Source organism: Microtus oregoni, unplaced genomic scaffold, assembly GCF_018167655.1.
Source record: "Microtus oregoni isolate MIOR12 unplaced genomic scaffold, Mior012 000043F_ref0000047, whole genome shotgun sequence".
In the NCBI taxonomy this organism is placed as follows: domain Eukaryota; kingdom Metazoa; phylum Chordata; class Mammalia; order Rodentia; family Cricetidae; genus Microtus; species Microtus oregoni.
In genome coordinates, this window is record NW_024543210.1 from 9,301,028 (window position 1) to 9,372,009 (window position 70,982).

Genomic DNA, 70,982 nt, shown 5'->3' on the forward strand with positions numbered 1-70,982 from the left:
TCCCTTCCTCCTACCTGGGAGTCAAAGAACCTGGTTGCAGACTCGTGCTGTGAAACCGCCCCTATCCTCAGAAAAGCGTAGAGAGAGACTCCGTTTCTGCCATGAGATCCCTGATTCTTCTCTTCAGAGCCCTGCCCTCCATCCGGTTGTCTGTCTCTGGTGCTGGGACCTGAACTCTGACCTCAGATCCCCAGCCATGCTGTTGTCTGTCTCTCCAGGGCCTTAGTAACTCTTCTAACAAATTTCTACTTCTCTGTACCCACAAGAACCCCTAGTATTCCTCTTGAACACGCATCAAGTACTTTAAAATTATACTTATTTTTAAAATTATGTGTACGTGTGTATATGTGTGTGTGCACACATGTGTGGGTATGTGCACAGGAGCACAGGTGCCCATGGAGGCAGAGACATTGGATTTCCTGCAGCTGGAGTTACAGATGGTTGTGAGGCGCTACTACTTTACACCAACTTCCATGTGCACGCTGTGTCGAACCCCGACCACCCCTCTCTGGTCAATGTAATACAATTTAAAATAAAAAATAAAGTTATGTAAAAAGAAAGACGTACTCTCTCAACCATACATAGAAAACGATTTCAATCTTAATCACAAACAGAAATTAATTACCCCCAACAGCAACAGCGTGAGCATGGCCCTGGGAGGAAGGGAGACTCGGTGTCCCTCTGGAGGACCTAGCGCACTGAAACAGTGTCATACAAGGAATGGCAGGTGTCCCGTGCTGGGGCAGAGAAAGACCGAGACACCAGTGCACACTACTGAGAAAGGCTGCAACACCAGACGGGGTGGGGGTTCTCACTGATCAACTCCCAGTTGAATTAACACCCCATCTGACCTGGCTTTTGTTTTGTTATTTTCTATAAAACTGTAACTCTGCTCCTGAGAAGGCACAGAGAAGTGGGGCGTCCCTCTCCCCAGTTCAGCCAAATTGGAAACCAACTTGGTTCCTTTACCAATCTCCATTGTCTAATTTCTTCTAAGACCATGGGACAGTTTATGAACCCAGGTAAGATGGTTCTTCATGGAATTGTTAAGGTCAGGGCCTGAGCCCTAAGAAGTTAGGTTTGGCCACCCATCCTCTATCTGCCAACTAAACATGAAACGAAGAAAAGCAGAGAAAGGAGATTTATTCAGTTTATTCAAAGCCTTAACAAAGAGATCTGGGGACTCTCCCAAGTCCATCTTTGGGGTCCCAACAGGAGACTCTGGTTTAAATACAGAACAAGAGGCACATATACCTAAAAAGCCCTGGTGAAAGCTTGGCACTGCCCATCACTGGCCCATCATTGCCTGGGCTCCAGTCTGTCCTTGGAGCTGGTCTGATGAGGTTTCAGAACTGTGAGATGTCTGCTTGGAGACAAGCCCCTTCTACAGCTGGCAATAGGGCTCAGCCTTTTCCATCTCTCCACGTGGGGTCCCAGGGGAACTGCAGTATCTCAGGGCCACTGTTTCAGCCATCTGATAGCTAAAGGGGGGAGCCAAGTGTAACAACAGACCCCGTGAAGGTTTAATTCCAGCCAAGAGTCAGTGCTGTGGGTCTAGCCTGGGAAAGCTCTCAGGAAGTTAGTAACGGCCATAAACTCAGCCTTCCTGTTTGAGGAAATCACAGAGATTAGAGGACTTTGTCATGAGGCTCCACTCCATGGGTAGAAATGGTCAGAATTTAGGTTGAGAGAAGGGGTGAGGCTCAAGAGAGGGGTGCGGGGTGGAAACAGCCTTCAGACCAACTGGCAATAGCAGTTGGTGCAGTCTGAAGCACGGAGCTTTAGTCTGGTCAGGGAGAGCAGTTCTAGGTCTTGGAAAGATCCCTGTGAGTAGGAGAAAGGTCAGCTGGTGTCACCAAATTAGACTAAGAGCCGTCAAGTTTGCTTGCATTTCTGGCTGAGACAGGTGTTGAGAGGTCTCAAGGACCTGCCTAGAAGAACAACAGGCCTGGTTAGTTCGTCAGGGATGCTGGTAGCTTGTCCTGCCTGCAGCCCTACTCCATTTAGGGATTTGCTATCTGGAAGGGCCTGTTTCAGCAGGAAGGCAGTGGAGGCAACAGGTTCCCTATCTATGCCACCTGACAAAAACAAGAGACTCTTACTTAGTTCTGGAGGTCATAGGTGGACCCTGTGACTGGGCCTTGGGCCAAGATGGAAACATTCATGAACCTGACTGTTTAACTTCTTTTGGTTAACTTTTCTTCTTATATTTAATCTTTGGCAGTACTGGGGATTGAACCCAGCACCTTGCACGTATTAATTAAGTATTCTACCACGAGGCCAATCCTTAGATGATACATTTTTAAGTGTGAGAATTGTTTTGGGGTTTGCAGAAAGCAATGAAGCTAAGACGTGGTGGTTTGAAAGAAAATGGCTCCCATAGGCTCATAGGGAATGACACTATTAGGTGTGTGTGTGTGTGTGTGTGTGTGTGTGTGTGTGTGTGTTGGGGCACACATATGCCATAATGCACATGTAGAAGTCAGAAGACAACTTAGAGGAGTCAGTTTTCTTCTCCCATACGGGCCCCAGGGATTTAATATAGGCCATCAGGCTTGTCAGCTAATACCCCTACCCGCCATTTCACCAGTTCATAACCATATTTTATTATTTATTTACTTTAAAATTTTTTACTTTGTGCATTCTTCAAGACAGGGTCTCGATATTAGGTGACCCCAGGTGTCCTGGAAGTTGCTATGTAAACCAGGCAAACCTCCAGCTTCCAGAGACCTACCTGCCTCTGCCTAGTGACTGCTGGGGTTAGAAGTGCATGTCACCATGACTGGCTGTTATAGCCGTATTTTCAAAGGACACAGCAGCATGTGTCTATAATCCCTCGGGTGCTGGATGGAGGGTCTCTAGCTCAAGGGCAGCCTGGACTACATTAGCACGGAATCCAAAATCCAAATGAACAAAACATCTTTGTAAAACCAGAAGTGGAGCAGACACACTGCAGTGTGAGGATGGTAGGTGACCCTGCAGTTAATGCAGTGTGAGGATGCTAGCTGACCCTGCAGTTAATGCAGTGTGAGGATGGACACTGACCCTGCAGTTAATGCAGTGTGAGGATGATAACTGACCCTGCAGTTGGTGCAGTGTTGGGATGATAACTGACCCTGCAGTTAATGCAGTGTGAGGATGGTAGCTGACCCTGCAGTTAATGCAGTGTGAGGATGGTAGCTGACCCTGCAGTTAATGCAGTGTGAGGATGGTAGCTGACCCTGCAGTTAATGCAGTGTGAGGATGGTAACTGACCCTGCAGTTAATGCAGTGTGAGGATGGTAACTGACCCTGCAGTTAATGCAGTGTGTGGATGGAACCTACCCTGCAGTTAATGCAGTGTGAGGATGGTAACTGACCCTGCAGTTAATGCAGTGTGAAGATAATAACTGACCCTGCAGTTGGTGCAGTGTGGGGATGGAACTGACGCTGCAGTTAATGCAGTGTGGGGATGGTAACTGACCCTGCAGTTGGTGCAGTGTGGGGATGGAACTGACCCTGCAGTTAATGCAGTGTGAAGATGGTAACTGACCCTGCAGTTGGTGCAGTGTGGGGATGGAACTGACCCTGCAGTTAATGCAGTGTGAGGATGGTAGCTGGCCCAGCTGTTAATGATTCTATGTGTCTGATACCTCAGCATCACTGAAGATGCTCCCTGGAGGAAGGTGAACTGGGAACAATCTCACGGCAGTGATGATCCTTGGGTAGGCTCATGGGGACCTGCCCTTGTTTCCTCGCTGATATGCTGTGATTAGGATTTGCTTTCCAGGTGGCCCCGAGACCCTCAAGTCCTGAGGCCTCAGTGCTGGAAATGAGTATGAATGAACTTCCTGGGTGACGTACGGAAGCTGGGGCAGGGGTAAACAGGTTGGGGGGCACCTTCCCTCCTTACTGTCAACTCTTTCCTAGCTTCCTCTGTAAACTCAGATTCAGTACTTCTGGGTGGGGCTTGGGGGGTGTATCTTGGGGAGAAGTTGATTAGTCGAACTTGGGAAGCCCTGAGTCCGTCAAACTGCCTTCCTGTCCATGCATCAGTTATAAGACTGGATCAAAGTCACCATGCATGGCCCAGTCAACAGGTCTGACACTGGGGTTCCAATCATCTCTCCCCTACCCTCCCACTCCACCCGCTACCTTCACGTTCTCTTTGATTCATCTGCTCTCTCCCCATATTCTCTAGAATGTGCTAATTATAGCTTTGCTCTGGGAAGCCCACACAGTATCTAGACATTGTCACCAGGAAGACAGATGTATAAGGAGGTGAAAAGCCAAGCGTTGCTTCAGGTGTCGGTGTGGGAGGGGCAGACTGTGGTCCAGAAAGACTGCGGGAGGAGGGCCTGAGCTGTAGCTAATGGATGGGAAGGAGAGTGTCACGTGAGGAGGAGGCGTCTAGTCAGAGAATCATGGGAGAGCACATGCAGTAGGAAAGAAATGACAGAGCTACCTTCTTTGTGTTGATTGCATTTGTCTTTAGTATTTTTTTAAAATGCTAAAGCATACAGTGTAGTATTTTTTTAAAACATAGATTACCAAAGCATACAGTTTTCTACCAAAGCATACGGATTTCTTCAGCCATTCTTTTAGATTCTCTGTGTCCTCTCACCCTTTCACACCCAGGACTCTAGTTATACATGTTAGCAATTTCTATTTCCCTACAAGATCATATGGTACAAGATCACCATGGTGCTTGTATTGTTTGTTTGCTTGGGCAGCTAGCAGTATTAGCCAGTCTGGTCCTTCTGATACATTTTTTTCTTTTTTTAAACATTTTATTTTTATTTAAGTGAGTGTGTATATCTCTTTGTGTATTTGCCCAAATGTGCACATCCCAAGGAGGCCAGAAGAGGGCACCAAATCCCCTGGAGCTGGAGTTACAGACTTGCTATGAGCTGCTCTATATGGGTGTTGGGAACTGAACTTGAGGCCTTTGCAAGAACAGCAAGTGCTCTTGATTGTTAGGACGTCTCTCCTGAACCATCATTTACATGTTTTCAGGCTCATGGATCTTTCTTCTAATTTTTTTGATCCACACCATAAATTTCTGTTTTCAGATATCAAATTTATCCTCCAATAAGTTCAAGTTGGTTCTATTTTAATTTTTTCCTCAAATAATAACATATTTCATGTTTGCATATATTTTAACAGTGAATGGAGCTAGAAAAAAAATCATCCTAAATGAGGTAACTCAGAGCCTTATAGACCAATAAAATGGTATGTATTTGCTTATATGTAGTTATTAGCTTTTAAGTCTTTGATAAGCAAGCTACAATCTGTGTAACCCCAGAGATTAGGTACGGAATAAGGAACTATGGGGGAAGGAAAGACTTCCCAAGGAAGAGAAAATAGAATTATAGTTATGGAGAGACAGAGGTGAGGGTGGTGGGTGAGACTGGAGTGAGAGGATGAAATGGAGAGGAGGAGGAAGGAAGAAGGCAGTAAGGGAGGGGAATACAAGGCGGGTGACTGAATCTAAGGGCCCTTTGAGCAGTTGTGTGGAAACCTGCTGCAGTAGAAACTTCCTAAAATATACACACACGACATAATCTAAATGGAATCACCAAATAACAGGTGAATCCCAGCAAGACCTCTCTTGCTACCAAATGAAACCTTCAATGTCAGGAATGAATCACATCTAATTGAGTTGTGGTCAGAAGGACCACTTGGAAATCCCCGAACAACCCAGACTGTTGCCAAGGATATAGAGTGCTCTCCACAAACTGATGATAATTTGCTATTGCTAAAGACTCACTGACTGTGAAGAAGCTGGGCTGGTGCCTACCTAGAGCTTTCGCACCTATTGACTAGGGTTCATGGTACTGGAAGGTACTCTGTATGCTATCGGAAGAGAAAGGTAAACACCAACCCAGCTACAAACCCTCCAGTCTACAACGGTGACCTGCTTGCAAGATAAACTGGTGCAATGGTGGCACAAAAGTTATGGGAGTCACCAACCACTCTCTGATTAGATTTAAGGCCCATTCCAGGAGAGGGGACCCACGTGTGACCCTGCTCAGATAGCCAAAAATCTAAGACTAGATGGGACATGTACCTAGGGGAAAACCAAATACCAGTGTTCTGCTAAGGGAACATACAAGTGACTCCTGTCATCACTCTACTACTCTCATAGATCAGTGTCTTGCTCAGCCATCATCAGAGAAGCCTCCTCCTACAGTAGATGCGAACAAATACAGAGACCCATAGCTGGAAAATGAGCAAAAAGTAAGAGACCTCAGAACTCTTGGTCTTAAAAGTGATGTCTCCATCAAATCCCTCCCCCTCAGGGCTCAGGGAACTCTGCAAAAGAGGCAGAATTGTAAGAGCCGATGGGGATGGAAGAAACCAGGGAAGCAAGGCGTTCTAGATGCAGGAGGACTGACATACGTGTAATGCACAGAGACTATGGTAGGACGCGCAGGGTCTGCATGGTCTAAACTAGATGAGGACCCGGAACAGAGAGGGGAAGTGGACACAAGCCCCCATTCCTAGCTCAGATGCTATCATCAATTGATAACCATTTGCAAAGGAAAAAAATAGTTTTCTCCAATGAAGTCTTGCTGGATATACAAGCCACTCTTAAGGGCAGGCTCCACCCATGCCCAGCAGTAGATGGCCAACACAAAACCAACTCAATGTTATTTTTGGAGGTATGTTTGTTTTTTGTCTCATAATGCCACAGCATATTCAAGTGTCTGACCCGGGGTACCTAGGACATCAGGATTGTGGGGAAATGGAGTGCTGTGTACAAAGAGCCAAAGTTATCCCCAAATATTTATAGTTCCTTTTAATAGGCAATTCTCATCAACGTCTGTACCCTACTAACCACTCGGTTGGAAGGCACAGCTAATCTTGCCAGACCTCAATCCTCCACCAACTCCGAAGGTAAGGCTGTGACAAATGCCTGAATCTTGTGAAACAGATTTACTCATTTTATAGCTTAGCTGAGGCTCCCACAAGGCCACTGGTATGTGAACTGTTGGGGACTTTCTTTTTCTATGTGACCATAACACATAGCCTTTTCCATGGTGGAGGGTTTCATTTGGGGACACCTGAATCTGTCTTCTCTGGCCACAGCTGAGAATAGTGATGTCCATATTTCTTGCTAAGCACAGTTGTTACTTTATGCCAACCCTATTCTTTGGCTGTCTAGAATTTGGGGTTGGATATTGGCCATTTTGGCATCACTATCTTGTTGTCTGGTCTTATCAAGGCATGTTGTTGAGCTCTAGGCTTAGTCTAGTGCAACTTTAAAGCAAAATGGGTGCAGTTCCAAAGACACTAAGTGATATCTCTCAGCTTCCCACTGTTTCTCCACTTTGGTTGGTCTTAACTTGAAGACGTGATTTCCAGTGTCTCAGCGCATCCATGCATTTTTACTTACTTTCATGGTGGGGGTCCTTTTATACTAATTTATAAGGCCAATCTCAGTTTCTTGGCTTTTGGACGAAAGTGTAACTCAAACCATCCCTGCGTTTCCTAAGTTTCCATCACCCATTTCCAGTCAGCACCACTCCTCAGAGGCAAGCTGCTCTTTTAATTCAATTTCAGCTCAGTGACCCGTTCAACAAGCACTCACAGAGCCTTTAGTGTTAGTCAAACAGTGGGGCAGCAGGGAGGACAAGACAGGCAAGAGTCCTGACTCACACAGTGTTCAATAACACACAGAGATGTGAAATCACAGCAGTGGTAATTGCTTTGCCAACAGACTGATGGTAGCATAGAGAGACACCTACAAGGAGCCATTTTCTTCCCTCACGTGAGTCGTCCAAGACAGCTTCTTGGAGGCGGTGTTATGACTTAGGACCTAAACAATGGATTGGAGTTCACTGGGGGAAAACTTAAAAAGAGATACTCCAGGAATAGGATTCAATCAAAAATCAACATGATTACTCAAAAATGGGGCAGAATAGGATTCAAGGAGTCTCGATTGAGGAGTTGAAGAGGCCCCACTGTGCCAGTTGAATGGCAGATCTCCCATCAGTGGCAGGCTACTGAGACGTTTTTTGGGGAGACAGTATCTCCCAACAAGACTTACAATGGAACCTTTATCTACAGCTGTATCAATACCACCACCATTCACCAGGCTACCTGAGAGTCATCTGCACATAGACTCTTCCTCATTCTTCTCGACTTGACTTGCGTTATGTTGACAAGACTGGTGATGGATGACCCTGGGAATGAGGAAGAGGTGGTGCAAGGATGGTTCTGATGCTCCGGTGTGGAGAATAGGGTACCACTGATGCAGATGCTGATAAAGGTTTGTCTGTAACTCTCATTAGGAAGCCGTTTGGGAAAGTTGATTCCAGCTTGAGCTACTGAACTGGAACTGGCTTGTAACGTCAGGAGGCGCTGGCAGGTAGGCAGGTAGGGATGCAGGAGTTCAGAGGGAAGGGACCTGGCTGGAGATGAAAAGTGCTCCGTCATTTGCATCTCTTCACAATGAAGCTGTGGGTGTGGTGAGATCTGTGGGAGAGATGGAAGAGCTGCCAGCCAACAGCTGAGGCCTGCTGGCTTAAAAGGATCAGCTGGAGGCCTGGACCCCAGCAAGGGGAGGAGGAGGAAGAGGAGGAGCAGAGGTCTGAACAAAATCCAGCTGCCTAAGGGCTGACTTGAGCAGCAGCTGAGGTCGCCTTTGTTGTCCTACACAGGGAAGGCAGGTGAGGTGAACATTCAGACACATTCACTGGGTGGGTCAGGACTCTGTGGTTATAGAAACCAGACTATGAGCTTAAAATGAGGGTACAGGGTCAGAGATGCTTAGGATGGACAAGGCGGCACCAGAATGCATGGAAGGAGGGGGGAGTGCATTTGGTTGTTGGGTTCTTTCTTGTGACTACACCTGAGCTTATTTAAAACCAGTATCCAGATTGGCAGGGAGAAGGCATATTGAGGACAGGAGATGGAGTTGGGGATTCCGGGATGGTGACAAGGGGAGTGGCAGCTGGTGGAGAGGGTGTGAAGGGAGAAGCATCCTCTCCCCCGCTCCAGAGGCTGAGGAAGCTCCTCTGCTGAGGGTCTGTCTTTGATGTGGGGTGAGGGGAGGAAGGATGGTGGAGTGTGACAAGCATGCATGTCTGTATACATGACTACATTTGGCCTGTTTCTGGTCTACTGCAAACATGTCTTCCTGCAGAAAGTAAGTTGACCAGCAGTGGGGCCAACTTTCCTAGTCATGCTGAACAAAGAGGAGGCACATGAATGGGCTCCATCAGGCTAAGAGCCACTAGGTTAGGCCACCTTACAAAAGCTGGGTCACCAAGTGGGGAAAGGTTGGATGGAACGCTCTGCATTCAGGCTGGATCAGGAAGCACCTGCAGCTGGGAATTGTGGTCCCCTATAGGACAACAGAATAGCTGGGCACCTGCCGGCGATACTGGGCATACTGGCAAAGGAGCCTGCGTGGCAGAAGCTTGGCTATTGCTTCTGAGCTCCAAGGGGACTGTGAGGGACTGGGAATGCTATGCCAGCTCCACATAAGGAAGTTGCCCTGTGTTCTGTGTGATGAGTGACAGGGATGACAGGCATTTGAGTAATAGCCCTGGGAGACAATAGAGGGTGGGGTCGAAGCCAGGCTAATGGGAGGGAGGGGCCCAGATGGGACAAGCCCAGCAAATACAGTGTCCCCATCACCCCCATCAGGTGGAGCCCGCTGACAGGATGTGCACTCACACCTGAACTACAACAGGGCAGGGGAGAGGCCTTGGCAGGGCTGGGAAAGAGACAAGAGTTGGGACAGTACTGGTGCTGACTTCTGGAAGGCTGAAGAGGGAATGAGGCTGGATTTGAAAGCTGAGAGAATGAGCTTTGGCTGGTGATGTTTTCAGACTATGCCAACTGGGGTCTTGAGGAACCCCAGGCTTTTCAGGAAGGGCCTCTTTGGTACTTCCTTCCTCTGAGCTCCTGCAAGATGCTGCAGCTTGCCTGAGGTCAGAGGGACAGAGGCAGCCTCATCCCATGCATACAGCTCATATTCTCTTTATCTTCATCCCCTCTCTGATGGTCATGAAGAGTCAGGGACAATCTGTACCTTCTTGCTTCTAAGTACAGAGCAAGAAGAAGAAACTGCTTCAAGCCCCTGCCTGTTGTGACCATATTCATCACTCAGCCTATGCGGACATCATCTCCCCTTACCATCAGGACCCCCTCTGTGTCAGATGGGGGGCAGTGGGGTGATGGGGAGGTGAACCAATACTGGGCACAGGAGTGGGGAGACCGGTGCTAGGGAGCTCACAGTAGACAGCTATTACTGTCAAGTATGGGCAAACAGATGGACTTAGCATTGAGCATTGGGGTAGAAGGCAAAGGGAGAGGTCAACCCGTGGAGGATGTTTGTCTTCACTCCCAAGAGCTCTGGAAGCATGAGACGGTGGGGATTCTGGGGAATGTTCTGCTGAAGGACACACACACACAGAGGGAGAGAGAGAGAGAGAGAGAGAGGGAGAGAGAGAGAGAGAGAGAGAGAGAGAGAGAGAGAGAGGATTCCAGAGCCTTCAGGATAATGCAGGAGAGAAGGAGGTGAATAGGGAAAAGAGGTGATAGTGGCAGAGTACAATGTACAGCTTGCCTGGTACCCTGTAATGTGGTCTCTTGAAGAAGGAAGAAATTGAAGTCTGCTCGATCATCTTAGGGTCAGCATAGAGCAGACAGAAAAGCCAGGAAGCCACCTGAGATCATGGCTTACAGAGACAGTCCTGATTCCAGACATACAGGACTACAAAGCTGATGTATAAGTTTGTAAAGGATTCTCCACACAGACCCTTCTAAGTCTAATCACATCAGATGTGGCAGGAAGTGCTCGGCCGTCCCATGAGGTCAGGTGTGGCACGGACGAGTAACTATATGGATATTTTTGCGGCTCTTTGCAAAGGGCCTCCTGCCTTCCCCTTTCCCGTGTCTTATGAAATTAATTGTTTCACTTGTGGCCAAAATTCTTGTTTGGGGAGCGAAGCCTTTCCTTCTCAGTCAGAAGTGAAATACAGAGGTGTCCTCGTGACAAGAGTAAGTGACAGCTATCTCATTGTGGTGTAAGTGACCAGCGAGCAAAGTGTAACAGAGGGTGAAGGGCTCATAAAAGGACAATGGGGTGAAGGATGTCTAGACCATAGAGAGGCAGCTTTAACATAAAGAGAATATTCTAGAAAAGATTTCAGAAGCTCATAATTTACGGGAAAATGTGCTGTCTTCTTTTTTGCCCTTTGGTTTGGCCCAGAACCCACACTGCCATTTAGTCTTCTATCTCCCTCTTTCACAGGATCTCTTGGTCAAGCCACAGGGCCTCCGTGTAAGTATGTTAAAGCAGAATCCTTAAAGGTGGCGCAGGGGTGGTTTAGGAACTAAACAGGGCTGGGAAGCCTGGAATGATGGATGCACGAAATTACCCTAAATCAAATTGTCAGAGTCAATTAAGGCAGTAGCAATGATGAAAGTCCCTTATTGGGTACCACTGTACCACTCGCAATTGCTTAACCCTGTAAGGTGGACTCCTGTTTACAAAGCAGAACTGGGAACCGAGGTCGGGATGGGTTCCCTGCCTGTGATGGATGTCAGAGTTAAGGTAGACCCAGTCCCGCTCTACTGGAGTGACTTACTGCCACTAAGCCACTTAATCTTGTTGAGAGAGAAGATGACAACAGATCGAGCTTTGTATATCTCCCTCTCCCTCCCTCTCTGAGGGGGGGGGAGAGAGAGAGAGAGAGAGAGAGAGAGAGAGAGAGAGAGAGAGAGAGAATATACAGGTATATGAATATACAGGAGTGCATATTCCCCATGTGTTCCCGTGATGTGAAGTTCAGAAGAGTCACCTCGTGGGTAGCACCATTCACCTTGCTTTTGAGACAGGGTCTCTTGCTGGGATAGCATCCTTCAGGTAGGCCAGGCTGACTGACTAGCAAGTCCCAGGGATCTGCCCGCCCTTGCCTCTCCAGAGCTGGGATTACAAGGTTGCATCAACATTCCAGACATTTTTAAACCTGGCTCTGGGGATTTAACTCAGGTCCTCATGTTTGCAAAGCAAGCTCTTCGCTGACTGAGCTACCTCCCTAAGCCCTGGTTTTGCAAACCTTAATTGGCTTTATTTATAATGACAGAAGTAGGCAGCAGTCCAGACCAGAAGTCATTCAGCGTTCTCCAACTACCAGTCATGGTGGTACCCACCTGTAATCTCAGCATTTGGGGGGATGGAGGCAGGAGGATTACAAGTTCGTGCCAGGCTGGGATACATAGGAAGACTCTCAGAAAGCAAGCAGTACAATAAAATCCCACACAGATAGGTTTACTTCACAGTGACAGCAGGCACAGGTGAGCTGGGGACAGCCTGACTGATTTGTGACCACCTAATCAGACCGTGGTTTGAACAGTTGGCTGTCTGTGATTGGCTAACACTCCCTCTGTTTTTCACACTGGCAGGTTAGTTACAGTCTGTCTATATAACAAGCTGGGTTACAGTTCACTATGTATGGAGAATATTTAGACCAAACTTAATTCACCTTAATACTTTGATTCCCCACTCCTCACATTCCAATGTCTTTCTAGTTGAGGCTTGAGGGGAGGGGGCAGCCCTGTCTGGAGTCAGCTGCTCAAAAGCACCAGGAAGCTCAAAGTTCCAAAACCAGCAATTTGTCATGGGCTTTCCCTTCCCTCCCATCCTTTTCTCTCCCCTCTCTTCTCCTTCCCCCTTCCCTCCCCTCTCCTGCTTGGAGGGGAATCTGGCTATGTAGCTCAGGCTGGTCTGGAGCTCATGGACATCCTCCTGCCTCAGTATCCCCAGCTCTGTGGTTACAGGCAAACCTGTAACACACATGCCTGCCTCTTTTTTTTAAAGAGAGTCTTACTATGTCTCCCTGGCTGCCCTGGAGCTTTCTACGTAGGCCAGGTTGACCTCAACCTCACAAAGATCCACCTGCTTCTGCTTCTACCTCCCTAGGGTGAGAACTGTATTCCATCCTTTGGGCGGGTGTGGTAGAATCTCATGGCCTAGGCTGGACTTGAACTCCTATGTAGTAGAGATGACTGAATTTCTAATCTTCCCACTGATACCTCCCAATAGTGTCTGGATTGTAGGTGTTTGCCACATGTCCTGTTTATGTGATGTTGGGGTGGAACCCTAAAATTTAGTGCATGGTAGGCAAACACTCTACCGACTGAACTACAGCCCCAGACCCTGGTGTCCATGTTTTCAGAGGCATGCATGCATCAGGAAATGCATGTGGCTGGGGCTAGACAGGGTAGGGAGACAATGATGCCATCCACTCAGAAGGGATAAGAATATTTAGAGGCATCTGTGAAGGCTGGCAGTCATTTCTGACTTTGCTTTGGTCCTCATGTTTGCAAGGTAACAACACACTTTTAAGGTCCTGATGGTTTCGAGCATAAATGAAGGCATCAGAAACAGTGAAAAGCCTGGGTTTGGGACGGAGCTCTAACTGGTACCCTACTTAGCATACAGCCTAACATATGACCTGCACTGAGTTACACAACCACACCCTCATGAGGCTTTCTTGCTCACTGTAGGATCAGGACATACACAGCACTGACTTGGCAGGATTTCTGAGAGGCTCAAATGAGACTCCATGGAAGAGTGGGAGGCCCCACCTGGGCCCTCAGCTTACCTCCCCACGATGGGACCCTTCTGTTTTACAGACTTCCTTCCTTCCTTCCAAATGGGCTCTTCCTTTTACCGAGTTCTCCTATTGGTTGGCGTCACTGCTCCAATCGTCTGCATGTCCTCATCCAATTCCAATCTCAGCAACAGAGAGTCCCCCCGCCCTCCCTCCATGAAGAGCAACCCAGCCTCAAAGGTGTCTCCCAGCAACACCATGTTTGCCTTCTCCCTGTACCAGAGACTGGTTCAGGAAAACCCAGGTCAGAATGTTCTCTTTTCTCCTGTGAGCATCTCGACTTCCCTGGCCATGCTGTCCCTGGGGGCCCGCTCAGCCACCAAGATGCAGATCCTCCGGAGCCTTGGCTTCGACCTCATGAGCACACCGGAACCCACCATCCATCTGGGCTTCGAGCACCTGGTGCACTCGCTTAATGTATGCCACAAAGACCGGGACTTGAGGATGGGCAGTGTCCTCTTCATCAGGAAGGGGCTGCAGCTGCAGGCCAGTTTCCTGGACAGGGTCAAGAAGCTTTATGGGACAAAAGTCTTTTCTGAAGACTTCTCAGACACTGACACTGCCCAGGCACGAATCAACCGCTATGTGGAGAAAGAGACCAAAGGGAAGGTGGTGGATGTAATCCAAGACCTTGATTCGCAGACCGCCATGGTCCTGGTGAACCATATCTTCTTTAAAGGTGAAGTCGAGTTTCTCTTTTCTTCATTTCTCTTCTCTTTTTTTCCCTTCCCTTTCCTGCTCGTTTACTTGGGTGTTTTATTTGTCTGTTTGTTTATCTTTTGAGTCGGGTTCTTATGCATTTCAAGAAGGCCTCCATCATGCTGCTGTAGCTGAGGCTGACCTTAAATGTCTGATTCTTCCTGCCTCCACCTCCTTAGTGCTGGGATTATAGGTGTCTTCACCACACCCCACTTATGCAGTGGGGACTGAACCCAGGGCTCTGTGCCTGCTGGCACAAATCTACTGCTGAGAGAGACACAACCCTAGCCCACCCCTGATTTACATTTCTTTTCTTCTTGGTGTTGTGTAGTCAAGGAGACCAGTATGTAAAACAAGTCCTAGACAGTGGGGTGTGCCTGAGCTCTCCTCAGCTTTGCAAGTAGCTACCTGCGCATCCTTGGCAGACTTCTGTTCTCTCTCCTGCTGCCATTCATTCATTAACCTGGGGCCTCATTCAGTTCTGCCTTAGCATGAACCAAGAGGCTGTGCTAAAGACTTGGCTGACACTGTGTTCAGCAAAGAGGACCCCAAAAAGTGCTCTGTTTGGGAGAAGATGAACTTTGCCACCAGTCCTTGTCCCTGTCAACTTCAGAGCGGTGGCACAAGGGTCCCTGGCAGGCCAGTTTCAAAAGCCATCCCAAGGGTGAAAACAGCGGCAAAGGTTTGGAAGTGTGGTCAAGCTGGTCCATCACTCACAAGAGCTTTGCTGTTTATGAAGACGCCGTCATGAACGGCACTGTTCCCACACAGTCTGAGCATCTGTTTTGAAATCACACGGCCCTGGGTTTCAGTTCTACCCCTGCCTCTCTCTTGCCCCAGGGTGATAAGTGTGTTGTTGTAAAAGGTCTGCCAGGGACTATGTGCCCCCTCTGTTTCTGTCTGTGCTGCTTGGCTGGGCAGTCACTGAGCACACACGGCCTCACAGGACCGTGTCCGACACTGAGTGTCTGGACGTCAGAGCTATGCAGGCCGCTGTGTCATGGTTTTTCCCACTTCCCACCTTTCCCTTGTGCCTCTTTCCCTCCCTCCATCCTCTGTTTACCCAACTGCCAGTTCATCCATCCAGCTTTTCTTCCATTCATCCATTTTTCTTTTAACCCATCCAGTCTTCCCATTAATCTAGCTATCCATCCACACATTTACCAAACACAGAAGAGAGGGAAAGGAAATTGAGCTGTTTCCCTTCATTGGTGAGTTATCTTCATCTGCTGTTTCATCCAGCTTGGTTTATTTCTAATGAAGGGTCATGCACACAGCATATGTGTCCATGTCAGTGTCTTTGGCTCCTGGCATCTTCACCAAGTCACTCACATCTGTCTATTCGCTGCTGTTTCTCAGGACAGTGTATTAAAGAGCACTGTTTCGATGTCAAGTGAGCATCGGCTCTGAAGACAGTTATCAGTCACTCTCTGGAATTCCACAGCATGTTCTCCTCCCCAGAAGGAAGACCCCATCCCCGCAAGAAAGGGAGCTGTCTCCCAACTCCTGCTCTATCCCTACATTATGTTTCTGCAATCTGCCTATTTCATACATTTCAAATCAAGTAAATGAAACGATAGGATTCCAGGCCACATCACACCCAGACTTTTGTGTTCATGTTTAATGGCATCGTTTCCTTTGCTGAGGTCTGTTGTTCGTGGTGTAGATCCATGCCACTGTCTCAGTCCAGTCCGAGGGGCTCCTGGAGCACTGGCAAAGCTCCTTTATTCCGTTTCATCCAACTACTGTTTGATCCTCATATCTTCTGATAGGAAACCATTTGTTGGTCTTATGGAGGCCACCTAAAACGGAACCAGTCACTTGTGAATCTCCTTTGCCTTTTGACTGATTGTGCTAAGTCTGGGAGTGGGAATTGTTGACTGTTAAACCAAAGTTTGGGAGCTTCTGGGTGTTACTTCTTCCCATAGCCCCCTCTCTTTTCTTTCTCTCTCCTCCTTTTGGGAGTCCCATGACGTGTGTGTTTGCTATGCTTGGCTGTGTGTCCCAGGTGCCGGATGTGTTGTTGGATTCCCTCCATCTTTTTTCTCAGTGTTCCTCAGATTACACACTTTACGGACACACTTTCTAGCTCACTGGTTAATGTCTTCCGTTAGCTCTGATTGGCTGTGGAGTCTCTCTAGTGAACCTTTTATTCCTGTTAGCGTATTTTCTAACTCTAGACTCTATGCAATGGCTTCAAATCCTTTCTTTTATTGTGGGCAGATGCTTACTTAACAAACGGTTTCTTTTAGTTCTTTGAGCATGTTCAAAATAGCTGCCTTGACATGTTTGACTAATAGGGGCCATATCTGGGCCAACTTCCCCCACCCCCTAATGTTTGGGGCATACTTTCTTGTTTCTTTCCATATCCCCTTTTTTGTTTTCTTAAAAGTATTTTGTTATTTACTTTTAATTATGTGTATTCACTTATGTGTCTTGTGGTATTTGTGCACAAGTGCAGTGGCCTGCAGAATCCAGAAGAGGGCTTCAGTCCCCTGGAACTGGAGCTATAGGAGACTGTAGGCTGGGAGTTGAAGTGGGTCCTCCAGGAGAGCAGTGAGTGCTCTTAACCTCAGAGCCATTTCCTTAGCCCCTTTGTGTGTTTTCAGCACAGCATTGTACACAATGTAAATCAATTCTAGACATAAAATCCCCCTTCTGGAGAGTCCATTCTTGGTGCTGTTCATTATGGCAATTGTTTCCTGTTTCTTTCAAATGAATTCTTTAACATCACAGATGTCTTCTTGTCTGGAAGATACCCCAATCTTTGCAGCGGGTCACCGCATGCACATCCACAATTGATAGGCAGTCTATCAATTTGTTTCTCCCTTCATTTTCTGTTTGTGAACCCCAAGACCAGCTGGCAGTGAGAGCTCCGAAATGCCTAGAGAGTTTCCAAGCTGCCAATAGCTCTGCTCATGTCTGGGTCTTCTGCATGCTTGAGATACGCTGCAAGTTTCCAAATCTCCTGTAAACATTGGATTCTTTAGACAATTTTGTTTATTTATCTTTTTCTTATCTCTTATCCACCCTCTACACAGCCAGGAAGTGAGGACACTTGCATGTAATTGGATTTGGAACACACTCCCACACCTATAGGCAGAATAAACCTCAACCAGTTGTGTGACCCCCGTACAGGTCACACCATGATAGTTCTTCGAGAGTTCTTCAGTAATGACACATTGAACCCCCACCCCCGCCGGACTCTATTCCTGTTTCTCTGGTTGCACTAATCCAGTCTGCAATCCTTCTAGACTACTGCTGAGCTGGAAAGTGGCTAAAGGATGGGCCCCGAGCCAGGAAAAGTGTCACAAAGCCGGCCGTTCACATCAAGATTCTGCCATTTGTTTTGAATGAACTCTCCTTAGGGCACCATAGGGCTGTGGTTGCCGGAGTTCTAAAAGACCAGGGCAGTGTTTAGGGAAGGGTAGATGTGTAGAGGTATACTCATGTTGTCATTTTGGTTGGTACGGGCTTCATCCTCACTTCTCAGTTCGTCCTCTTAAGCTTTGTGGTTGGTGTCTCAACTGTTATGTACTGCCGGAGGTGTTTCAGGACTCCGCCTGCCACTGTCTTGGCAATTGTTGCTGGGGAAATGATATTTGCCTTGACTGAATTCCAAGTCAGATTAAATACAGACAGATTTTATAAGTCATTCTTTTGGTATTGTAGGAGGCAGGTCAGATAAAGACAATTCTTTGAGAATGAGTCTGTGGTTGTTGTTGTTTTGAAATATGTTCTTTTTCTGTAACTTGAGATAGCTTCAAACTCACAATCTTCCAGCCTTGGCCTCCTAAGTTCTTGATTACAGCTGTGAGCCACTATGCCTGACCGGGAATGAGGTTGTAAAGTGTTCCAGCCCTGTCCTGATTTCACATCAAATGCTGGTTGTTATTTTCCACAGCCATCCAGAACAAAGAGTGGAGTCTAGAACCAGAGCACGCTAGAATGCCACAAACTTCACCATTCCACAATCATCCAGAGCAGAGAGTGGAGTCTAGAACCAGAGCACGCTAGATGCCAAACTTTACAACTTCTAGCCAGACACAGTTTTTTTCTTTCATGTTTTGTTTCTCAACTACAAGGATTTATATATTGTCCAGAGTTAAAAGTGAATTGATTCTGACCATTGTTGGCAGGGTGTGTGTGTGTGTACTGTAAGGTGTGCATGTAGTATCCGATAAGTGGGGTGTCTCTGTATGTGTGCAAGTGTGTGTATGGTGTGAATATCTTGTATGATGTGTGTGTGTGTGATGTGATGTGATCTTTGGGGTGTAGTTGTGTGTGTGGAAGTGTATACGGGATGTGGTATGTATTATAGCGTATGGTGTGCATAGGTGAAAATGCATGTGAGGGTGGGTGGGTGTGGTATGTGCAGGGTATTTGTGTGTATGAAAGTGTGGGTGTGGTGTGGGGGGGTATTTGTGTGTGTGTGTGTGTATGCAAGCATGGGTATGGTAACAGCAGGGTATTTATGTGTATGAAAGTGTGGGTGTGGTATGTGTGGGGTATTTGTGTGTGTGTGTGTGTGTGTATGCAAGCAAGGGTGTGATGTGTGTGATATATTTGTGGTATGTGAGGTATGTGGGGCATATTTGTGGTGTGTGTATGTGGCATGTGGTGTGTGTGGTGTATGATATGGGTATGTGAGTATGGTATGTATAAGTGTATGATATATAGTGTGGTATATATATGTGTGTGTGTGTATGTGTGTGTGTGCATTTGTTTGTGCCTCTGTGTGTGAAGTGTATGGCATGTGTGTGTGTTTTATGTATATATATGTGTGTGTGTGTGTGTGGTGTGTGTTACATATATCTGTGTGGGTGTGGGTGTGGGTGTGTTGTATAGTAGGTGTGGTGTGTGCATGTGTATGCATATGTATTGGGGATTAAATCTGGGCCTGGAAATCTAGTCATAGTTGTTTTTTATGGAGAAATGAGTTTTTAGGGGTCCTCATTCCCCCCCCCATCTTTACCTGGCAGACGGCAGGGATATAAACCCCTCTCTTCTTCTGTACTGACAGAACCCTTCCCTCTCTTCTTCCCTTCTTTCTCCATGCTAGCCAATTGGACACAGCCCTTCAGTGCCGCCAATACCATCAAGAACTTCCCATTCCTTCTGAGCCAGGGCACCACTGTGCATGTCCCCATGATGCACCAGACAGAGTTGTTTGCTTTTGGAGTGGACAGAGAGCTGGACTGCTCTGTGCTGCAGATGGACTACAGAGGAGATGCTGTGGCCTACTTTGTCCTGCCTGGCAAGGGCAAGATGTGGCAGCTGGAGAAGAGTCTGTCAGCCAGGAGGCTGAGGAAGTGGAACCGCTCCCTCCAGAAAAGGTGCGCACTGCGGTCAGTTTGCCAGGAGCTGTTCAGCCAAGGATGGGTGGGTGCAGGACGGGGAATGTGGTAGCCGCCGTTCAGGAATGAGTCCTGTGTGCCGAGCCTCCGCTGCCTGCCGGATGGTGGATCTGATGCTCTGTCCACAGGACATCACAGCTTTATCATCCTCCGATTCCCTTCCCCTCCCCACTTTCCTAGAGGGAAACTGGTTCCTTGAGGGTAAGTGAGTGTATCAGTTACCTTTCTGTTAGGTGACAAAACACCGTGATCCAGGATCACGATTTACCATTCCAGAGGGATAAGAGCGCATCAGGGCAGGGAGGCATGGTAGGAAGTGGTAGGCATGACGACGGGAACAGGAAGCTGGGAGATATATCAAATGCAAGTGTGAAGCAGAGAGTGAATTGAGAGAAGGGTGTAACTTTAAATTATTTTTTTTAATTTGGATTTATTTATTTTTATGTATATGAGTATTTTTCCTGAATGTATGTCAGAATACCATCATATTCCCTAGGACTAGAGTTACAGAAAGTTGTAAGCTGACATGTGGGTACTCGAAATGAAGCCCAGGTCCTTGTGGGGGGCAGCCAGTGCTATTAACCCCTATCATCTCTCTAGCCTAATATTTTCAATGTTTTATATGTCTTCTTCCAATTTTTTCTTTTTTATTAATTTTATTGAGCCATACATTTTTTTTCTGCTCCCCTCCCTGTCTCTCCTCTCCTCTTCAACCCTCTCCCATGGTCCCCGTGCTCCCAATTTACTCAGGACATCTTGTCTTTTTCTACTTCCCATGTAGATTAGATCCATGTATGTCTCTCTTAGGGTCCTCATTGTTGTCTAGGTTCTCTGGGAAAACGTTAACCTCTTGAAGCCCACTCCAGTGATGTCCTACCTCCAGCAAGGACTCCCCCATAACCTCTCCATGCAGCACTGCCAACGGGGGACTAAGGGTTCTGATGCCTGGGCCCCTGGGGGACATTTCTCATTCAGATCACCACAGTGAATCACCAAGGACACGCACGGGAAGCTGATATGTCACCGTGGTATTATATCCAAGTAGAGGTCTCCCAGAAGTCAAGGTGATGTTGAGTTCTATGAAATTACCTTTGTAAGAGCAGGAAAGCAAACCAGTCAAGGTCCTGGCGCTCACTTGTAAAGTGAGGGCCACACTGTCACTGAGTCCCCGGACTTAGAGGCTGCTGAAGCCACATTGCTACTTGGAAAGTGTCAGAGAACATGGGGTGGTTGTAAGTGTCTAATGAACATCAGCTAACAGCAATGTTGTTAGATCTGCACAGACTGGAGAGAATGAGGATATTAATCATATGATACAAAAGATACTGAATATTTGTTTCAGTCCCCTTACATGGCTTCCCTGTCATCTTCACCATCCTCATGTATTGGTCATCTAAGAGGAAAGAAAAGACAAGTCCGAGAATAGAAGTCATTTAAGTAAGACAGGGACCCATGTCTCAGGAAGGCAGGCAAAGTGTGCAGGAGCTCATGAGCAGAGGGAGCTCGCTTTCGGAAGGGGTGTGTTTCAAGAGGGCAGTGATGATCCATCGATAAACATGGGCATACAGTAATGGCCAGGGTTCCCAGTCTCTTATTCAAATGAGATATCACAGAGATTTCAAAAGAGCAAGAAAACTTTCTTCAAAGCAAGGTGATAATACAGATCAGAAAGCAACAGGCTGGCAAGGTGGGTAGTGGGCCATACAAATGGGGCTACTCAAAGGCCCGATTGTTTGAAGCATCCTTTTAAGGCTCAAGAGGAGGAGGAGTTTGATTTCTAAGGGCATAGCAGGGGTGCTCCCCTGTTTTGATTGACAGATTAGGTCAGGTAGTCAATCATTTGTTTGCTGCTCATATCTTGTCTTTATAATGCTTCTCATTTTAACTATATGCATACCTAATTGTGCACAGACATAAATTGCTAAATAGGGAGCCCTCCTTAAAAGTTCACAGATTTTGTCTTATTTATATGCATCCAAAACCAGTCTAGGCTAGACAGCCCCATTGCCCATAGTTCCTGATTGTGCTCCAGGACATGTTATCAATGGGTTCTTAAGGGAAGTAAGTTGTTCCATTGATTAAAGCAGGTGTATGTGCAGCTCCGTGCAGGTCAGGGATCCTAGGTGGCTAATAGGTTGCTAGGTGCATTGTTTGAAGGGGATTGTGTGCATAGCCCAGATCAAGCGGAGCCCCACGTCATGGAGCTGTTCCCTATGCTTGCCTCAGGTGGGACATGGACACATAGAGACCAGGGGCGGGCATTTCTGATGGAGGTAACATCACTGACAAAGACGAAAGGTGAAGAATCAGGAGACGCTTTCAGGGTTGCCTCTCTTCTCTCGCTGCACCAGGGCGAGGTGAAAGAAGACATGGTATGGGGGAGGCTGAAGGAAGGTAGAACAGATGGAACCAGAGAACGCAGAGACGCCCAGGTTAGCAGGCATCATTCGTGGTACTAGGGTCAAGGAGGCTTGACAGAAGAAGACTGGGATGTCTCTCCAATGCCCCATGCTTTTATATCTGTGAGAAACTAAGCATATAAACATATAAGCATATAAACATCAACAAGCACTACGGTTGAGCTTAACCATCTCTAAAAATGAGAGAAATGTTGCCGAACACACTCAGGATATGGTTCATGGTAAATGCTCAATAAATGGGCGGTGCTTGCTCTGGGGGAAGAAAACTATTGCAGAAGAAGATAACATGCAAAAGTCCAGGTTTGTGCTAACCAATATGGTAGCCACTGGCTACATGTGGTCATTTATATTTGAGTTAAGTAAAATAAGATAAAATTAATGGATAGTGAGATAGCTCAGTGGGTTTTGCTTCAGAGCCAGACAACCTGAGTTTGACCCCCAATATCCCCAAGTTAGAAGGGGATAACTGACTCCCAAAAGTTGTCCTCTGACCTACACAAACACACACACACACACACACACACACGTACTCACTTGCACTATTTATTGCACATGAGACACCAAGCCCCATCAATCAGTCAATGTAAACAAATAAATTAATAAAAGTAAGAGTTCAGCTTCTTGTCAGCTGTAGGCATGTGCCGGATTCTTCAGGAGTCACGTGTGGCCAGTGGCAATCATATTGAACAAGATGGTGTAGGCATATTCCTAGCTTTTGTCGCTATGGGAGATTAGCGGGGCTGCTTGTCTCAGGAAGTCCTACTGGGCACAGCCAGGTTATATGGTTGGTAGGTGAGTTGTCATCACTTCCTAATATTACTCTGATCTCTGCTGTGACCCATGTTGAGCCATTATCTCATCCCTAGTTCTTATTAGGGTGTTTTATTCTGATCCCCAGAGATGGACTTGCTCAGCGGGGAGGCTCATAGACGGAGCAGCGTGGTGGTTTGGCGCTGGCACATGGGGACAGCGTTAGCAGTCACTAACGTGCTGGAGAAAGAAGAGTCTCCGAAGCACCACAAGGAAACCGAGATGGAGACATTATGACCACAGCTGTTCCCTTTCTGTTCTCCATAGGTGGATCAAGGTGTTCATTCCCAAATTTTCCATTTCTGCTTCCTACAACCTGGAAACCATCCTCCCCAAAATGGGGATCCGTGACGCCTTTGACGCAAATGCTGACTTTTCTGGAATTTCAAAGACACGCTTCCTGCAGGTTTCTAAAGTGAGTTGCTAGAGAGGTTTGTAAGAAAGTCCGTGCTGGAAGGCAGCTCACAAAGGACTCTCACCTAACTGAGAAGGTGACAGACTATAGAGAAGCAGAAGCACTTAATGGTCAAAGGAAAGACTGAGTGTCATGGCTGCTGGGCCCGGGGCCATTATGGCCACTACAATCTAACTCACAGTACCCATAATCCCTCTCCAAGCAAATAGTCTTTGCTCAGAGATCTGTTGCCAGCAAGCAACACTGTTGCCATACACCTGCCATGGAAGAGCAGTGGGCATTGGGTTTCCCTTCCTTCCCCGCACAGTTGAACTCCCAAGCAGGTGTAATGACAGTCACTGCCAGGTGCCTGTGGATGGGGTGTTTGCACTGAAGTGGGGAGGAGTCTGGATATAAAATTCCCGATTTTTGGTTCTCTTCTGAGGGACTGTTGAATTCCCTTCCGATATAGTAATTGCTGCCTCTGAAGACCCTTAGCCTGGCAGGTGACCCCGGCATTCCCGTCCCCCACAGAGGTCTCCTTGTTCACTGTCTAGCCTCCGTCCACATTCAAGTTCAGATCCACCAGGTTTTTGGTCCTTGACTTAATGTGTTAATTTGATAATGGGCTATGATGGTCAGATGTGGTTCTGGGGACATTTTTGTCACTGGTCCCCACAGAAGAAAGGCTGAAAGGTCCCCACAGGATATGATGAACCCAGTAGAGCTTTACCCAAGGGGAAACACTCATAAGCACCTGGGAAAATGAATGCCTGTCCTCGCAGGTGGTTCCCAGCCCATCCCGCAGCTTGGCCATTGGGCGCAGGCTGAAACCTCAGCCCTAGAAGAGAAAGTGGCAGCAGTCTTTGTCACTCCAGGCTCACGTCACAGCTTTTGTGGGAGTCACTGACATCTGTCCCCCCCCCCCTCCACAGGCTGCTCACAAGGCTGTGCTGGACGTCAGTGAGGAGGGGACAGAAGCCGCGGCAGCCACCACCACCAAGCTTATAGTCCGCTCAAAGGACAGTCCCTCTTCTGTCATCTCCTTCAACCAGCCCTTCCTGATACTGCTCTCTGACAGAAGCACGGAATCAATTCTCTTCCTAGGGAAAGTTGAGAATCCCACGAAGATGTAGGTGGGACGTGAACTCTTGGCTGGTCCCACACTGGTGACGTAAGAAAGAAGGCATTCATTGGATAGTGCTTACAGGGTGATGTCAAGACCTGCTTCCTTGCTTGAGGCCCATTTGACCCTAACAGGGGTACATTTGCCTCAGGGCTGGCACACTGAGCCTGGTCACCCCAACAGTGGTCCCTCTTACCTGTTCTCGTAGCCCTTTCTAATAGCGTGGCAGAGCAGGCAGGGTTCCATCCCTCGGGGCTCCTGGGAACGAGGCCACACAGAGCTCAGTGCCCTTTTACTTTTATTGCTGGCTTCCAGCACTGTATTCAATAAAACCTGAGATGGGAACACAGTGACCTCTGACCCCACCGCACCCCATCACCAGGGTCCTGTCTGGAAATGCGACATTGCTCACCTCTGAGTGGTTGGGTTGTCAGTCATGTTCATTTGTCGGGCCCATCGAGCACTTCAAGGGCAAGGATCCTGGCATGCTGGGATTAGATGGGAGAGAGACCATCCAATAGGGATGAAATGACTCTGTGGATAAAGACATGACAAATTTGGGTAAGTGTCATGGAGGCTGCGTAGGACAGTCAGGACACTCCCAGGAGAGGCAAGAGGGGTTTATGGAGTTCTGCAGTGAGCCAGCATCAGAGGGACAGTGGAGAGGCCCTGCAGCTGGAGCATCGGCTGCCAGAGATGCAAAGGTAGACACTGGCACTTGGGTAAATGGAGAGGGGACTGCATAGGAGTGTACTCTTCCCAGGAAGATCACCTAAGCCAGGAAAGGCCCCAGGGTTTCTGGGGCAGGAACATAGCGAGTGTCAATGCAGTATGGGTTGTAAAGACCGCTTCAAATGCAGCCACCTTTCTGGCCCTGTGACACAGTCCTCGAGCACACAGCCTCTCCCTGGCTGTGGCTGTCTGTAGTGACAACAGTCTGGTGTAACCTGAAAGCCACACTGAATGCCCTGAGACCTGGAGACTCCAAGGCAGAGGCCGCTCATCACCTTCGCCTCATTCCCCACTGTCCTTTCTGCACCCACTGCCAGGTGTTCCATGTGGGCTCCTGGCCACTTCATTTCTCAACACTGCTGTGTCCTGTACACCTCCAGGAAAGCTAGAGTTCATTTTCTGGAGGTACTGGTGCCCCGCGTCCCCATGTGTGTCACCCAGGGGCCCCAAGCTGGTTTTCCCATTTCCTGCTACATAGAAAACAAAACAAGACCAACCACCTTATCCTGGGGACTGCCACAGGCTTTCAAAAGTAAGTTGGGTGGGGTGCCCTCTGCTGGTCAGGAAACAAAATGCAGGTAGGAAGGCTTGAAGGTTGTATCTGTGTTGTGGCTAGGAATTACTCACCCCCACGAGCTGGCCCAAGACCTCAAACACATCAGCTACAGAATGCCAAAAATGACTAAGGCTGGCATGAGTGTCTCACCCAAGACGACCAACAGTATTCTAAAGGCAGATGTAGCTAATGGAGCCCAGGGTGAGTAGGGCATCAAAACAAACAGACAACTATAGATTCCTGGTCCTGAAGCCAGAGCTCCAGGTGCTGCCTGTTTATCCAATTCCAGAAGCACCTGCACGATGTTTCAGGCTGTGGTGGTCAGACTGCTAGTTAGACAAAGAGAAGCTTCTGCGTGTCTTCGAGGGGTTATGTAGATGAGGTCCATTGAGGTAGAAGGGCTTAAGGGGGAAGGGTGCCATTCTTTGGGCTGGGGTATCTGACTAGTTGTTAAGGAGAAACCCAGACATGAGCACTCACTGCTCTCTTCCTTCCGGCTCTGGATGCAATGCAACCACCTGCCTCTAGCTCGGCCACTGAGACTTCTCTGAACTCAACCTCGAGCCTTGAGGCAGAACGAACCTTCCCTTTCTTTATTCGGTTTTGCCAGACCGATTTTTGGTCACAGCAATAAGACAAGTAGCCATCACCATAACCACGCTCTGCATCTCACACACCCGGTGTTTCCTCAGCAGAACGTCTTTATTTCTCCACGTAACCATTGTCTGCGCTCATTGTCTATTCTGCTTGGCCAGGGCTTGCAGAATATGTGCTCTCCAGTGCTAAGCAGCCTTCGGAGTGGATGGCTGAGCTGGCTGCATGGTAGCTACCTAAGCACCTTAGAATGTAAACAGAAACAATGGCCACGCATTCCCGTCTGTGCAGGAATATTTTAAAGGGCATTGTAGAGCATTGGGCACCCTGCCCAGGGCACCAGGCATATGGAATTTCTAAGTGGATGTCCGTTCTTGGCTACCTACTTAGTGAATCAGTCTGCAGGCAGGAGCAGCCCCGAGGCTGGGGTGTGCTGAAGAATCCCTCCCACATTACGAAGCTTGCCGTGAGGCAGGAGGAAAGGAAGGCACCGGGAGGATCATCAAATGCAGGGACGTGGCTTCAACTGTGTCTCTGGCCTGTAGGACACGGGTAAGAGCTGTGTCTGTGGTCTGACACTGGGGACCTCACATGCAATGCAGGTTTCTAGCATACAGGCAAGCGGCAGAAGGGACCGAGCTCAGGATGGAGGACTTACAGAGGGGGTTTCAGTTCAGGCTTTCTCAGGCAGAACGGAAAGGCAGTCCTGCCCACCCCTGACTCTGCGCGCTTTGGGACTCTTTAATCTCCATGAGCTTCATCCCCCCCCCCAAGAATCCATGGCGCCCATGCCATTAGGCTGTCCAATGAGCAAGCACACTGCACTGCGAATTCTGAGGAAGACTCACCCCAGATAATTGGTGCAGTATACACTGCCTGTGTATACAGCTGCTCTTATCGCAGCTAACGCTGGAAAGGTGGGAAGCAAGGATGTTTCTGATAAGCTTATTCCCCACCTGGCAGCTGTGGAGAAAGGCAGGCATTTATGCAGAATGCCATTCTGACTTCTGCCCACCACCCACATCCCCACTTCCCTGTCCTCCGAGGCATCTATGACACCTCACACCCGGCATCCTCCATCCTACCTGGAGTTCAGAACTGGCTGCAGCAGAGGGTGCCCTTCTGCTCCGTGGTGTGCGATTGCTTTCCAGTGGTAACACACCCCCACTCTGCAGCCCAAAGGAGCCCTCATGTAACGAGTTTGGGGGACAATGATAACGTCACCTGCTTTGTGATGGCTGTGAAGATTGATAACACAGCACAGGTGTGTAGCCCGGGGCCCAGGGTGTGGTACAGGCTCTGATCAGCACAGGGGTGCCACTGTCGCTGTCCAAAACCACAAGCCATTTGTTTAAAGGTGACCTATAAGTCACATTTCCTTCCTCTTCTGTCCCAGGTGGCTATGCCAAACTGGCAGAGGTGTAACCCTGGAAGAAAATGTGAGCTTCTTTTATTATTGATCAAGTTTGTTCTTAGACAATTTTGTATAAGTATACAATGCATTCTGCCCTCTCTCTCTCTCTCTCTCTCTCTCTCTCTCTCTCTCTCATCCTTTTTCATTTTCTTCCCACTCCAGTCAGCACCTTTTTTTCCTTTCGAGTATTTCCCCCAATATTTACTAGTTCCTATTTCGTTTCATGTCCCACGGAGTTTAACTAAGGCCATCTGTGTGACCCTGAGTTTGGAACAAACTCACCACCGCAGCCTGGCACACTCACCAGTGGGTACACAGTTGAATAACATGTCATCAATAGGTCATCAAAGTGAGAAAGTGAGTTTCTGTGTGGAAAAGAACATGTGTGCATTTGCAGAAGACACATGTGCTTGCCCCGTGCCAACACATCAGATACAAGCTCCAATTAGGAGCAGGTTGTGTCTACGAAGATCTCATAGACCAAGGGGAAATGAAGCTCTTTGCAAGCCAGCATGAGAAGTAGGGAGTGATACAGAGTGAGTGCTACAGGCATTGGGGGGGACAGGGAGGATTAGCACAGCAGGCAGGCAGGGAGCAGGTGATTTTTAGGGTGGCTTTCTGCAGGAGAGGTCTGGGCTGAATGAAGAAGGAGCAGCAGCTGGTGTCAGCGTGAGAAGCAGACAGCAGACAGGGTGGGGATGGCATTCTAGGCAGGGGACAGGGTGTGCACAAAAGAAAGCAAGGCTCCTTTGCTTATCAGTGATTGTTCGGGGTGGAGCAAGAACAGAGTTTCAGGGGTGGGAGGTGAGGTATGAGGTTGGCAGGTGGGTAACAGCATCACCAGCATCCGGGAGAAAGGGGCGCGCTGGCTACGGAAAAGGGGGAAATGGACATATTGCAGAATGGAGAACAGATAGGTACAGCCTGGCCTCCTCTGAGGAGGCCAGGAAACTGCAGGCAACCCAGGAGGGAGATGAGGGTTAGTGCAGCTGGGGCTGGGATCCAGGGCTCTAGAGAGGAATGTGGGGCACGCCCCATGAGCCTCCTGAGAGGCTCTGGTGAGGGGATTCTAGAGCCTGGTCCTAGGTTAGGAACATGGGCACCTGGTCTCTCCCTGGAACTCCCACTGGAATCCATCTCTCCCACACTGTGTCTTCTGCTCTCCACGGGACCCTCTGTGCATCCTCAGTGGCAAAGAAAAGAGCACAGATTTCCCTTCTCAGGTTCCCTATTCAGTCAAGTGGTCAGGCTTAGTGCAAGCACCTCACCCATTCAGCTGTCTGCCGGTGCGTGTGACAGGAATTTGAGAGTGCCTCCAGCTCTTGCGAAGCTGAGAGAGTATTCAAGACGAGGAGGGGGACAGACATTATGAGCTGTCTCCAAATGATGCTCCAGGGAGCAACTACATCACGTGGACCAGGGAGAGTGTGTGACAGACAACACAGACACCCCCCCCCCCCACACACACACACTGGAGAGTCAGGGCCATCTCTCGGGACACTTTACACTTTAAAAATGCCCCTTGCAGATGAGATTTACTTGTAGGATTAGCAGATTCTACTTTTTAATTTTAAAATTTTGTTTGTTTTATTGAGATCAACATAGATGGTCTGTAAGGAAGTTGCTTGAGGAGGAGGAGGCTGAGTTGGTAAAGGGCTGGTCAGTAGGTATGAGAACATGGGTTAGAATGCTGGGTGCAGTGATTTGTGCCTGTAATCTCACTGAGGAGGTGGAGACAGGTGGATCCCTGGGGCTCCCTGGGGAGCCGACATAGTCCCATCAGTGACCCCCAGGGCCCAGTGTGTGAGACCGTATCCCACAAAACAAGGAGGATGTCTTCTGAGCAATGACATCTTCTGGGACTGACCTCTTCCCTCCGCATGAATATTGCACACGGCACACCCCCACCCCACTCCAGCCCGCCCCCACACCTACAAGAACACAAAAGTCACCTCTGCTCCATCAGGGAGACACCATCTCTTAAACAAGAAAAAAAAAAATACCAGCATCCCACTTCACAGGTCTTTCTTATTTAAAATGTTTATTTTTTATCTCTCTCTCTCTCTCTCTCTCTCTCTCTCTCTCTCTCTCTCTCTGTGTGTGTGTGTGTGTGTGTGTGTGTGTGTGTGTGTGTGTTTGCATGAGTACAGGCTCTCAGAGAGTCCAGAAAAGGATGTCAGATCCCTGAAGCTGGAGTTACAGGCAGTTGGGAGTCACTCGAAGTGGGTGCTGGGAACCGAACTCAGGCCGTCTGCAAGAGCAGCATCCATTCTAAACCACTGCGCCACAGCTCCAGCCCTCACTTCATGGGTTCTTCAACACTTACTAAACTTCTCTCCAGCACCGTCCGAGATCTAGATGGATTATACTTATTTAGAGTGTCTGTGAAACAAGAGGAGGCTTTGGCGTGGTGAGAAAGGCTCGGAGTGACTTCTGAGCAAGGCGCTGGGCCTCATGCTTCCGTCTGTGGAGTAGGGATGACCACACGTCCCTCACAGTCTCACCACCAGGGTTCTGGATCCTGCAAAGCCCCAGTCCACAGGCCAGCACCTCCCACCTCCCGTGCCCCCATCGCCACCACCACCAGTGCCGCAGCACCCTCAGACAGAAGGCGACCCTGAACCACAAGCCGCCTGTTGGTGGGACTGGCAGCCGGGACACACACATTGAAAACAGATCCTTTCCCATTTGCCCCATCTGCCTTCCTGTCAGTTCCAGGAATTGACCTGACAAATATTAACCAGGTGACTGTGGTCTTCAAACACTATTGCCCTATGGGCAGAAGGCCGTGTGGGGCTGTGGAGCTGCGCCCACCTCGGTAACTTCTCTGTGAGTATACACTGTACCCCAAATGAGGGTAGGCCTCTGTCTGTCTGTCTGTATGTCTGTCTGTCTATCTATCTACCTATCATTTTTTGGCCTTGGCGGCAGAAATGGGCAGTGAGTTCCCTAGATGGCCCTGATGAGTGCTGCCTCTGAATTTTGCAGCTAGAGCTTCTGGTCTTCTGTTACCTTCTCTGGAAAAGTCGGCCACTGGGAGTCGTGACATATGGACTCCCAGTACTGCTAGCAAGCCAATCAGGCAACCGAACTCAAAGCAAAATGGCAACTTCCCTAAGAACTCAGTTATGGCCACAGGTCCATGCCCAGAAGTCTAGGTCTGGAATAGAGCCTTGCCAAGTGGAAGCCTCAGTTTCCCCATATGCACAACTGAGTTAAGAGTCTCTGTGACTGGAGGGTCTCAGGGGCATTAATTTAAACAAGAGAGAGGAATTGCCACAGTATTTGAGGGTTCCCGGCATTCCAACAGCTTTCAGGTGTTTGCGTCTCAGCTGGGAAACATCTTCTGGCCAGTGATAAGACCTGGGATGCCACGCCCACTCGCACCCTCCCACACATATGTAAATACCTCTGTCTGCAGACCTGTGATGCAATGTGCCCAATGTACCCAGCGCTTCAACAAACATTTCGAAACCAGGTTTATAATTCAGGAACAGGGTTCTGAGTTTTCTCCGAGGATCTGCCAGGGAATGGAGCTAAGTTAACTGGATTTCCATTGCCCCCAGCCTGGGTAGAAGTGGGAGACAACCTCCTGCAGTGTCTTTCTCAGGTGCTGGCACTTTTCATGTCGACGTCATAAATCATGAAAGGGGATGGCATTGCCATTTGAATTCTGCATAGAACTGCGGAGACAGTGTCCCACAGTGAGTAACTGCAGAGCCCTAGAGCAAGCCCAGGCTATGGCAGCGCTGGCTACATCAGTCTTCCTTGGGAAACACGTGCACCTTGGGGTGCAGCTAGGTAGGGAAGGGTGCTGAGTTCAATGGCCACAATTGGCTCCCTCACAGTTTCCGCCCTTCCTTTACCAGGGGCAGACCAATTACCTAATTGTTTTATATCTTCTGGTTTTTCTATCTAAGGAAAATCCCAACACACAAAACATCCCTTAATATGCTTCCATGGAGCTGGTGCTGGTGGGAGGAGCCGACTTTCGGATCTGGCCACCATACTCTAGCTACCAAATGTGTTTCTGCATTGTCCTCACCTACTGAGAGCAGGTGGCTCTTGTAATTTGGTGGGCATTCTGAGTGCCAAGGGCAGTGCTCCATCCATCTGCAATCTCTCCCTCGTCACTCCAACAGTTAATACTGAGAGCTAAAGGCCACCACATGGGCAAAACCTATAGAAGGTGTTGGTCACAATGTAGATGCTTTCAGGACCAACCAGAGTCAAGGATCAGCTTGTAGCTACTGGATGTGGAATCAAAAAGTGGAAGGGCTTGTTTGGGGGGCACCCAGGAGGATATCAGGGTCCAGAAGTGGATGCAAAGTGAGGTGAGCCTAGCTCTGTCTACACAGCAGGATCCTCCCCTGCACTTAAGCCAAGGGTCTTCCAGCTCCTGTATCTCTTTGAACCCTGTGGAGGTGACCAAAGGCCTTCTGGGGCGTCTCATAACTTAAACTAGAGCAGAAGACAATTTCAAAGTAAAGCAGCATTATGAGGTCTTAGGAGTTGGAACTTGGCATATTAATTTGGGGCAGGCACAACTCAATCTGTAACAGATCTTTCCAAAAATCCTGCATCCATGCACAAAAGACGTTTCTGTGGCTGCGGATAGTGTAGATGGTACCCTGTAGGTAGAGACTGCTCGTTCATTCCCTGCTACCCAGATCCTAATAATCACACAGAAACTATATTAATTGCAACACTGTTTGGCCTTTTAGCTCAGGCTTCTTATCCCACTCTCTCTAAATATCTCTGTTTGGATTTTCCACCAGGCTTTGCTCTGCTAAGCCATTGGCCAAAACAGCCTTATTAATTGGATAATAAAATTAACACATATACAGAAGGACATCCCACATAAGTGCCCCTGCATCCATGCACACAGGTGTTTCTGTGGCTGCACACAGTGTGGATGGTACCCCTGCATCAAAGCACACAGGTGTTTCTGTGTAGATGCTACTGCTGCATGCATGTACATGGATGCTTCCATCACTGCACACAGTATAGATAGTACCCCTGCATCCATGCACACAGGTGTTTCTGTGGCTGCACACAGTGTAGATGACACCCCTGCATCCATGCACACAGGTGTTTCTGTGGCTGCACACAGTGTAGATGACACCCCTGCATCCATGCACACAGGTGTTTCTGTGGCTGCACACAGTGTAGATGGTACCCTGCATCCATGCACACAGTGTAGATGACACCCCTGCATCCATGCACACAGGTGTTTCTGTGGCTGCACACAGTGTAGATGGTACCCTTGCATCCATGCACACAGGTGTTTCTGTGGCTGCACACAGTGTAGATGGTACCCTGCATCCATGCACACAGGTGTTTCTGTGGCTGCACACAGTGTAGATGACACCCCTGCATCCATGCACACAGGTGTTTCTGTGGCTGCACACAGTGTAGATGGTACCCTGCATCCATGCACACAGGTGTTTCTGTGACTGCACACAGTGTAGATGACACCCCTGCATCCATGCACACAGGTGTTTCTGTGGCTGCACACAGTGTAGATGGTACCCCTGCATCCATGCACACGGGTGTTTCTGTGGCTGCACACAGTGTAGATGGTACCCTTGCATCCATGCACATGGGTGTTTCTGTGGCTGCACACAGCGTGGATGGTACCCCTGCATCCATGCACACAGGTGTTTCTGTGGCTGCACACAGTGTAGATGGTACCCCTGCATCTATGCACACAGGTGTTTCTGTGGCTGCACACAGTGTAGATGACACCCCTGCATCCATGCACACAGGTGTTTCTGTGGCTGCAGACAGTGTAGATGACACCCCTGCATCCATGCACACGGGTGTTTCTGTGGCTGCACACAGTGTAGATGGTACCCCTGCATCCATGCACACAGGTATTTCTGTGGCTGCACACAGTGTGGATGACACCCCTGCATCCATGCACATGGGTGTTTCTCTGGCTGCACACAGTGTCGATGACACCCCTGCATCCATGCACACAGGTGTTTCTGTGGCTGCACACAGTGTAGATGACACCCCTGCATCCATGCACATAGGTGTTTCTGTGGCTGCACACAGTGTGGATGGTACCCCTGCATCCATGCACATGGGTGTTTCTGTGGCTGCACACAGTATAGATGACACCCCTGCATCCATGCACACAGGTGTTTCTGTGGCTGCACACAGTGTAGATGGTACCCCTGCATCCATGCACACAGGTGTTTCTGTGGCTGCACACAGTGTAGATGACACCCCTGCATCCATGCACACAGGTGTTTCTGTGGCTGCACACAGTGTGGATGGTACCCTTGCATCCATGCACACAGGTGTTTCTGTGGCTGCACACAGTGTAGATGGTACCCCTGCATCCATGCACACAGGTATTTCTGTGGCTGCACACAGTGTGGATGACACCCCTGCATCCATGCACATGGGTGTTTCTCTGGCTGCACACAGTGTCGATGACACCCCTGCATCCATGCACACAGGTGTTTCTGTGGCTGCACACAGTGTAGATGGTACCCCTGCATCCATGCACACAGGTGTTTCTGTGGCTGCACACAGCATAGATGATTCCCCTACACTCATGTATGCAGGTGCTTCCATCCCTGCACACAGTGTGGATAGTTTCTAGGCAGCAGGGGTGTGGAGATGTAGAGACAGAGCCCATCTCTCTTTCAGCTCTTCTCCTGGGAGCCATGGGTCCTGTTACTTTATCCTCCCTCAGAGGCTGCCCTCATCTCTGTAAACTTGATTGTTGATCCAAGCTAATGTAAGGTATCAAAGGTAGATGGCCTTTCTCCTTGGGACCTAAAGGAGATGTTGTACTGCACCTTCTTCCTTGCAACTGACTGCACTATCCCATAGCCACACTCAAGGGGCCTAGCATCACTTGTGTTCATACAGAACATTTTCTCCACAGCATCCCCTAGTTTCTAAAGAGGGTTACATAAGCACCCGCCTAGGCCAACACTGGATATTGCCTCAAATATGCCCTAAATCAGTGGTTCTCAACCTGTGAGTCACGATATTTATATGATCAATAATAACAGTTGCAAAATTTACAGTTATGAAATAGCAACAAAATAATTTTATGGTTTGTGGTCATCACACCATAGGAACTGTATTAAAGGGTTGCAGCATTGGGTAGGTTGAGAATCACTGTCCTAAATTCTGGGGATCCTGGGATAGTGTTAGTATCTTTTCTCCATGATATACTCAGTGCCTAGCACACCTGTACAGCCAATGGAGCCTTGGACACTCTGTATGATTAAAAAACAACAACTACAACTAGGTCCAGAAGAATAAAGAAAAATAAAAATAAAATGGAAGGGGAGGAGAGAGAAAAGAAGGAAGGAAGGAAGGAGGGAGGGAGGAAAGAAGGAAGGAGAGAGGGAGGGAGGGAGGCAGGGAGGGAGGGAGGGAGGGGAAGAAAAGGATAAAGATAGAAAGATGAGAAGAGAATCAAAAGGAGGAAGAAGAGGGAGGGAGTGAATGAAGGAGGAAAGGAGGGAAAGGAGGAAGGGAGGAAGATGGGAGGAAGGCTGGATTGCAGGATCTATTTTCCAGCTAGAGTCCCAGTTGTCCCCCTTTCCCCTCTTCTCTGCAGCACAGTGAGGGATCGATAAGTCATGGGTGGTAGCATCACTGTAAACTCTGGGGATGATGCTCTCATCTATCAAGAAAACTAATGTGTCCCCATCTTCTTTTCAGATGATGGGGCCAGTGTGGCTGTGGCTGCTGGTAACCGAGGTCCTGCTCCCTGTTCATTGTCAGCCATTTTCTCCCCACGGAGAGAAGAGTCTGGGGGTGCCTCAACCAGCCAGCCACCAGCTCCTGGAGCCAGCACCCACCTATGGCAAGGTCACACCCACCATCACTAATTTTGCTTTGCGTCTCTACAAACAGCTAGCAGAGGACGTCCCCGAAAACATCCTCTTCTCCCCCGTGAGCCTCTCTAGCATCCTGGCTCTTCTCTCTCTTGGGGCACCTGCTGACACCCAAATTCAGATTCTGGAGAGCCTGGGCTTCAACCTCACGGAGACCCCAGCAGCTGACGTCCACCGGGGCTTCCAGAGCCTCCTGCACACACTTGACCTGCCCAGCCCCAAACTGGAACTGAAAGTGGGGCATTCCCTGTTCTTAGACAGGCACCTGAAGCCTCAGCAGCGCTTTCTGGACAGCGCCAAGGAGCTGTATGGAGCACTGGCTTTTTCTGCCAACTTCACGGATGCAGCTGCCACAGGGCAGCAGATCAACGACCTGGTGAGGAAGCAGACCTATGGGCAGGTGGTGGACTCTCTCCCGGAGTTTGGCCCTGACACCGTCATGGTTCTCTTGAACTACATCTTCTTCAAAGGTGAGACTTCTCTAACAGAACTATTGCTCTCTCTGCTCTCTCTGTTCAAGTAAGTGGTCTGTTTGCGGGGCTGGCCAGGCTCCTGCCTTTCATGGATATGATAGTTCCCCTACCCTTGTGTAGATCATGTCCCCTGTGGATTGGAACTCAGGAAAGAGAAAGCACAGCTCAGAGGAACAGGGTAAGCATGGGCCATATAACTCTCAACAGAGACCCTGGCCTGCATTAAGGCATACATCCCAGAAAGGGGGCATCTGTTTTAGTATGGCGGCACGTTCCTGCAAGCCCAGCATTCGGGAGGCTGGGGAAAGAGCTGGATATGAGCCTGGATTATATAGCGAGACCTTATCTCAAATGAATAAATAAAAAAAAAGAATCAATGAATGAACGAATAAATGGAGGGCCAAGGAGACGGCTCCATGGGTACATGATCCTCTTGCCTCAGCTTCCTGAGGGCTAATATTACAGGTGTGGGCCCCCATCCCCAGCTTGAAGCTCTTCGCAGATGCTGAGCCATCTGGTCAAACGCTTGCTTTCGCATTCCCACATAACCTGAGCCGTGCTGTCAGAATCAGGCTGCCAGTCCCAGTCACATCCCTCAGGGCCCTGGAGATCAGGGTGTGTTAATCAACCCATGCCTACCACATTACTAAAAACACACTCTTCTTACTCATTTCTGATGACTTAAGTCTTAAGAGGTAGTTCTTCAGGGGCTGGAGAGATGACTCAATGGTTAGGACTACTGGCTGCTCTCCTAAAGGACCTGGATTCAATTCCTGGCACCAGCTCATGGCTGTAATGCCATGTTCAGGGGGATCTGATGCCCACTTTGTGCCTCCATGGGCACTGCACATACATAGTGACTAGACATACAGGTACTAAATACTCATACACATAAAATAAAAACACATCTTTCTTTTTTTTTGTCAGTATGTTCTTCTGGTTTTTTTAAATTTATTTATTTATTAAAGATTTCTGCCTCCTCCCCACCACCGCCTCCCATTTCTCTCCCCCTCCCCCAATCAAGTCCCCCTCCCTCATCAGCCCGAAGAGCAATCAGGGTTCCCTGACCTGTGGGAAGTCCAAGGGCCACCCACCTCCATCCAGGTCTAGTTAGGTGAGCATCCCAATTTCCTAGGCTCCCACAAAGCCAGTACGTGCAGTAGGATCAAAAACCCATTGCCATTGTTCTTGAGTTCTCAGTAGTCCTCATTGTCCACTATGTTCAGCAAGTCCGGTTTTATCCCATGCTTTTTCAGACCCAGGCCAGCTGGCCTTGGTGAGTTCCCAATAGAACATCCCCATTGTCTCAGTGTGTGGGTGCACCCCTGGTGGTCCTGAGTTCCTTGCTCGTGCTCTCTCTCCTTCTGCTCCTGATTTGGACCTTGAGATTTCAGTCCAGTGCTCCAATGAAAACACATCTTTCTTAAAGGAGAGAAATCAGGCTTTGTACAAGGAAGGCAGGGCCACCCCATGTCTGCTTTGTAGGCAAATTCTCTCAGTGCAGTGTAACCATGGGTCACTGAGTTCGGACCCTAAGGACACAAGTTCACCCTGGCTTTGGGTCCTGCTACTTCTGACCCATTCCAGAGGACATCACCACCCTGCATGACCTTGCGGAGGGAGGTCTCACTGAATGACTCCCTTGCCCACGTGTTCATTTGTACCCTCAGCCAAATGGAAGCATCCCTTTGATCGCTACCAGACCCGGAAGCAAGAGAGCTTCTCCCGGGACCAGAGGACGGCACTCCGCATCCCAATGATGCGGCAGAAGGAAATGCACAGGTTCCTGTATGACCAGGAGGCATCGTGCACTGTCCTTCAGATCGAGTACAGTGGCACTGCCCTGCTGCTGCTGGTCCTCCCTGACCCTGGGAAGATGCAGCAGGTAGAGGCTGCCCTCCAACCAGAGAGGCTGAGAAGGTGGAGCCAGAGGTTCCTGCCCAGGTGAGTGCCCCAACGTGTTGTCTACCCTTGCTCAAGAGCTGGGGCAAGTTTGATCAATACAGCCCCAAGATCTATCTGCTGGTTTGCCTCCCCATCTCACCCTCGACTTCACATTGATTTCCCCGTGTCTTTGGGTCCCAGACTTCCTTGAGTGTTCAAGCAAGAACACGGTACCTGCTGCATGGCAGTGGGGGTGGAGACGAATGGAGACAGTAATTGAGTTATTAGGTTGTTACTAAGATCTGAGTGCTCTCTGGGCTGACTTTATTATCCCTCCTTGGGATCCTTCTGACCCCCCAACCGTAAAATTATTTTTTGTTGCTACTCCATAACTGTAATTTTGCTACTGTTATGAATCATAATGTAAACAATTTTTGGAACTAGAGGTTTGCAAACAGGACCCACAGGTTGAGAACCACTGCTCTAGATGCTTGCAGCAGCCCTGAGGGTGGGCATCCCCATGCCATTTTTCAGGAAAGCTCAGTCAGGTAGAGGAAGATGATGGCGGCTTGCATTGGGGCAGTGTCAGTAAATGGAGTTAGCGTACAGTTGGGGAACTGAGTCAGAAGCACCTGCAGATGAGTCGGATATAGAGGTGGATATAAATGGTATTTTATTTACTCTGCCTGGTGTCACGTGGATTCAATCAGTGGAGCCTTGGTAAACTCTGGCTAGTGTCTGGCACCTAGAAAGCTCTCCGCAAACCCAGGGAAGATGACGAAGACAGAAGCCTCTGCCAGGGAACTTCTTAGAACCAGCCATGAGTCACTGTGAGGTCTGCATGGTCTACGTAGAGGGAGATTTGGGTTGGCATAGGTTGTGGAATACTCTACCATCATAAATGACATCATAGGAAGACTGATTGTCCCACAAGCTGGGGGACCCTGTTCTTTCTCAGGGCCCAGGCTGCGACACACAACAGGACGGTGCCTTTTCTCTGATTTCCTCTCTAGTCTGCTGGATTTGCACCTGCCAAGGTTCTCAATATCTGCATCCTACAACCTGGAAGAGATCCTGCCCCTCATTGGTCTCAGCAACATGTTTGACATGGAAACTGACCTATCAGGAATCATGGGGCAACTCAACAGAACTGTCTCCAGGGTAAGGCAGGGAGTGTGGACGTGGGGAGGTTGATGTTTCTCTTCCCACATGAAGTGTATTGGGAACCAAAGTCCCCAGTCTCTTCCCTAGACTGACTTTTCAACACACAGTCTTTACAGATTCTATTTATGGACAACTCCATTTCATCTTCCCTTCCTGAGATCCACACTAGTCAGGGTGGTAATGTAGGGTTCTAAGTAGAATGGAACTCATTGAACAGTAATCATCTGGTCATCCACAGAGCCAGAATGATGCCAGGTTAGTGGCAGCATTTTTTTTTGTTTCAAATACTTTCTCTTTGGGTACCAGGAACTCTGTCTTTGTCATAGCTGTAGAAAGTGATATAGTATGAACAGGAGGTGTAGTAGTTAGCATTGCTACATAACAAGCATCCCCTACATCCCAACGCATTATCATAACAGAGACTTATTGTGAGAATTCCTTCCCAGAGGAGATGTAAGCAATGTCTATCCATTCTTCATTAGGTCCCACAACAGACCCAAGTACAGTTCCATCCAAGTTCATCTTGGGGAGCCTTTGAGTTCATTAGGCTTACTTATAGGGCACGGGTGAGGGGCTACAGGCAGGAGAATAGGTGACCCCAAGTCAGCTTTCTTCACTCAGCACAGACGGAGTCCTTCTTCCATCAGTCTTCCTCACCGTTTACTCTTTTCAGAATGCTGACCCACATGAAAATAGAACAGAATTGTGTACAAATGGCTGACAGGAGCCCCTGGACACTCAGGTGTGGGCTGATGACTCATCTCCACCCCCTCCTTCTGTGAGGGAATGTCAACAGTTGTGGTGGACACTTGTAGGCACGCAAAACGCTCTGCTAAAGATGACAGCTTCTTTGCTCGACCCATCTCTAGCGGGCAGTGCCTCCTAGAAGCAGCTGGCTGGTTAAAGAGCTGCTCCCTCTGACTTCTTCCAGGACAGGAGTTAAAGGACAATCCCTCTCTCGGAGGAGAAAAGGAGGACAAGAGAAACACCCAGAGACTCTTAACTCTCCCATCCTCCACAGGCCTGTGCAACAGCCACTCAGAGCCACTGATTAAAACAGGGATCCTGTGCAGGCAGTGGGAAAGGGCTGGGTCCTCTCCTGATGGACGACACCACAAGCCAGGTGGAATGGGCAAGGATTTGTAGCCCTCGAACAGAAAGGGTAGCCTTTCCCAGGAGGGAAAGTGGCCAAGGCCCTTCCCAGAGCTCAGCTTGGTTTACGTTAGTGGTGTTCACTACCATCGGGATTTTTGTTAGGACCTTGTGAGGAATGGACTCTGTCTTGTCTTTAGGAGGGACCAGCTGAGAACTGAATGCACGACCCTGGCAGCAGGGATGCGATACATGTATAAGTGTGCCTGCACATGCATGGCAGTGTGTGCGTGTGTGTGTGTGTGTGCATGTGCGTGTGTGTATGCATGTGTGTGTGCGTGCGTGTGTGTGTGCGTGTGTGCACGTGTGCGTGCGTGTGTGTGCGTGCGTGCGTGCGTGTGCATGCGTGTGTGTGTGTGTGTGTGTGTGTGTGTGTGTACCTGTGTGGGGTGAGGTGGTGGACTAGAAGAAAACGAAAGATTTCTAAGAACTTTGCACAGTGGCCGTGCATAACTCAGGGGCCTTTCACAGACCCTTTTTTGGAGATAAAAGAACTCATCAAGGCCCTTTCCCCAACTTTTTCTGGAATCTGAGTCCTTTCTTGTTAGGGAGTTGTGTAAAATGAGACTTTAAATGTTCTGTGCTTAGGGCAGCGTGGGGCCATGTTCCATCCTTCTCCTTTAGAACCCGCTATTGGCCACAAGCCATCTTTAAGATGGGAGGGGGGTTAGAGGGGGTAGGCAAAGCTCAAAGGAGCCTGTGCCCTGTGTGCGTGCTGGACTTGAGCCAGCAGGCACTTAGCTCCTCAGCGGGGCCAAGGCTGCCTCATGTCAGGGTGCTGGGCCTAGGGAGGGGAGTCAGTACAGAGGCAGGGGGGTGACACACAGAACTGGGGCTGTTTCTTAGGCAGGCTCTAACCTCTGCCCTCAAACCATGGATGAGTGCTAACTCAGTCTGTCTCTCTCCTAGGTGTCACACAAGGCTGCAGTGGACATGAATGAGAAGGGAACTGAGGCCTCCGCTGCCTCTGGCCTTCTTTCCCAGCCGGTGCCCCTGAACATGACGTCGGCCCCACACGCCCACGCCCATTTCAACAGGCCCTTCCTGCTCCTTCTCTGGGAGGTGTACACTCAGAGTCTGCTCTTCCTGGGGAAAGTGGTCAATCCAGCTGCTGTGTGACTGTGGTGGGAGGCACAGTATGGCTACCGGGCTGCACTGCAGGATCCTTCGGAGCAGGCTTCCTTTGGGCCACAAACCAGCTCCCAAATAAAGACACGGAGACTTAATATTAGTTATGAATGCCCAACCTTAGCTTATACTTGTCCTGCTGGCTCTTATAACTTACTCTGTTTCTCCGATTTACATTTGCCTCAGGTTTTTTATTTTTTTTAACCTTCCTTTCATTCTGTATGTCTTACTCCACTGCTTACTCCATGTCTGGCTGGCAGACGTCTGGCTAGGTGTCTCCCTAGAGTTTCTGCCTCATTCTCTTCTCCCTTCTTTCCCAGCCTAGCTTATTTCCTCCTACTTATTCATCCTGCCTATCCCTCTACTGCCTAGCTATTGGCTCTCCAGTTTTTTATTAAACCAATCAGATGTCTTAGGCAGGCTAAGCAACGTATCTTTACACCATTAAACAAATGCAGCATAAACAGATGTAACATATCCTTGCATCATTAAAAGTACTATTCCACAACACCCCTGTTCTAATAAAGCTGAGTTTGGCTGTGAAGTCATGTGAGTCATGCTTGCAGGAGGGTAATGTCCAGGGCAGCTTCTAGTCATTCCCTCTGTGACCTTTACAAACCCCCCTCTTCCATTGCAGACATTTGCTGAGTTACCTTAGGGTCAGGGAACACCTAGGCCGCGCAGAGAAAGAGCAAGCTTCTGTCTTCACAGCCTCAAACCTGGGCTTGAACCAAGTGATGTCCCCCTGCAGTGTCATCTGGAGGGGAAGCTAGACCTAGGGAAGGGATTTCAAATCATGAAGAAAGAGGGTAGGAGAATGGACCAGCTTCGTCATCAATCCAACAGCAGAATTCAAAAGGCAGCAAAACAGCGTCAGAGGCAAGGGTTGCCCAAGGACAAAGAGGATGGGGGTGGGATATAGGGCAAAATCTCCTTCAGTGGGATGAACTTGGGAGCTTTATTCCTGTGTGTGTCTATGCGCGCACACACACATGCACATGCATGCGCACGTGCATATATATAATTTTAAACCTAGGATCTGTGTGTAAGGGAAACATGGCATTTGTCTTTCAATTCTACCTAGTTCTCTTCAACAGCCTTGAATTTCCAGTCTCAAGCATTTTCTGCAAATGTCGTGGTTTCACTTTTCTTTATAGCTGCATAGAACGGCACTGAGCTATGTACCACCCCTCCTCCATCCATCCATCCATCCTCTGAGGGACATCTAGGCTGGCTGCACATCCCAGCTTTTGTGTGCAGAGCAGTGACAAACCCAGAGGCACAACACTGACGTTTTATCCTAAGGATCTGCACTGTTAGACAAACATCCTAAACCAAAGTCCTGAGTTCAGTCCTGGACTGCCAGAGGGAATATTGGAAAAAGGCTTGGGTTGCTGAGCGGTGAATGATACCTGAGCAGCCTGAGCTGGGAAGTGCCTGCCTTCTGTTTTGTCTGCAGCAAGATTAATAAGATCAATGGGCAATATTGCCGGTTCACTTCATATTTGAGGGGAAAGGTATTTCTTAAAGTAATTTAGAGGCCTCAGATAAGAGGAGTCCCCTTTTATCTAGAGCAGTGATTCTCAACCTTTCTGATCCCATGACCCTCCTAATATTGTGGTGATCCCCCAACCATTAAATGATTTTCGTTGCTACTTCATAACTGCAATTTTTTTACTGATGAGAATCATAATGTAAATATCTTAGGCAATCCCTTTGAAAAGGTTGTTTGACTCTAAAGGGGCTGTGACCCACAGGTTGAGAATCAAGTGATCTAAACCGAGGTATTGGGAGGGGAAGATGTTGATCCCATACCTACCTGCCCATCATCGAAGGCTCATACTGCCCCCTGCCGGTTATAGAAGGTCATTGGCACATCTTGGAATCTAGCCATCTAGTTGGTGCACCCCTAGGTTAGTTGGACAGAGGATTCCTTGTAAAATGATAGAGTTGCCAAATATGATACAGTTTGCTGAAATTTAGGTAAGCCAAATAAGTTTTTTTATGTAAGAATTCACCATGAAATATTTGGACCATATTTATACTAAAACATTTACTTTTCTTGTTCACTCCTCTAATTAGTAAGTTGTCTTACGTTTTTACAGAGGCATAGAGAGGGGCCCCTGGGTCAACACTCTTTAGTGTTTAGCCTCAGAATGAAGTCACATGGGACGGAAGGGCAGGCTGGTCCCTCCTCGGGGCAGAACATGAAGTCAACAACAGAAGGGAACAGAAGTCCTGTTCAGAAGCTAGGCCATTTCTGAGACACCACTGCCTCCCCTGAGAAGCAAACACCAGAGATGCCCAGAACCACAGAGAGCATCACAAACACATCTGTGTTCCCTTGGCAGTAAATTACACTTCCCTTCCCGGATAAGGCTATTTTCAACATGAAGGGGCAGGTAGCTCCTGTGACGGTCTCTGGGGTGAGGCAGAGGTCCTGAAACCACCAAAGGGCTAGGGAGTCTCCAGGGAGCGCCGTGGGCAGCCGAAGGCACTGCTGGGGAGTTTGCTCCTGTCCGTCTTTGAGGAATAATGACGTTGGGACATTTCAGATATTGTCTCTGCTGTCTGTACAGGAGGATTATTAGTGTAGTGAATCAGAAAAGCAAACACCTAAGACAGGCAGTAGGTCCTCATCTTGCTTTAGTCCAGGTTTGGCCATGTCCACTGCTCCTGCCTTGCCAAAACTGACTTCCACAGCAGTGGGATTTCCTCCTAGTGAGATGGTCTGAACAGTGACGTGTCCTTCAGGGCCTTCCCGGGGACAAACTCCCTCAGACCCCTATGAGGATGACATCTGGACTCTGCCTTAAGACAAGACAAGTCTACAGTGAGGAAGGAGAGCAGGAGGGGCCTCTTTTGACAGAGGGGGGGTTCGTGACCCTCAGAAAGCAAGGGCACAGTATTCTGATGGTGACAGGGAGAGGACAGGGGGAAAGCTAGCACGTGAAAGACCTCATTTGCAGTGAAGGTCACATGCCCAGTGCTCGCCACTTCATGCTCAATTCTCTTTTATTTCTTGATTGTTTCTTCTAGGTGTTTTGTTGTTGTTGTTGTTGTTGTTGACTCTATTCACTGTGCACAGTATTGATTTAATATAGACAGTGTTTTGGAGCACATCAAATGCATTGACCGCATTCACTCCTTCTACCCTTTCTCTATAGTCTCCTCTTCCTTATTCCCCCACTAGTCTCCTCTCTCTCTCTCTCTCTCTCTCTCTCTCTCTCTCTCTCTCTCGTCTCCATTCTGTTTTTATTGCATATGTGATTCACAATATATATTTATATGATTTTATATATGTACAAAAATCCTAGGTCACGCAAATGACAGAAAATATATTTAGTATACTTGTCTTACTGAGTCTGGGTTTTTTCTCTTAAAATATTAATCTCCAGTTGCACCCATTTTTTAGCAAATGACATCATTTCATAGTTCTTCAGTAATGAATAAAACTCCATTCTGTGTCATCTGTGGCCGGGTACCTGAGCTGATTCTATCACTTGGCTACTGTAAACCATACAGGAAATAAAGAGATACTCCCAGTGTCTTGTGGCTTGTCGACTTAGAGTCCTTCTACAACATTTTCTATGTCTCTGTGCCACCGCCCAGCTGCATTCTCCAAATTTTGACCCCAGGAAAACTACTTCAAGAAGGAGAGAAGATGGCAGTGTCGCAAGGCACAGCAGCCACTCTGCAGAGGTGCTCCACAGCTGGAAGAGTGAAGAACTGTGAGGACACAGTCTGCGATCCCCAAGTTCATTGCTCACGACTCTCTCGCCTTTTGTGGTGGTGCCATGCTACATTGTTAGCTTGTGGGCTTCAGAGCAGCTGGGTAGACCTTGTCTCATTAAAGACTGTCTCTCTGCTGAGCCCACACGATGCAAGTCACATCTGCTGAACTCTAAGAACACTGTGTTTCCACAGCACTTACCCCAGCGATGGGTTGTTATGAGTCTGTGCTGTGATCGGCGACTTTTCCTAACTGAGTCTCTGAGCCCTGGGTAGGAAAACATCCATATCATTGACTTCTGCCACTCTAGCAGTTAAGATAGAGCAAACAGAATGATTACAGTGGAAAGACGTATGGTAAGGTGTCATGAGTCACACAGTTGTTGCAGTTATGGGTGACAGAGATGATGTCCGTGTTTGTCCTGTACAGGGAAGCTCCCAGCAGGCTGTGCGTGTGAGCCTGTCCTGGTCATGCTACATCATTGTCGATGCTGCAGTAGCAGTCTGGGAATGGGCATGGCCAAGCACAGATCGATGGAAGGGGAAGGAAGCAAGGAGACAGGTAAGCTGAAGAAGCAGGGCCTGGAGCAGGTTGTGTCGATGATTCCAGAGGAGGGGGCGATCTTAAAGAGACACCGTGCATGTACTCCAAACCTAGACAGATACTAAGCTGGTGGAAGTTGGGCAGAGCAAAGAGGAGGCGTGAAAGTGCCCGTAGCTGAAGAACTCACAAGTTCCAACAAGGCAGCAGGTGTCAACTGCTGGGACTAAGCAGGCAGGATGAGGCTGCTCTCTGGAAGAAGACTGAAGAACATCAAGCTGCCCCAGCATTGGAGGAGAAGACCTGAGGAGAGCCTCTGGCTGCGTATGACCGCGGGCTGGGGTGCGTTCTGACAGTAGGCACACAGGGTCGTATCAGGATGCTGATGGAGGTCGGGGCTTCATAGCCAAGGGTCTCATGAAGAAAACTCGAATCTGACAGATCAGGAAGACGGTTCCTCGGTCCCTGTTGTGGAGTGAATATTTATACCCTACCAGCAAAAAAAGCCCTCGCATGATGGCATCAAGAGGTGGGGACTTTGTGTGTGTGTGTGTCGGCGGGGGGGGGGGGGGTGATTAGACCAAGAGGATGGAGCCTAGGAATAAGCCTGGTGCCCATACAACAAGAGGCACAAGAATTTGCTCTCTGCCTCCTCTGCCTGAACTGTGTTGAGGATGCCTGGGTGGGGCCCATCTAGTACCAGGTCCACAGGCACCTTTGTCACCAATTAGCTCGCTGGGGTCCTTTGGCCACGCCCTGACATACAGGCATCATGGGCAGGCAAGGAGAAGATCAAGTGTTGGTCTATTAACCTTTATGTCCCTGGAACCTTTGTTGGCAACAGTAGACAGGCCGAGGCAGCCGACAGTGGCGCCCTCTAGTGTTGCAGCCGTCTCTGGCCTTGAGTATCTGCAGCCTGGGCTCCCAGCAGCAGCCTTGTTTGTTTTAGTGCCCAACCTTGGGTGTGACGTCTTGACAGCTCTCTGGGTTTCATCTAGTGACCCAGACCGGCTGAGTCTCTTTTCTGGATTTTTACAGCCCTTGACCCCTTTTTCAGTGCCAGTTCCCCCCATTCTTGTCATCTCTCTCTAGTTCAGCTTTCCTGCCCCCGAACCCCACCACTCCCTCTGTCCTGCTGCTCCTTCAGCTGCCGGGCAGCTGGTGCCCACCAGGGCCACCACTCTACCATCTCAGCAGATTCTTTCCGTGTGCTACCAGCTCAGGTTACAGTCCTGGAAGCAGGAAGAAGAGATCTTTTATTAGGCCAAGCGCTGCAACAGGCGATGTGGGGTGAGGGGAGCAAAAAAGGGGCGTCACCCCGAATACTCAAGAGCGAGCCCCAGCAGCCTGCACGCATAGCAAGATGAGCTGTTTGAACCATCACAGCCTTGGCTCTTAGAAGACGTCACACTCATTGAGAACCACTCGAAGCCCTGCCTCTGAATGCCAATCACATGCATTAGGAAGAGGATTTTTGGACCAGGGACTCTTACCTCCTATCACCATTATAGAAGTCCTAGAGAGAATGATGCAACTCCTCCGGGCAAGACAAAAATGGTTCTAAGACATTACACAGAGTGTGGGTGGAGGGAAGAGAAATCGGTAAGAACTGTGTTTTCAACCATCCCTGGTTGGATGGAATAACTCCGTTGCAAGTCAGGACACTCAGCTTCTTGCTGTTTGTGTACAGCTGTCTGAAGGACTCCGTAGCGTGTTCAGGAAGGTCAGTGCACAGGCAAGGGTTGTCCAGCTAGCTGTTAGACTGGTTGTCCATTGCTCGAGGCATCTAGGGTAACCAGGATCAGCTCGACAGCTGCCAATTAGGAGATCACGTTGCTCCATCCTAAGCATGCCTGCTTACGTACGGGAAAATGGACATCAAAAGGGATGCTGACGCCATGCAGCCAGAGAGCTCGTCATTAACACTAGCAGTAATTTTCGCAGATTTTAACAGTGCCCGGTGCCCCGGGGAGAGGTGGTCCACTCACCCACTCGGCTTTATTTTGAAACTGTTCAGCCCCAGCAGCAGTCATCCATGTAAGCAGCCAGTCTCTGTCCTGTCAGGATTTGAAAGCCGGTGCCTATGACCGGGTGCTTCCTATGCCACGGAGTGGTAACCGTTGCTCATAGTTCTGAGGCCCAAATCAGGCTCCAGCAGATTTGGTGACAGGAGAGAGCCCATTCCGCACGGAGGCTACCTTCTGTGTGACACCTCACCCTGTAAGAGAAAAAGTAGCCACCCTGGTCCTCTTGTACAGGGGTCACAATTCCATTCTGAGGGCTTCATCCTCCTGCCTGGTCACCTCTCTTCATACTGTCTCACTGGGACTGAGGTAGCCGCGCAGCACAGACCACAGCAGAGTCTGATTAAGATGTCCCTCCTAGGCTATTCCTTGCAGAAAGACAAGGGCTCTTGACAGACAGACAGACAGTAGAGCTGACAGAACTTAGCTTGTGGTCCACAACCAATTCCAGAGCATCAATCTGTCTTACAAGGACTCATTAAAAGCACAGTTTTTGTGTTGAAACAAACACTTGTTTATCATGGAGCAAAAGGTAAAAATTGCCAAAATTTCAAGGAAATCCACTCTGCGCTCTAGTCCCTGGGAAGCAGAACCTGCAGCTAGGGGATCTGATGACAAGATCAGCACTGCATCCTTCCTGACAGCTCTGATTGGGGGGGGGGGGGGGCGTGGACAGGATCTGAGAAAGATGGATGATCTTCCTTGAAGTCCCGAATCCTGTTTCCACAGCGTCCACGGGCGACACCGCTCCTGTCTTATACTAGAACAGTTCACAGCAACCCTGACTTTTAAATGTATGGTTCTCCCTTCCCCATGCCCTCCTGTGAGGGATCCCACCGACCCAGGGCATCATCGTCAGATGCCAATTTGACCGTGTGGGTGGACATGATCTCTGGCAACTTCTTGTTCCTTGTGAGTTAATTCCATACTGCATAGTTGACAATTTCATGCATGTGTACCATGTATGTTGATCAAATTCACTCCCCCTTCCCCTCTCTTATCCCCTTTCTACTCCCTCTGGAACCTTTCTTCTCCACACATCCCTTCCTGTTTCCATCCTTTCCCTTGTATGCCCCATCGAGTTTAGCTAGAGCTGCTTGCAGGAGCATGCACGGGCGTGGGGCTGGTTACTGGAATTTGAGCAACTCAACAATGGCTCCCTCCCTGAAGAAAAGCCAGAAATTGCCTAAAGTTCCTCAGCTGGGGTGGGACCTAACGTAGCCTACCCTACCCATGCTGGAATGGTGACAGCTCTATCTTGCGCAGGTCACCACACCTCTTCCAAAGGACCCAGGTTTGATTCCCAGCACATGGTGACTCACAACCGTCTGCACTTCTAGTTCCAGGGAATCCGACGCCCTCTTCTAGCTCCCTCCAGCATCAGGAACACACATGGTCCACAGAACATACATGCAGGTAAAACACATAAACACATGAAATTTTGTTTAAACTTTAGGGAGAAATACACACCACTACCACCTCTCTCTCTCTCTCTCTCTCTCTCTCTCTCTCTCTCTCTTTCTCTCACTCGCACGCACACACACACAAACACAAATACATACACTTGCTGGTTGGGTTTTGGTCAAAGACAAGAGAGACAGTTTTGATCTTTGGCCATGTGCTTTGATGGGGACTGAGTAATGTAAAAGCTCCCACTCCTGCCTGGGCAGGGCGAGGAGCCCAGAGGCAAGGCCAGCATTCACTAATGAAAAGACAGCTAGTCAAACAAATAGCAACTTCTAAGTACTGACTAGGTTATTTGTTTGAAGCAACCAGGAAGGCCAGAGGTTTTTTTTGGGGGGGGGGAGGGGCGATCTCAAGAACAAAATTAATTCTGATGTCAAAAGTAGAAACCAGGTGTATGTGTTGGGGTGGGGGTGGGGAGCAGATCTTCAGCCTTATTAGCAATCATCTACCACATAATCGGATCATGATTAGAGTGAAGACAAGAATGCAGGTGGCCTGCAAGAGGCATGGTTCACATTCAGGGATGGAACCTGAGACAGGCCCATCCGCAGAGAGATCAGCGCTCACTAAAGGGTAACTGGGTAGGCTTGTGGCCTCTTCCAGGCATTCCCTTTAGTTCATGGAAATCCAGATAGCGCAGTCCTTACTCAGCCAGGCTCCACAACAGGTTGCTTTCTGTTCCCTTGGCACTCCACTTGGGTAGCTCTTTCTTTTTGTGTGCAGTTGCAGGGACCCACAGAGGACAAACCCTGTTCTAACCTGAGCATGCATACTGCATGCAATCACCTTGCCAAAGGGGACTGTAATGTTCGTGTGGACAGCTGAGCTCTGAGCATGTGTGTGAGGGAGTTTCTAGATCAATTGAGGTAAGAAGACTTACCTTAAATGCAGAAGTCTTTGCCATGTTTCACATTGGGTGGGTTTTTTTTAAAGATTAATTTACTTTTATTTTATGTGCATGGATACTTTGCCTACACGCATGTTTGTGTACCAGAAATGTACTTGTACATGCATATGTTCACAGAGGCCTGAAGAGGGTGTCAGATCCCTTGGAACTGGAGTTTCAGATGTTTGTGGGCTCTGGGAATTGAACCTGGGTCCTCTGGAAGACCAGTCAAGGCTCTTAGCCATGAGCCCTTCCCCCAGTCCTGTCAAACTGTTTTCTATGAGTATAGCAGACTTCCTAAGGCAAGGTAATTTTATAAAGGAAAGAGATTTATTCAGCTCATAGGAGGTCTTATGTCCTGGAGGTCTTAGGTCCTTCTTGCAGGTGGCATCAGAATAGTAGAAACATATATAAAAATGGAGGGATCACATTGCCAGGAAGAAACCCAGGGAGGCCACCGAGTTGCCTCTACAGAACCAACTCAGGCCTATCAGAAGAACCTTATCCCTGTCCATGAGCAGGGCCCTAGTGACGTGATGAGGCTCTTTCTCAACAACGACACTCTTAAGATCAAGCCTTCCACTCATGAGCCAGAGAGCAGGCAATAACTCATGCAAGGGCTGATGGTGGCAGGGACCACAGCAATGGAGCAGGTCACCACACTCTGCATTATTCCTGCAGGGAGGGCCACTCAGATGTTCTACCGGGAATGAATTGAGAAAGAGAAGGTTAAAGAACAACCAAAGATTTTATCTTGAGCAACTGAAGAACCAAGCTGCAGTTGCACCGATTGTCAACTTATAGTCTCAGCTCCAGATTCAGTCAGTTCTGAGTCTTTCCTTGCCATCTTTTCCTTTGCCATCTGGTTTGAACCCAAGGTCAGCAGTCAAAGAGACCCCAAGAGTCATGGCAAGATGGTGGGGACTTCCCCTTCTCAAACTCAGCGTGCTCTCTAAGGACAGGCTCCTGCAGGTCACCCAGCCTCCATCTTCAGATATACAGATGGTTTCTCCGGTAGGTCCAGCCTGTTGGGCATAGTAGCCATCCATACCCAATGGCCAACTGGTTCCTTTAGCCACCCACTTGATCCTAGTCTAGAATTTAGAATAGCCAATACAATATTTGATTTCCTTCTAGAACATAAAAATGCCACTGCCGGGGCCAGAGAGATGGCTCAACATTTAAAAGTGCTTGCTGAAGGCTTCCAGTGGTAGTACTGAGACACCAACCCAGCCACAAATCCTTTGATCTATAACTTGTCCTGCCTTCTGGTTTGTGCCGGGTCAATTGTGGCTCAGAGCTTGTGGGGAGTGGCCAACCAGTGACTAGTCTAATTTGACGCCCATAGCACGAAAGGAAGCCCATACCTAACACTGCCTGGATGGTCAGAAACCAGAAGCTGTGGCCCAGAGACCTAGGGTAGAACCAGACATGACTGAAAAAAGTCAATGGCTTGGTTCCTAATGATGTTCTGCTATGCTCCACACTCACAGACTGGTGCCTGGCCCAGCTGTCATCAGAGAGGCTTCCTCCAGCAGCTGAGGGGAGCAGATGCAGAGACCCCCAGCCAAATATTAGACAGATCTTGGGGAACCCAGTGAAAGAGTAGGAACCAGAGGGGCTGAGGACATCAGGAGAATCTGGTCCACAGAATCAACTACACAGGGCTCATGGGGGCTCACAGAGACTGAAGCAGCAATCATAGAGCCTGCATGGGTCTGCACTCTGCATACATTCTGTGGTTGTTTAGCTTGGGTTTTATTGTGGGGGGGGTGTAGAACTTCTAACAGTGGTAATGGGGGTGTTTCTGACTCTTTTTGCCTGCTTTTGGGATCCATTTCTTCTTACTGGGTTGCCTTGTCCACTTGGTATGAGGGCATGTGCCTAGTCTTATTGAATCTTGTTATGCCATGTTCAGTAGATAGCCACAGAAGGCCTGCTCTTTTCTGAAGGGAAACAGAAGCAGTGGATCTGGAGGAGAGGGGAGATGGGGGAGGAACTGGGAGAAGTGGAGGGAGGGGAGCTGCAGTCCAGAGGTATTATATGGAGAGAGAGAGAGAGAGAGAGAGAGAGAGAGAGAGAGAGAGAATGCTTTTCTTGCAGGACCTGGGTTTTGTTCCCAGCACTCATGCTGGGTGGGTGACTCAGGGCAGGTTCCAGGAGAGTTATCTGATGCCCCTGGCTCCTGTGGGCACCTGCACTCACATGCAAATACCCACACAGAGACACCTCATTGGAAATACAAAGTATCACTGCTCCGTCATGTCACCTGAGACGTGACTGCTACAGACAGCAAGCAGTTGTCTCCTCCCTGCACATAAAAACCACTAATAAAACTGTTCTGTGAGGCCCTGCCCTACTCCTCTGCAGTTTCAACTAAGTGAGTCGTGAAGGGGTCACTTAGGTAGCAGCATCTGCGGAGATGGGCTTTACGGCCATTCCCCCTGTAGAGTGTCTTCGCTCGCTGGCTTCTCATGTTTGAGAGTGGATCTTCTTTCTTTTGAAACTGCATACCCGACACTTGGGCAATAAAGACACAAAGGACTCAGGGTCTACTAGCTCATGGTCTAGTCACCATCCGAGAAATGTTATAGCACCTCCATGCTGGCGCGAGAATTGCCTGGCGCAGCCGCAGGACCAACAACATTGCTCAAAGTCTAAGGCAAGCAAGCAATGAAATCAAATGGATGGTTGACTAGCAGAACTGAGTTTAGAGATGCCACGGGTTTCCCATGTAAAAGCTACGACATTGGCCATAATAATGTATGGCTTGAATTTTAAGATGGGGCACTGACTTGACTACAATTCTTAGAGCTTTCATCCGAATTGTAAGATACAATGATGACTAAGAAAAGATATGAAAGGAGACAGACGTGGGTCTTGGTGGCGGTCACGACTCAGACAGCCCTGTATGGAGGGCAAATGGTTCCTGGAGATTGACAAGAACATGTCCCTTACGTGCCCACTGTGGGTAGGGTAGAAGATAAAATTTCCCTGAATCCAGGGCTTGCCGTTACTGAGGATGGCCTTGGGGGGGTGACGATTGGAGGCCAGGCATGGCATCCCTCTGAGGTGACATTGTCACCACCACGTCAGCACAGGAGGTCCAGGGCTCAGGTCTAAAGACTCCATGTGGACCTGGGATCCGCAGTCAGAAGTGATAATCTGATATTGCACAGCACCACCTCCTGAAGGTTCTCCGTGTGCTCTTTCTCTTTTCTGGCTCCAGGAATCATTCTGTAGGTCCTGGAGGGAGCTTTTCCTTGCCTCAGGGCCTTTATGCATGATGTCATCCCTCTGCCTGGCATGTTTTCTCTTCCAGTGGGAAGCATGGCTCCCTCCCTCACAGATGGTTTCCCTAATTACCCTGCCTGGCCTGGTTTCCCACGCACATTCAGACTTTCCACCTCTGCCTTTCTTAATCTCCTCTGCCACATAACTTGACACTTGTTATCTGCTTCCTGTCCCACGTCACAACACACCTCCCTCCTCCGGTCATCTGTGACTTAGAGTCACACAGGTAAATCTTTCCAGTGCCTGCCCTTCCCCTCGGATGATGGTCCATGAACTTGGTCATGCTTCCATCTTTACCCAAGACTGGGATCCATCATCCGAATCCCTCAGCCAGGCTGCGTCTTTCTCCTTTCAGCACAGGGCACAACCCAGCCCTAAGTAAGTGAGTCCTCTGTGCACTCACTGAATACCCGCAGGAGCAGGATACTGGGAACAACAGGACTCTAACGATTGGTCCCATTGTAACTTGACTATTGCTGAGAGCCCAAGCACATCCCCGGTGGGTCCCAGCCATCATCCTCCTCTTCTCTAGTTTGCTCTGAGTCTTTAAGAAACTATCTCTTATTCTCTCCATTTCCTCAACCTCCTGAAAAATCTTCTCCCCTCTGGTCCATTCTTATTCGCAGCCTATGAAGCTATTTCTTGCTGCACTGTAACCAGAAGGGAATTTCTAAAATCTCCCTCTGGTCCTTTTCTACATTCTGACACAGAAGACCGAGCTCTTCCCTCTCCACTGTGCAAGGCCTGAATGAAGAGCCCCTGCCAGCAACCACACTCATTAGACCGAAGGGCCTCTACCACAGAGAGTCAATGCTGGCAGGGCCTCACTCCCTGCTCCACCACAATTCCCCTCTCTGCCTGAACTTTTTTTTCTCTGCTGACAAATAGCCTTTTCCTGCAGGAGCTGGTATCAGGTGCTGTGGGATGCCCAGAGGTGAGTAAACACATTATCCGTTTCCCAGAACACAGAAAGTGGCTCCACCTGATCTACTGGAACAATGCCTCTGAGAATTTGCATCTAAAAATGGTAAGGCTGGGGCAGAAGAGATGGCTCAGCAGTCAAAAGCACAGACTGCTCTTCTAGAGGACCCGGGTCAGTCCTCAGCATCCACATGATGACTAGCAGCTGTCTGGAGTCCCAGTGCCAGGGGATCCAGAGTCCTCTTCGGGCTTCCATGGGCCCCGGCACACAATCAGTACACAGGCAGATTGTGCAGACAGAACACCCATATACATAAACTAAACTAAATATGGTGAGGCTGCATTATGTATATAGACTGAGACTTGGCTTCTAGCCTTACTTCTACCGTGTGAAATCATTACTTCTAATTTAGACTTGCCAAAACAAATAATAATAATAACTTTAACCAGGCAACTAAGAGATGTAGTATTTTAACTAACTGACACTTTCAGGATCAGGACTGTTCTGTGGCTCTAACATGAGGATGCTTCAGCAAACTCCCAATGTATTCCTGTCTTCGCCTTCCTAGATTGGGTGCCTTTGAGTGTTAGTCCCATACTTTTAGGGGTGCCATTATAAGCATCTCTCATGTGAACTGACCATGGTTAGGAGGACACCTGTTCTTCCAGACATCATGGGTGAAGTGTCACTATTTATAATTTCACATCTCAGCACAAGACTCCCGCTTTGACCATTGTGAGATGAAGGGACTCACTCAGGGCCATCGGTGTTTCAGTCCAGATGGAGCAGACAGTATTTTTTTCTGTCTCTAAACAAAGTATAGATCCACCAGCAGCTTGGCTGGGTAGTGTTACTCTCCATGAGCCTTAAAGCAAAGGAAACCCCAACGTTGGAAAGTGTAGCATGTCTCCTATACCCAACTCAGCCATTCTTTCTTCTAGAAGTTTCTACTCAGCTTGGCATCTGGCTTCCAGAGTTCCACAGCACAAAGATACTGGTGCCCTGATGTGAGTGGCAATAGTTCCTTCAATGAGGTCATTTTGTCATCTCTACAATTAATAAACCAGACTGTCATGTAGAGTGGCCTTTTCTGGAAACATTGCTCAGATCTATGGATCCTCGAGGTTTATTAGCCTGCAAGGATGCCAAGTTCATGACTGGCTGGGCCCAGGAATCAGGCATTTCTATGTTGGTAGTTGCCAGCTCCTAGACTTGTTGGCATCCTGATCAGGCATAGGGAGTTCAGGTCAGCTTAGCATTGTTCTTTTCCTGAACCACACACGTCCCTTCTGCCCCGACGGAGGGGCTGGCCATTTCCCCAGCCTTAGAGGCAGAGTAGATGTGAATTGCAAATTGTTCGAATGCCAACAGCTAAATTATAAGCAGAGTATGTGTGTCTGTGTGTCTTATTGCTCATCTCATCTCAAAGATCACAAACTCAAACACCACCTGCTTTAAAATGGCTGCTGCTACTCAGATCAGCAGGCAAGCACCTCCTTCCTGGGGACCTCTAGAAGCCAGATTACCAGGACACGAGCAGCTGAGCATTTACAGAATTTTACTGGAATGCCTGCCATGTCTCCCAGAAGCCCATTGCAGCACGGAGCTCACCCACGGTACAAGAGGAAACAGAGATGGCAAATGTTCCTAGAAACTGATTTGTCAAGGTGGCGTTCTTGGCAGCCATGGAGAAATGCGTCAGGAGAGATGTATGCGAGCAATTTACGCAGGAGTCACCCTTCCTGACGGTAGACAAACACTGAAGATAATGGGTTACCTTCACGCGGGCGCCTCACTGATGCCAAGGTCAGCAAAAGAGGAGAGAGTTGCAGCAATGTGTGGACAATGTCGGTCTATGGATTGAGCTACTTAGTCTGAAACCTCTGTAGATCAAGACTTTGTAACCCCAGGCATGTGAGGGAGCCATCCCTATAGAGTCCCAGAGGCCCATGGGCATGGTCAGCTTGCCCCATGGGCACCAAATGTGCCTGTACAGAAAGATGTGCAAACAGTGTCTTTGTTGCTTCATTCACGTGTGGGAGGGCAGGGATTCAGTCTACGCACCGGGTTACTTTTCTCATTCCTGTAATAGATTACCTGACAAAGCAGCTTAAGGCAAGAAGGTCTCATTTTGGCTCACGGCTGGCTCACATTTTGCCTCAGAGATGGGAAAGTCATGGTGGTGGCAGTATGAGGACAGAGTTGGGACTTGTTTCCAAGCAGGAAGCAGAGACCGACGAGCACTGATGCTCGGCTTTCTCTCCACTTGTTCTATAGTTCAAGACCCCAGTGTACCTCAAATAGTAAAGGGTTCAAGCTGAAGATCAAAAAAAACAAAGCAGTGAAGCCACTAGAGAGACCTTTTACCTCTATCAAATCTTCAAACCGAAAAGGCAAGATCCTGTCTCCACGAATCTCCAGACTCCACACTCCACTGGGTTCCTGTCTCTTCCCCTCTTCATTCCTCTCTCCACACAGCCATTATCGCTCCTGTCTCCACCTCCCTAGTGCTGGGATTAAAAGTGTGTGACTCCCAATAACTGGGATTAAAGGTGTGAGCCACTCTCACCTGGATCTGCTTCTGGATCGATCTTGTGTAGCCCAAGGTAGCCTTGAACTCACAGAGATCTGCCTGCCTCTGTCTCCTGTGTTCTGGGATTGAAGGTGTGTGCCAGCACTCCCTGGCCTCTAGTGGCTTAGCTTTGCACTCTGGTCTTCAGGCAAGCTTTATTTACTAAAATACAAATAAAGTATCACTGCAATCTATGGCGTGTGCAAGCAGGGTCAGTCTTTCCACCTCTAGTAGGCCAGTCTAGAAACTCCTCCCAGACATGCTCAGACCTTCAACTCCTAGGTAATCCTCAAACCTGTCGTGCTGATGGCCAATAGGAACTACCACAACTTGGGGTCATAGTTTGGATAAACACATCGGGAGACTGTTGCAGAACTGCCCTAAGAGTAGGTGATGTGGCGGTGAGGGGGGTGGGGGTGGGGACGGACTGTAAATCCTAAAGAGACAGGTCACAATCCCCATAGTGTCCCTCCACAAGTGACTGATGACCCACATGCTTAACAGGGAAGTAAAGGCTCCAAGCAGGGACCTCCCAGGCATTGCCTTTGCATCGAACACATGACTTTAGACATAAAGGTCTTTCCACATGAATGAGGCTAACAGGTTAATTCTCAAAAGCCAAGCCATGCCAGCTCCCATACCATGCTGATTATCCTGGAAACTTTCCTGGCAGAAGTTGCAGGAAGACAAGCGTGTCATTCACACAGCCCTCCGCACCTCTCCAGGATCCCTGTCATCCACATCCAGTCATACTAGAATCCTCTGGCATTCAGAGAACGTGCGCACTGTACTGTGAATACAGAGAATAAAGACAGCTGTGGCTCTCCATCTAGAAAGAAAGGCAAGGCTATGGATCACCTCTGCCCAGGAAGATGGAGATGATGTCCTCAGAGCATAAAGGGATATATGGTATAGGGAGAAAGCTCCATCAGGTGCTTCTTTGTGTTTGGACCATATGTATTGAGCTTCCTTGGACCTCCCCAACAAAATCAGCATTCCTGAGTTCGCACAGGAGGAAGCAGCTGCCTAGGATATGAACCCAATGCTGGACAGTGCTCCACTTCTTTGCTCTCTGCTCCCAAGCAGGAGTTGGGGAGGACAATGCAAAAGGCATCATCTGAAGATCACAAAAGAAACAGTCACACGTTCCAATGTAGCACCCATTTAATTGCATTAAAATGGAACGAAGCCCTTTCTTACAAAGACATATTGTTCTTATAAAAATGTAAGCAACACACGAGACAATAAAGAACAAAGTCTAAGTGGCCCGGCCTGGAAGCCTGCATTCTGGGATAATTGCCCTTTGTCTTCTTCTAGAATCTTACACATATGTACATATATATATATATATATATATATACACACACACACACACACACACACACACACACACACACACTTACATATCTGCGTGTGTATCACACACACATATATCCTTACCCTTTACAATGTGTTATGACTTTCTCTGTTTTTTACTTCATTGATGGTTGACGCTTGAGACAGGATCTCAATATATAGTCTAGTTAACCTGGAATTCAGTCTGTGGTTCAAGCTGGTTTCAGTTTTGCAGTGACCCTCCTTCCTCTGTCTCCTAGAGGTAGCATGAATTTTAATTGGTATTAATAATAAAAACCCAGAGACAGATATAGGATTTAATGCTGAAGGTCAGAGAAGCAAAGGCCAGCCACTAGAGAGGATTTTTTTACCTCTACCAATGTTCAGACCAAAGGGGTGAGCCTGTCCTCAAACTACCTCTATCTCCACCAAACCTCAGATTGCACGGGTCCTGCCTTATAGTCCTCTCTCCACTGAGCCATATCATTCCTGTCTCTACTTTTCTGTGCTGTGATTAAAGGCATGGGATCCCAAGTGCTGGGATCTCCTTTGAGTGAGCTCTGTTTCTCTCTTAGACAGAATCAACCTTGTGCAGCCCAGGGTGGCCCTGAACTCACAGAGATCCCTTTGCTTCTGTCTCCTGAGTCCTAGGATTAAAGGTGTGTGCCATCAATACTTGGCCTCTAGTGGCTGAGATCTGCACTCTTTAGGCTATCTTTATTTGTTAAAACACAAACAAAATATCACTACACCTAGGTGTTGGAATGGCAGGTGTGTGCTGCCTCGCCCATCCTGTTCTTTCCCGTCTTCGTGCTTATAATGAAAGCCCAAAAGCGATGAGAGAAAAATGGGAAGAGGGGCCACATTGTAGGTATCCATCTACCCTATGCAAGTCACTTCCAGGCGTGCCAAGGGCACTCTCAGGTGTGCCAAGTGCACTCCCAAGCATTCATTTGTGTTATCAAACAATGATAAGACCTTCAAACTATTTATATTTATATGTAAAGACAACAAAACCACTAACTTGTCCACAGAGAACTGAATTTTAACGTTTCTGGCTCTGGCTGTTCACAGACACTGAGATGTTATTGAAGTCCATATTATTCAACCTTTAGGGGGTGTCAGGACCATCATTTTTCCAGAGTAGAAAGAAGAACCCTATATGACTCTCCTTTATATGGTAGGAGAACCCCAGAGTCTTGAATAGGGCTGGTTATGTGCCTGCCTGTGTGTTTGTCGTCAACTCCTGCAGTGGCCTCTAGAGAGCGCCACAGTAGAAGGAGGAGTTCTTCAAGGAACCCTTCCTTGGCCGTCTTAACACTGACTACACAGCTTCCTTTAGTTGGGTACAAATTTCTCAACAGACTCTCCACCTAGCTACTTCCCACAGTTGAGACCTGTGGACAGTGGAGATGGGGGAAGGGCACAGAAACCCAGAGGACATTTTTTAGATGTCTGCTCTGAACAGACCTTGATAGCAGAGACACTGTGACCTATGGTGCTTGCCTGACTTACGCAATGCTAGGCAATACTAAGCCCCTAGTGTTAGGATTCAGACATTATACTGTCTAATCCTGTCATCCGGCAGGATGTACCCAGATAGTACCTTGGCCAGCCCAGGGTCCCAGTTTGTAAGCAGGTGCAAAGGTCCCTTTAAGAGACAAGCTCTGCCTACTCCCAGCTGCTCTTCCCCTCTGTTCTTCTGAAAAGGCAGACAGGGCTTTTCCTGCTTCTTCTCTTTTCTCTCTCTCTTCCTGTCCCCTCTCTTACTTCCTTTTCCCATTCCCTTCTCTTCCCCCAATAAAACTCCTCGCTTAAGCTCTGCCTGTATGGCGTATTCTCTCACCCACTGAGCAGTCCTCCCCTGCCAGGGTACCTGACAAAGTCCAAGTCATGCCTTTAACCACACCCAGAAGAAGCTTATCCCCCTCTCTATCCCAAAGATAAAAAAGGTTGATTTCTATGGAACCCAGAACATCTTGGCCACATGGGCCCAGAACAGCTTGACCACACTGCTGCCATGACATTTAATAAAAACAAGCTAAAAAGTAGGCCTGGGTTTCAATTTAGTGGCAGGCAACACTGGGTTCCAGGGAAATCCATAAGCTGAAACGTCCTAGGAAGGGCCAGCATCTAAAGGAAGTACCTGACATTCCAAACATTAGATAAGATTTGATAAGACCACCAGATGACATTCCTGAGCCTAGGGAATCACCTATTTCCCTTTTGCTAAGATCCATAGACAAATATCAGTCAATCAGGGTCCTGAACCCTGGAAATCCCTTCATCCGAACCTCGACTATGATAAAAACCCTGCCCCACTGTGACTCAGGGTCTCTTCTACTCCACCCATTGTGTCAGACAGATGGAGGTCCCAAGTTAACTAGTGGTTAAAAAGACTCTTTGCTTTGACTTTGGATCTGGTCTCTTGGTAGTTTTGGGGGTCCACACTCTGGAAACAACAATTTCCAGGACCCATGTTCTCAGTATTCAGGTCAGTGGGATTGTATTATGTCTGTCTAACTGTATTTCTTATCTTCCCAGAACCCTCATAAGCTGAGAGAATGAGGAAGGACAGAGAAGAGAACAATGATTCTTAAAGTTGAGTGTGCACTATCCTGTAGACAGCCATGTCCACACAAAGACTTATGCTATACGTGAATACTCTCAGCAGCTGCATTCAGAAAAGCACAGATATGCTATGATCCCAGGACTTGGGAGGCAGAGGCAGGAGGTTCTTGTGTTTGACATCATTCTGGGCTGCATAATATGATTACATAATGAGACCATGTCTCAAAAAAAAAAAAAGAAGTTCAAAAATATCCCTCAGTAGGGGGACTCAGTATAGGCTAGTCATGCAACAGAAAGCCTTGACAAAAAGCAGGGGCAGACTCTAGATGTGTATGGATGGATGGATGGATGGGAGGATGGATGGATGGATGGATGGATGATGGATGGATGGATGGATTTCTTTGCTATTTTGCTTAGAAGAGCAATTACATACTTGTCTACAGATGTGAAAGTCTGCATGCTAAGGATGCCTCAGCAAAAAAATGTAGTCCTAAAATGTGAAGGCAGAGGAGAGAGCATGGTGTGTGTGTGTGACCACACAGCATACACCATTTGGTGTAGGAGGTCCTTTTGTGTTTGTATTGCTTTTATTGGTTGAATAAAGAAACTGCCTTGGCCTTTTGATAGAGCCAAGCACTTAGGTGGGCGGAGTAGATGGAACAGGATGCTGGAACCAAGGCAGGCAGAAAGAGCCGCCATGGAGTCGCCAGAGTCAGATATGCTGAATCTTTCCCAGTAAGCCACGACCTCATAGTAACATACAGATTAATAAAAATGGGTTAGATCAAGATGTGAGAGTTAGCTAAGAAGAAGCTAGATATAATGGGCCAGGAAGTAATTTAATTAATACAATTGCTGTGTGGTTATTTCCGGTGTAAGCTAGCCGGGCGGGACAAAACTAAGGGGCCCGCTCCCTCTCCATACAACAGAGGGGCAGGACAGAACAAAGGAGCCTGTTCCTTCCTTAGGACATCATTTCTCTGTGTTACAGCCCTGGCTGTCCTGGAACTAGCTCTTGTAGACGGGGTTGACCTCAGACTCACAGAGATCCGCCTGTCTCTGCTTCCCGAGTGCCGGTATTAAAGGCATGCGCCACCACGGCTTGGCATCATTGGTCATCTTAAAAGGCCTCTCTGAGCCTTCCCTGCAAGGAAGGTACAACAAACTCCTCTTACAGTGCCCTTTGGGAAATGAGAGCTGCTTGTGCACACAAACTGGCTAACAGAATATCTGCCAGCAAATGGGGTGATTTCTGAGGAATAGCTAGTCAGCTCACAGGCCTGGATGTCAAGGTGAAAGGCCCCTGCACCGGCCAGGCTGGGTGGAGCTCTAGGCAGAAAGATGACCAATCAATGAGGCAATCCGCTTTCCTGGCAATAGCTCCCACCCTCAGAGCTCAGCCTCACACTGCTCTCCTGCGTGAACAGGACCTGTTCCCCTTCCAGAGAGGCCAGATAAGGAAGCAGGTTTGGGTGGGGTAGGACCTCTGGATTGACCATCTCGTCTGCCACCTTCCCTTTCTCTAGTCTTCCCTTCCAGCTCAAAGAACAAGGCATATAAGATTTTTGTTTAATTATTATTTACTTTTAAAAACTTTTCTGAAACAAGTTCTTATAATACATACCCTAACTGAAGAGTTCAGGCCTGACGGTTCCTGGCTTCTCTTTGTTCCTTTAATCTAAGAAGTGACATGTCCCACACAAACATCTGCCAAGCCAGATGTTCTCACTCTGGCAGGAGCTGCTGCACCTTAACTACCCAATAAGAGAAAGGTACTATTTCTCCCCCCCCCCCCCCAATTAACTCTGCCCTTCAGTCAGCTCAGACACCCTGTTCTATGCTTATCCCCAAACCAAAAAGGCAGAAAACATAATCCCCCTGCCTCAGGTTACTTGCGGACTAGAAATGCAGCTGAGCTTTGGTGACCCATGACATATTCCTCCAGTCGTCACACATCAGGTTAAATTGTCCTTTCTGTCCCCTACCAGCCCTGGTGAGCTAGGGCTAGTTGCTGGACTCCAGTAAGCCTTTCTTGCCTAATCTACAATGTAAAAATACGACGCGAGGGCTCAGTGTGAGCATCAGCATCCACTCAGGGCTCAGAAGGGCATCTGTCTTGTGCCACAAGCTCAGTAATCAACAGTTGCTGTGAGCATGCTATGGGCGAAGGCTATAAAAGCAGCTGAGAGGGAGGCAAAGAGGAAGCGTGGGCACACACTGCCAGCAGTTCCCACATTTGTCCTAAAAGGTTAAGAAAAATGGCTGCAGAATGGTCAGCCAGCCATCCCACTGCACCCTGGACTACTCCCACCCCTGACCCCTCTGTCTGCGCCATGAGAAATTGGAGACCATGTTCAGGAGGTCAGAACGGGTAGAGCTCTTGGAGTGAGAAAAACACTGGTGGGTGGTGGATTGCATCATTCTCTTGGCTTCCCTTCCCCCACAAGGCTCTGCCTGGCTTCAGAATGGTAAAACATCTTGCCCGGAACTCACTCTACCAGAAGGAAGAGTTTTCTAGAACCTACTATACCTTGCAAGGTTTGAGAAATACTACTTTGCCACATGTGGACTTAGAAAATCTGCTACCACCTGGCTTGCTACTGAGCTTGCCAGACTTCTGGCCTCCACTGGAGAAGTCTCTGTTTTCAAAAACAAAAAACAACTATATGTTTTTCTTTGGGTTCACCTTCTTATTTATCTTCTTTAGGATCACAGATTATAGACTCAATGACCATTATTTGTGGCTAGAAACCAATTATGAGTGAGTACATCCCATGTTCCTCATATAGTTGTTTTTCTGGGTATGGGAAGTAGACAAGATTGCCAGGCAAAAAAATTGGAAACTGGGGGGTGGGGTGGGATGGGGGTGAGGGGAGATCAGGAGAGAAAAGTAAGAAGGAAAGAATGGGGGGAACTTGGGGAAACAGGATGATTGGGAGAAAGGAAGGTTGGACAGAGGAGCAGGGAATCACATAACTTAATTAAGGGAGCCATCTTAGGGTTGGCAAGAGACTTGAACCTAGAGGGGCTCCCAGGTGCCCAGGGCGATGTCCCCAGTTAGCTCCTTGGGCAGTTGAGGATAGGGAACCTGAAATGACTCTATCCTATAGTCATACTGATGAATATCTTGCATATCACCATAGAACCTTCATCTGGCGATGGATGGAGACAGAGACAGAGACCCACACTGTAGCATTGGACTGAGCTCCCAAGATCCCAATGAAGAGCAGAAGGGGGGAGAACATGAGCAAGGAAGTCAGGACCACGAGGGGTGCACCCACCCACTGAGACAGTGGGGCTGATCTATTGGGAGCTCACCAAGGCCAGCAGGACTGTGACTGAAAAAGCATGGGATAAAACTGGACTCTCTGAACATGGCGGACAATGAAGGCTGATGAGAAGCCAAAGACAATGGCACTGGGTTTTGATCCTACTTCATGTTCTGGCTTTGTGGGAGCCTAGTCAGTATGGATGTTCACCTTCCTAGACCTGGATGGAGGGGGGAGGACTTTGGACTTTCCACAGGGCAGGGAACCCTGACTGCTCTTCGGACTGGAGAGGGAGGGGGAGAGGAGTGGGGGGAGGAGGAGAAGAGTGGGAGGAGGGGGAGGGAAATGGGAGGCAGGGAGGAGGCGGGAATTTCTTTTATTTTTCTTTCAATAAAAAAAAAACACAACAACAACAACAAAAAAAAAACCCACAAACCTCCTTACTTCTTGACCTCTGAGGAACAGCGGCCCGGCTTCCACACTCTATGACCTCCAATGTGTTCCACTGCATAGCACCCGAATAAAAACATCTCAGCCACATTATAACTCATTTCTGACTTTTTTTTGTTTCTCAAGATGTAGGAAGAGTGCCCACTGTCTGGGGCCATGCAAGTTCATGCCTTTTAGAACAAGGCCTGCCAGGCAGTGCCTGATAAGTGTCGATCGTAAGTTAATAAGGGATGCTCCCCTCTTGGAGTCTGTTTGAGGATCTGCATGGTCAAATGACAGCAGGGAGAGACCTGGTAAAATAGAGCAAACAGAAATGTTCAAGATCAACACCAGAAAGTCAACAAGGTCAGTCAAAACAAGCCAAGGTCGGAGTTGGGCAAGTTCTAAGAATTGAGGCCCGTGTTGTCTGAGCTACCCCTGCCAAGCTTATGTTAGTGCATAACAAACCCCAAACACCTACTGGCTGTCCCTTGGCCCCTCTAAGGCAAGTCCTGCATGTTCCACTCCACCAGTGATTCACTGAAGGTCTTGCACAAACCCCTTATTTGTTTCCCACAGGGACATCATGTCTGGAGAAAATGCACGTGGCCTGGCGTCACTGCCAGAAGACAAGGCTTCTAAAATGTCAGCAGGAGTCAAAGAGAAATCCCCCACCCCCTGCAGGCACACACACAGACAAATACACACGTCACCTCAAGAGTTCCTATTGGGCAAAATGTGACAAATTAACCACCAAAAAGGAAACTGGGATAGGTTTAGTCTCTCTCTCAAAAATTCTGTAACAGTCACAAGGTCCAGAACTTACTGTTATATTTTATGTGCATGGGTATTTTGCCTGCATGGATGTTTGTGCACCATTTGCATGCCTGGTGCCTCTTGGGCCAGAAGAGGGTATCAGATCCCCTGAAACAGAAGTCACAGGTGGTGTGAGCCATCATGTGGGTACTGGAAATTGAACCCAGGCCCTCTGGGAAGAGCAGTTCTTAATGGCTCTTAATGGCTCAGCCATTTCCCCAGCCCTTGATCCAGAACTTCAAATGAGCAAAGTTAAAAGTACGAAAAGGACTTGCTATAAAAATTAACCAACACAGAAAGCCTCTAGTTTCATTAATTTAACAAGGAAATGAAACTAAAGTCACACCCTCCACTCCTTGGGTTAATGGCATCATTATTTGTGATGCACAGAGTAACCTCTCTTTTTCTACCTGAGGAAAGATGAGACATGAAAACAGGAAGCTGAGAGTGGCTGAGAGAGAGTTCCAGAAAAGAATAATTATGCCTTCATAGGAAGCTACCAGAAGGACCCAGAAGGTTTTATATATATATATATATATATATATATATATATATTTATATATATATATATATATAAAATATATATATATATATATATATATATATATTTTATATATATATATATATTTTATATATATATATATATTTATATATATATATATTATATATATATATATATATATATATATATATTTTATATATATATATATATATATATTTTATGTTACATATAAATATATCTGTATTATACATATCAGGGGTTGGCATGTTGGAAGATGCCCGGTGGAGGCACAGAGTCTGTGCTGATTCAGTTCCTCCCCAGAAGAGAAACATGGACCCCCAGTTAAATGAGGTACAGCCAGCACTCTGCCAACAGAGAGGCTTCTGTGTGAAATGCTCGCCATCACTGTGCCTTCCAGCTGTCACCACAACCACGAGGAAAGGCTCGGAGAGATGAGAAGCCCTCCACACACTCCATCTGCCCACTGTCCATCATCCCAAATGCTCTGCCCACCACACATGCTTAGGAAAAGAAGCTCACGAAGACCTGAGCCTTCAGGGAGAGAAATGAGCACCCTCTGCTCCCCCAGGACTGGCTCCAAGGCCTTCTGGGTAACCAGATGCTTGACTATGAGGTGGCTCTGGGCAAAGGGCACTGCCCCTAGCCAGGGGCCATGCACAGCAGGTGCTCTGCTCAGACCCTGCAATCCTTTTGCAAGGCCTCAGTAACATGGAAGAGGAAACTGAGACACAAAGAGGTTAAGTGTCTACGATTCTAGCTGGGAGCAAGACTGGAACCAGTACTCTGTAGCAGGCACCTAGGAGGGTGCATGAGCACATGCGTGCATGCACGTGTGCTTGTGTGTGTGCACCTGTGTGTGTATATATGTGCACTCATGCTTGTGCGTGTGACTATGCATGTGCTCATGTGTCTGTGTGCATGTGTGTGTGTGTACATCTCTCTGTGTATATATATGTGTGTGTACTTGTGCCTGTGTGTACTCATGTGTATGTGTTTGTGTGCATGTGGGAGGGAGAGGGAGTATCAGTGTGTCTGTCTGTGTTTGCCTACCTCTGTGTGTGTCTGTCAGTGTGTCTGTGTGCATGTGTATGTCTGTTTGTGAGTGTGAGTTTCTGTGTATGTCTGTGTGTGTCCTCATGGTGTGTTTGTCTAAGGCAAGTCACACTCATTCCAGAATGCTATTCCTAAGTCTGCCATCACTCTCCCTTACATCCATGATGAGATCGGACCCACCTTCCCCCAGCAGAGTCCCACCCCCCTCTTTGCTGAAGACTCCAAGTTCAGAGCTCAGCCACCGGCAGCACACACTCATGGCCCCCACATCCAGCCAGAACCCTGCGCAGGATTTCCCTAGAATCTTCTCAGAAGCCCTTTACCTCCCGAACAGCCTAGATGTCGCCAAGACAGTTCTAGAAGTAACCAATGGATAAGACTTCCCCCCACTGTGGCCTGGAGAGTGACTGTGGGGTCCCCCCAGGGATTCTGCCCATGCTAACATACTGGTTCAGAGGAGAAGGGGCACGGAGCATAGGGTTCATGACCAAGGGGTAGGCTCTCCTCCTGAAGCACCCCCCCCCCCTTGCCTCAGAGGCTCTAGTTTTGTAGTCTTCTTCATTTACACTTCAGATGGCCCGGCCCACCCACTGTCCCCCCTGACATACTTAGATTATGAAAACATGCATGCATGCACACAAACACACACCCCTGCCCCAGCCTCAGGGGCTCATCTTGGCATGGAAGACTGGTATGGCCCCTTTGCTGCTACAGTCTCAGAAAACCTGGCAAGATACTGGGGCTGAGCCCTTTTGAGATCCTCTAAGCCAGGGCCACTGTTCCTCTTCCAGAGGTGACCAGTTCGTTTACAAGCAAGTGTAGATGAGCCCACACTGGGTCATCTGGTGTGGCCACAGCCAGTACAGTAGGTGGCTCCCAGTACTGCTTGGGCCAGGAAGGACTGGTCTGATGTGCTCCTGGCACAGGGCGAGGCCCCTTCCTGCCCCAGCTCCCGCCCCTCCCGGACCTAGCCCTACTGTCCAGAACTGCCCTCCTGCCTGGCAGGCAGACACCAGACACGCTTAGCACGCCGGCTTCCCGACACAGCCTTGGGAGCCAAGGATTTGACTCTGAGGAGGAGTGGAAACAGCAGCCACCAGAGGGATTGGAGGCTTGGCTGCCAGGAGCCTGGCCAGGATTCTCAGGTAGAGCTCTGGGACCTCCCACCTGCCTGCAGGCTGCTGCCTGCCCCAGGGGGTTGAGTTTGGGGAGAGCAATGGGATACTTGCACAGGCTGTCATCCACCTAGTGCAACAGAGGGGAGGGGCATTGTACAGATGGGGAAACTGAGGCCCAGAGAGGGGAAGTGCAGAAGGAGTCACACCTCAACCACAGTCTGGTTCTCCAGATACTGGGTGAATGTAGAATAAATACTCCTACATACAAGGACGGGAAGACAGGTGTTTTGGGGGGAGGGGAGGAACGAAAGAGGATGGGGGTGGAGAAGCTGAGCTGTTTCCGATGAGGGAGGCACACTTCCACCCACTCCCCAGATCTACAGGGGTTACTGAATGAGATAATATACAATCCACCCCACTCTATACCTTCACCCCCATCCCATGACATCAAGGAGACCCACTGGCAGGGGCATCAGCTGAAAGAGCCAGTTGGATGATTTGAGCCCTAGGCTCTGAGCTTCCCTTGAACCACTGCATACAGTTCTTGTAGGAGCTATGTGCAGTCATAGCCCCATCTTAGAGATGGGGAAACTTAGGCACAGGAGGTGAAAAGATTTGTCTGATAGCTTGAGGTCTGAGCTCATCACGTACTGCAGGGTCCTGTGGAACATCCGGTTGGCACCCTAAGGTGGAGCCCAAGGGTACTAGAGAGTGGCTGAGGATGGACGCATGAGCATCATGTATCTACCTAACACCTGCTGTGACCTGCCAAGAGCCAGGAAAGCTGGACCACCAGGGTGGGGGTGAGGCAGAGGGGTGGGGCGTGTGTGAACTCACCACCCACATCATTCACAGGGTCAGTGGGATGCGAAGGAGGTTTTGAAAAGTGTCAGAGTGGAAAGCCCAATAGCCTCCACCCTGAACCCCTTCAAACCAAGGACAGAACCTTCGAGAGCTACCTCCTCCCCACCACAGAGCAGAGAGACTATCCCTGCATAGTTCCCCCATCCCCAAGGATAGCCCCCACTAGGAGGAAAGTCCGCACACTAACTTCAGTGTGGGAGCGCGCACAGCTCACAGGAGGGGCACGGTGGGGGATGGGAAGGCTGGAAAAGGACTTCTTAGATAAAGAGTTGGCTGTGTGCACTCTTTACCCAAGGTGCTTCATGTACCCCTAGCAACCATGCTGGCATCTGACTGGCTGGCATCCAATCTGCTATCCTACAGGGAGAAATGTCTCTGGTGCAGAAAGGTAAAGCAACTCGTCTGGGGCAGCGTTCTTCCTTACAGACCTAATCTCTGTCCCCTAGCCTGTCAGCTGGGCACTGTGCTCCAGCCTGTCATGGAAGTGTCCTGCCTATCACATTCCAGTCTCCTGTAAAGAAAATAAGAATTTAATATTCACACGTAGAGCAGTATCCCTGTTCTGGGCCTGTTTCTCCATCTGCCAAGTGTGTTCCCAACCTACTGAGCCCCCAGGGAGGCAGTGGATCTTCAGTCCCAGGCATTTGTAGGCAGATGGTTCAGTGAATACTGATTTTGTTTGTATGAAGGCAACCCCAGCATTGTCCAGAAGAGTGCGAGGCTTGCCATGGGGTGCCTTCCCAGAGGCTGTGTGACTCAGGCCACCAGATGCTCCCAGGATGCTTCTAGATGCTGTGCTGTGCTCATGGGAGATGTCCTCACACCTTTGATTTGGGAACAAAGGGCTGAGCTCTGTTCCCGGACAGTGTGGGTGGTAGCTCAGGGCCCAGGTGATGGACTTAGTCCCTCTCTGTTTGCTCCTCTGATAACTGTGCTGACCTTGGTTAATATTCACTAGCAGACTCCCCCATGGCCCCTCGGCACCCACTGTTTAAATACAGACTAGAACACGGGCTCTGCCTCCTCAGCCTCGGTCACCACCCAGCTCTGGGACAGCAAGTTGTGAGTATATGTTTCCCTGGGGAGGTTTTGGAGGGGCCCCTGGGTTCCCACACTTCCCAAGCAGGCAGCAGATCTGGGACCAGGGCAATACAAGGAAGATAAAGTTCATCGCACCTGTGGCTCCTAGGCCTCCTGTTGTCATGGGAACAGCAGTCCCTTAGGTCTCTTCATGAACCAAGCTGCCCAGTACCTAGCTAGTACCTTCAGGTGATAGGAGGCTAAGGCGTGAAGGGGCCAAGGGGCACCCACAGCTGTTTCCAGGCAGGCACCACCTGCCCTTCTCCGGCCTTTCCTGTGTGGCTTTTTCAGGCCTTTCCCGCTCCTGTATTGTGGGGTGTGGACCTTCCCCTTCAGCAGATAAGCAAGGTAAGACTAGAGGGACAGTGGGAACTGTGACTCTCAGGCTGGCCTCTCCAACTGCACCCCAAATTCACATTCTGGGGCCTCAGCCTGTAGACCTCAGGGTGCCTGACTGTCGTAGGCATTGTGGCCTGTGAGCTATCCTTGCATCATAGGTGTGTGTGTGTGTGTGTGTGTGTGTGTGTGTGTGTGAGAGAGAGAGAGAGAGAGAGAGAGAGAGAGAGAGAGATTTCAGCTTTCAGCTCCACATGCCCCCTCAGAGGAGGCTATTGTGCTTATCCCCCTTTTACAGACAAGGAGATGGGAAACACAAAGGAGAATACTTTGTGTTAATCTTACACAGCACAGTGTTCAAACCGGGGCATACTCCTGATCTTGCTGACTGAGACATCTTTTTCTCTGGGCTAACCTCCAGGCTGTAGCTTAATGGCTCTGCTCTGTGAGGCAGAAGACCTTCACCCTTTCTCCAGTCAACCTTGGCCTTTGGAGGATGGGAGGGGTTTGGTTTACCACTGTGGTGTTTTGGAGACTAAGGTGGGCAAGGTCAAGGTGACCAGATTCCCATGATTCCACTGAAATAGCCAAAGCAGGAGTAATGGGTTCTTCTGGGCTCTTTGTACTGTCTCTGCCTTGGTCTCTGTGAACCAATCAGTAACTGATTCTCGGAGAGGCTAAGCAACTGGTGTAAGGTCATAGAGAATAACAGCGGGCCTCCGACTTGCCATTTTACACCAATGATTCTGTCATTTAGCCAAGC

General features: G+C 48.7%; 3 protein-coding genes across 4 annotated transcripts in view; all 3 read left to right on the forward strand.

Moving 5' to 3' along the window:
* Positions 1 to 8,564: 8,564 nt before the first annotated feature.
* Positions 8,565 to 24,429, forward strand: Serpina9 (serpin family A member 9). Its single transcript, XM_041633497.1, has 5 exons — positions 8,565 to 8,654; positions 13,636 to 14,292; positions 19,375 to 19,648; positions 23,167 to 23,314; positions 24,229 to 24,429. Exons 2-5 carry the CDS (start codon positions 13,656 to 13,658, stop codon positions 24,427 to 24,429), a joined length of 1,260 nt encoding a protein of 419 aa, XP_041489431.1. The 5' UTR covers positions 8,565 to 8,654; positions 13,636 to 13,655.
* Positions 24,430 to 30,492: 6,063 nt separating this feature from the next.
* Serpina11 (serpin family A member 11) lies at positions 30,493 to 41,931 on the forward strand. The gene is made up of 5 exons (XM_041633378.1): positions 30,493 to 30,544; positions 35,411 to 36,056; positions 37,730 to 38,003; positions 38,957 to 39,104; positions 41,169 to 41,931. Exons 2-5 carry the CDS (start codon positions 35,411 to 35,413, stop codon positions 41,376 to 41,378), a joined length of 1,278 nt encoding a protein of 425 aa, XP_041489312.1. The 5' UTR covers positions 30,493 to 30,544; the 3' UTR covers positions 41,379 to 41,931.
* Positions 41,932 to 67,821: 25,890 nt separating this feature from the next.
* Positions 67,822 to 70,982, forward strand: part of LOC121434474 (alpha-1-antitrypsin-like) — a 12,884-nt gene continuing 9,723 nt past the window's right edge. Inside the window, exon 1 of one of the 2 annotated variants that reach the window (XM_041633475.1) lies at positions 67,822 to 67,966. The gene's annotated coding sequence lies outside the window, so the exon portion shown is untranslated. Of the gene's footprint in view, positions 67,967 to 69,764; positions 69,866 to 70,982 lie in introns of those variants that run through there. The other variant, XM_041633474.1, reaches the window with a different exon arrangement.

Bases quoted from the DNA above. Each gene is read 5' to 3' on its own strand.
- Serpina9 (XM_041633497.1), top strand. From the start codon at position 13,656: ATGGGCTCTTCCTTTTACCGAGTTCTCCTATTGGTTGGCGTCACTGCT. The intron at 14,293-19,374 runs GTGAAGTCGAGT...TCTCCATGCTAG, and splicing joins GAACCATATCTTCTTTAAAG to CCAATTGGACACAGCCCTTC. The intron at 23,315-24,228 runs GTGAGTTGCTAG...CCCCCTCCACAG, and splicing joins GCTTCCTGCAGGTTTCTAAA to GCTGCTCACAAGGCTGTGCT.
- Serpina11 (XM_041633378.1), top strand. From the start codon at position 35,411: ATGATGGGGCCAGTGTGGCTGTGGCTGCTGGTAACCGAGGTCCTGCTC. The intron at 38,004-38,956 runs GTGAGTGCCCCA...TTTCCTCTCTAG, and splicing joins AGCCAGAGGTTCCTGCCCAG to TCTGCTGGATTTGCACCTGC. The intron at 39,105-41,168 runs GTAAGGCAGGGA...TCTCTCTCCTAG, and splicing joins TCAACAGAACTGTCTCCAGG to GTGTCACACAAGGCTGCAGT.